General features: G+C 41.9%; 1 protein-coding gene across 3 annotated transcripts; it reads left to right on the plus strand.

Annotated features, from left to right (window-relative positions):
- Positions 1-4,037: 4,037 nt before the first annotated feature.
- BMS1 (BMS1 ribosome biogenesis factor) lies at positions 4,038-43,896 on the plus strand. 3 transcript variants are annotated; one of them, XM_048857494.2, is made up of 23 exons: positions 4,038-4,163; positions 5,869-6,112; positions 6,520-6,710; positions 9,906-9,985; positions 13,151-13,339; positions 14,030-14,172; positions 15,851-15,972; positions 16,654-16,850; positions 17,546-17,685; positions 21,233-22,035; positions 22,712-22,813; positions 24,243-24,397; positions 25,018-25,099; positions 26,825-26,901; positions 30,212-30,394; positions 32,359-32,547; positions 33,507-33,687; positions 34,281-34,339; positions 38,208-38,330; positions 39,454-39,601; positions 41,107-41,282; positions 42,329-42,490; positions 43,353-43,896. In XM_048857494.2, the coding sequence occupies exons 2-23, from the start codon at positions 5,937-5,939 to the stop codon at positions 43,581-43,583; spliced, it is 3,909 nt and encodes a 1,302-aa protein (XP_048713451.2). In that variant the 5' UTR covers positions 4,038-4,163; positions 5,869-5,936; the 3' UTR covers positions 43,584-43,896. The 3 variants fall into 3 exon arrangements, with proteins under 3 accessions (XP_048713451.2, XP_048713452.2, XP_048713453.2); XM_048857495.2 differs by having other exon boundaries at positions 4,038-4,141; XM_048857496.2 differs by lacking the exon at positions 4,038-4,163 and adding an exon at positions 5,074-5,133.
- The last annotated feature ends 28,193 nt before the right edge of the window (positions 43,897-72,089 follow it).

The raw sequence follows: 72,089 nt of genomic DNA on the forward strand, positions 1-72,089 counted from the left end.
TCTTTCCCTCCATGAGTAGTACCAGCATGTCGCTCTGTCACACACTGGCTCTACACTAGTTCCAGAAGTCTTTCCATTGACAGGCTTTTCATCAGCCTTCAAAAACTAATGGCATCTCTACTTCTGAGAGACTTTAGCTGAATGTTACACCACCGAGTGTCAAGAGAATCAATTTCAAGAGACGTTCTTTTGAGAATCTCATCCTAATAATATTTTTTTTTCCCAAGGGGGAGAGGCTGATGAAATCATCCCCTCTCCTTGCATGCACTGAGGGTATGAAAAGCGCAAAAAGTACCAGCTAAAGATGGCCACTGACTGAGTAGGAGGTTGGTGGATAGCCTAAGCAGCATTGTGTACCTCTCAATGTGCACCAGCCCTGCTCTATAAGGAGAAGGTGTAGTTGCGGGGGTGGGGGAAGGGAAGTACTGCATATGGTATTTTCTCCTGTGCTACAAAAGAGCACATAGGCTAACAGTGAGTCTGTGTAACAGTACACAGGGCCCCCTGTCTCCTGTGGGAGCTGGTTATTTACCTTGTGACCTTCCAGCTGCCTCTACCCCTCAGACAGGTGCAGAGCCTGCAGAACTGCTCCACGGGCAATGTGAGGTAGCTACACTAAATTTTTTTTTTCTCTTGGAGGAGCACAGGCTGTTCCCATTTAGTATCCCTTTGTGACTGCTGCAGGGCTTGTGCTCTGTGTATATGAGGAATTGCTTTCTTCTCATTGATCAGTCCTGTAGTTTAAATATGAAAGCAGAGTCTATTATGGTTACTTCTCACAAGCATGCAGTATCTCAAGGCCACATAGAATACATGTTTTTCTACACACAAAGAATTTAGTAGCAAATATCCATGGCACACTGCAGTGCTCTATCCAAATGAGCTGGTAATCAGGTGTGAATTATTTGTCCTCACCCTTTATTGCAAATTGCATTTATCTTAAACTGTCATGTCTAGCATGAATTTCACAGTAAGGAAATCTGCCTGGACTTGTTAAATACAAACACTCTCCTTTATAATGTCACTTTAAAGACTTTCCACAATCTCTTTTTAGAAGACTTTATTGAATTACATTTACTGCTTGCAGAAGTTGCAGAACTCAGAGCTTTGGAGACCAAAGTCTTCTGGTTATTATTCACAGAGCAGGTATAGCATAGGCAATGACATTACAAGCTTCCCCCAGGTTTGTATACCCCAAGTGCCAGAGCTCTGCTCTTCAGGGAGTAGTTCAAGATAAGAATGGATAGATTCTGAGACTGCCAAGAAAGAGGCCAGTTAATGCCATTTGTGGTGGTGGTTTTGGTACAGTGAATGTCTTGTCAGCTGGAAGCTTGATTGAGACTGACTCACTTCACATAGAGAGATGGGTAATATCTTTTATTGGACCAACTTCTATTAATGAGAGAGACAAGCTTTTGAGCCACACAGAGCTCTTCTTCAGTTCACATAGGTCTTTTCACATAGGTCATGGAAAAAGAATTAGATGGTAACAAAAGCTTTATTCACTTACTAACTTGGCATGGATTCAAACTGGTAAATTAAAGGTAAAGATTCTGTAACCCGCTGTCAAGTCTCTGAGCCATTCAGTCCTTCATTTTCTACCTTTAACATACATTCTTATCTTCTCAGAAATGTCACTGAGCACAATGAAACCAACTGGAAGCTTGAGGACCCTTATCCCATGCAATCTCTAACACAAGCCGCCCCGCTAATCTTTGGCAGCAGGACTAGAGAGAGAGGAACACAACCAACCCTTTGCTCACTTCTTCTGTTAGCAGCATCACAGCGAAAAGAAATTAATGGCCTAAACCCCTTTTTAGCAGCTCTGCTTCCTGTATTGTTTGGCATAAGGCTGTTCCTGCATTTTCTTGTTGCAAATTACTTCAAAGAACAGCTGTCTCCATTTAATAAATCAGGGCCCAACCCTGCACCCTTTACTCTTGCAAATTCCTTATTAAAATTTATAGAAAATTTGCCTAAGTATGGAGTGAAGGTTCAGATCTCTGCTAAACAACTATGTCTTACTACTCCGAAGATATTTGAAATCAGATGCCACATCTTGCTATCATGTATTTAAGATATGTTGGATTTTGCCCCTATATGACACATAGTTATTTCAGTGTATGGTTTTAAAAAACTCCTGCTCGTTTTCATTAATAAAAAAGATTTTCTATACTCCTTGGAAATGTAAACAATATATAGTTATGTTCATAGCAAGGATTATTAAAAAAAAAATAGGGGGGAGGGAATCAGGCAGATCTTTTATATTTATTTGCAGAAACACAGACGATTCCTCAGGGGTTGACTCAAGTAAACACAAATGTCTGCACGGTCTAGATATAAATGGGCAGCTTCCAATTATTATTTCATTTATTTGTATTTCACTAGTATCTAGTGGCCCAAACTGAGATCAGGAACCCATTGTGCTGGGTGCTGTATCTGAAGACTTTACAGGCAAGTCCTTGATTCCACAAACAAGCATGTACTTAATTTTATTCCCATTGATTTCAATAGGACTACTCAGAACTGTAAAAATTAAGCATGCATGCAAATGTCTGCCAGAGTGGGGCCTAAATAGACAGGACAAACAAAAGGTGGGAAGGGAAGTACTGGACCTATCAGATAAATAGTATGTAGCTGGAGAGAAATGGGGCTTTACACTTTTCCTATTCTACTATAATAGAAAATGTGGCACTTCACTATGTAATTAAAATGGTGCTATAATCAGACTACAGAGAAACACCACTATCCTATGCCATACTTTTTCTATGAGTTTTCCCTGCTAGTCCTGTAGATTCAATACAGAAGAAAGCTGGGTTCAATGGTGCTTCAAGTATCATTAACAACATTGTCAACTAAACTAATTGCACAACCTTCACACCGACACCAAAATGACAGCTTTATCACCAAATCTGAAGCTGAGTTTGCAGGACTTTTAGCTAGAAAAAAATCTTTTGACTTTTGGCAAGGAACTCTGATACAGATTTACTGAGAGAATAAATATGGAAAATCATACCATTTTTACAGAATCACTTTTCTGCCTGGTGTGTATTATTTTTAAAGGCTACTGTGAAAGTAATAAACATTCCCTCAGGGAATCTTCAGCCCATGTTTAAATGAAAATACATTTTGTTTACAGGTCCCTTAATTTAAGTCTCATTCCTGAAGGCTTAAACACCTGCTTACCCTTCCCTCTCCCCCAGCCCCGTCAATAGCCCTGATTATCTCAGTGGGACCATTCACATTGCATAAAGTTAAGCAGGTGCATAATTATGTGCCTTAACTGTTGAATCTCAGAGCATAACATGAACAAGATGTGCCACGTGCCCTTTTTACGAGTCCACTTACAAGTCACGATTCGTCTGAAAATTTCCAGCGACCGTGTTGTTACAATGTTAGCCCTGTTACAACAGGCAGGGGTGCTAAAAAGGAAAGAAACTAGAAAACCCCACCACCAAGTCCGTATTTCGCCGGTGTGTTAACTTTGGGCGCGCTCAGCTCCCCAGCCGAGGCGGTTTCACCTCTGGTGTGTGGGAGCCTCGCACACAGCGGCGAGGGAGCCGAGGAGGCAGACTGTCGGCAGGACGAGGCAGACCCGCCGTCACTGTCGGGAGGGGGGATCAGGGCCCGCAGCCCAAACGTCCTCGCTGTGGCTGCGGGCGGCGCTGACGGACCCCCCGGCGGGGACGGGCCGGCGGCGGGTCCCGGCGTGACCAGCCGGCGGCCCGGCTGCCGGAGGCGGAGCCAGGGAGCCGATGGGGAAACACCCAGCACCGGGGCGCTGCTGTCCAGGGGCGCTGTCCCGGGGCAAGGGTCCTGGGTCCCAAGCGGGTTTGGGGGGGAGGCTGCTGGGCTCCCGCTCGCCTCCCGGGTAATCCAATAGGTGCTCCCAGCGCAGACAATGGCAACCCCCCCCGCGGCCAGTAAGGAGGGGACCGGCTCAGCTCCTCGCCTAGCTCTGCCAGGGGGCGCCACCCTCCGCGCCCGGCCTGGTGTCCCAGCAATACCCGCCCCCCGCCCGGCCAGCCGCTGTTTCCGGGCGGGAGCAGTTGGGTGGGACGCACTTCCGGCCGCGACGCCCATGCGGCGTTGCTGGAGGCAGCGGAGCGGCGGGATCTGCGCGCGGGGGGAAGGCCGGGCTGTGAGTCTCCCTTCTCCGGCGGGTGGGTCGCTGGGGTGTCCGAGGCCGGATCCTGCTCCCAGGGCAATCAGTGGCTCACCTCTCCCGGCCGGCTGTGGGGGCGGGGAGGCTGAGGACATGGGCCTCCCCGTGGGCGGGGATTTTGGGCTGCCCCCAACCCCACATTCCCCCTCCCCCCGCCCATTTTTTCCTATGCGTGGAGAAGCCTGCCTCAGACTGTGCGGGGGAGCGGCGGAGTGAGCTCTTGGTCGCGTGGCGATACCCCCAGGGCGCTGCGAGCGGGGCCGCTGTCGTGAGCCTCAGGCGCCAGCTCCTCCGCTGTCCGCCCTGGCAGGTCCGACCCCATCCTTCGCCAAGCTCCCCTGCCCGGGGCGGAGCCACTGGGGCTCTCTTACAGCCGCCGCGCCGGTTTCTGCGGGGGTGGTCTGGTCTCCCAGGCAGCCCCGCTCCTGCGGCGAGCTCCGTGAAACTTTGTGCCCACGTGGGGCTCTGTTGGGACTCCCCCCTGGCAGAGAGGCACAGGGCTTGTGTCGGAGGCCACCCCAGTAGACTCGGGCCCCTGCAGATCCCGTTGTGGAATTGGGGCCTAAATGTTAAACATGCGTTTTATCAGTGACTATCACAATACTAAGTGTAAGATTTGCAGCTGTATTTTGCAACATATGGGCAAGTAGAAATAAAGTTAAACATTTGTTAGATATCTGGAATGAGAGAGTGCGACTACTGCTGTTTAATTAACTAGTGTTAATGGAGCCCAGTGGTTGCAAACTTTTTATGTTATCCAGGGAGTTGAAGCTGCTTAAAGAAATCTTAATTCCTGATACACTTCACAGTTCATGCTGATTATAGGGCATTGATGATCTTGTGGTTAAAATACCGGACTAGGAGTCTGGTTATCTAATAAAATCTGTCTGTGGATTTTTTTTTTCCAGCGGCATGTATTTTCATGGTAGTTAAGCACTGGTCTTAATGGACAGTTCTTCTAGCTTTGTGTATGTGTGTGTTTTGATCATTTGCTTTCTGTTCCTCAGTTGTCTTAGGATGCTTTTTCTCAGGGGATGTCTTATTGACAATGTAGGGCTTGCATTTAGACCTGAACACTGTTAGGGTTAGTGTCAGTTTAATGATAAGAGTTCCATAGCTGAAGTCTTCCTGCTGAAAATACTTTGTCCCTTGAACCACGTCTGGAAGATCTGAAACATTTATCCCATGTCACGTAGTCCAAGAACTAAGCCTACTTCCTCGACTAAACTTTGCCTGCCAGTGCCCCATGCCATGAATCTCACCACTTCCTGCCTGGTCTCCCATTTATTGAATTCTGCCCTCAATTAGTGTAGGACCCTACCTCCCCTCCTCCCTCAAACCTACTTAATGAATCTTGAGTCACTTCTAAATAAAACTCTTTCAGTCCATCCAACGATAAATGGATGCTGGGCAACCCCACTGACCCCCAAAGCAATTTATACCATCCTCACCCATAGATCTCAGTGGAGATGATGAGCCTTTCATGAACAAGGCCCTCTTCCACAATCATCAAAGAAATATTCAAGTGGCAACTTCATTTGTCAGAACTCGCTTGAGTTTATTTTCTTTTAGATAGGCATGACCCTCCTAGAGGAAAATTCAGCCTTTTATGTCTTTGGTGAAAAATAGGTATTTAAATAATCCTGCTTCTCTTTTGTGTGTATGTTGCATAATAAGTGTGTGTGTTTTTCCCCATATGCCAGCTATGCTCTGTATCATTGGCAAAAGCAATCCATTTGACACTGGTGACAGGTGATCCCTGAGAAAAGAGATGGAGGAAAAGGACAGGAAGAAGCACCGTAAGAAGCACAGTGGGCCAAAGGCTGACAAAAAAAGGAAACGTCATCTGAATGATCTAGGACTTGGAGATGATGAGGATGCTCGGAAGAGAAACCCAAAGGCCTTTGCGGTCCAGTCTGCTGTGCGGATGGCCAGAACCTTCCACAGGTGTGGAGTCTTTTAGAGCATGATGGGCTTGATTGTTTTGTTTTCCCCAGTAAACTCATTTTTAGGTGCTGAGAGAACTGTGTTTTGTGAATCAGTCTCTGACATGCTTATACAACTAACACGGTTTACTATATCCACACAGCAATATATTTATTCTCTGTTATAAATGGGGCAGTAGTGTGGGCCTAACTGAGTCTATCATGCAGTACTAGTGTGTTTGTCTGCGTTATGGGAAAATCTGGTTAGCTCCTTAGTTGATGGAGTTGTGCATCTCTATGTGAGTAGCTGAGTCCTTAATGATTACACCTAAGTGAATGAGTCTTTGAAACACTTAGCACCTTAAAACAAGTGTTCTTGCTTTTTTGTAACTTCTCATTAAACTTTTTTATGAATTTCTTCATAAATAGGACTCAGGATTTGAAGACGAAAAAACATCACATTCCGGTAGTTGACCGAACTCCCTTAGAGCCTCCTCCTGTGGTGGTGGTTGTCGTTGGCCCTCCAAAAGTTGGGAAGAGCACTTTAATAAAATGTCTAATTAGGAACTTTACGAGGCAAAAATTGATTGAAATACGAGGTCCTGTAACGATCGTATCAGGTGAGAACAAAATATATAAGGAACAAATTGTTGTTTGAAACACAATATGTAGGATATGGATAAATAGTGATAAACAGAAGGGTGACTTGATCTTAGCACATGTGCATGCTTTCTCTCACACAATACATTTTGTTGTGACCTCACATATTTAAAGTATTGCAGGCAGTGTACATTGATACAGTAATCTAAGGAAACTGTCAATTTGAAAATATCTTTTAAAAAAATGAGTTAAAAGTCGTTTAAGGCACTAGTCCTCTTACCCATTTTTGTAGTTTTATAATCACACTTTCCAATTTCTTTTTAAAAATTTGTCTCTCCCTGTTGTTGTTTGGAAAAACACAAGCAAAGGTGAGATTGTCAAACTATTCACAAAGTGATATCAAATGCACCAAGTAAGCAAATATTTTCCTCCAGTTTTTCAATTACAGTAATTTTAAACGTTGTTTGTAACTGTAGTATGTAAATATTTCCGAGCAGATGCGTGGCTTTCTTGTGCCTTAAGAAAATAAGATACTTTCCTTATCATAAATTTTTAACATTTCGTCTATACATTACACATACAAAAACTGTTACAAGAATATTATTAAAGCTGCAAAATCAAGCACCCAAAAGTTAGGAAATGCCATAATTAAAGTTATCCAACCTTTGTGCATATTAATTATGGTACAGTCTTTAATTATATGATCATATACACTGGACCCTCGCTAGAACACGTGTCTATATAGCGTGAATTCACATATAACACGGTCGCGGCCATGAATCCCAAATTTAATTACTTTAATTGGAATTCATTTTAATGCGGTCCATGCTGTAATACGGTGCCACGCATTGATCCCAAATCCCACGTTCTAGCGAGGGTCAGGTGTACTAATTTTTCCACAGGACCCCATTTCATTCAGCACACAGCCTGGATGGTGCTCAATTAATAATTAGCTAATCAGTATTTTGTTTTCTTCTCATTTAATGTGTGGTACCAGGCCTTATTTACTACGTGCTATTCAAACCCTGCTCTGAAGACAGAATCCTTAATTTCTTCATGGATTTTTCTGTGGCATTCATCACTATAGTATCTGAACCGTCACAAATATTAATGTTATTTTCACAACACTGTTGTGAGGTGAGGGGAACCAGGTGGTATTGTCTACGGTGCAGATTAAGGTCAAAAGTGTCTATTGATTTTTGGGTGCCCAGTTTGAAATTTGGGTGATCTAATTTTTTGAAGTACTTTGTGCTTTGAACTTATAAAATCCTAAACCCGTTGTCTTCAGTTGTAGCTGAGTTCTCCGCACTTTTGCAAGTGTGGAACCTTGGTCTCCAGTCAGGCCACCTAAAGCGAGGAACACACAATTAATGACTACTTGTGAATAGTTTGGTTTAAGTGGCTTGATTAGCATTGCATAGGAACTCTGTGGTAGAAGTGGGGATAAAACCCAGTTCTCTGGGGCAGCATTCAACTGCCTTAAACATTATCCTTTCTTTGTAATTCTCCGGAAAAGTCAATACACACCTGCTTTCTGTAAAAATGAAACAGGGATCCTATAGATAAGGCTGTGAGTCTGTCACCGAGGTCACAGATTCCATGACTTTCTGTGACTTTTGCAGTGGCTGGTGCTGGGCCAGCAGCAGCAGTTTGGGTGTGTGGGAGGGGGCTCAGGGCTAGGGGTCGGAGGGTGTGTATGTGTGTGTATGTGGGGGCTCCCACTGGCATGTCCCCCCTGCAGCTCCTAGGTGGGGGCTCCACGCCGCATGCTGCCTGAACCTGCAGGCCCTGCCCCTGCAGCTCCCATTGGCTGCGGTAGCCGGCACTTGTGGTGGAAGTAGCGGAGCTCCTGCCCTGGTCCCTGCATCTGCCACATAGGAGCTGCAGGGATGCGGAGCTGGGTAGGAAGGCCCTGCCCCCCCCCCTCCCCCGCCCAACACCAGTTGGGGTCCCAGGCTATGTCCCGCAGCCCAGCCCCCCTCTCCCCCAGTACCAGCGGGGGTCTCAGGTCACATGCCTCAGCACCTCTGGCATCCCTGGATTGCTCCCTCCCCCAAGCACCCACGGGGCCCCCCCGCCCAAGTTTTAGGCAAGGTGGGTATTTTTAGAAAAAGTCATGGTCAGGTCACAGGCCCATGAATTCTTGTTTATGGCCTGTGACCTGTCCATGACTTTTTTAGTAAAAATACCCGTGACGAAAACATAGTCTTACTATAGGTAACTGTTGTCTCTATTACTCAGTCCTGCTCCATCCCTAGAACAGGGCTAGCCTGTGCTCCAAGTGAGACAGAAGGCCTGTGGCAAAAATAGTATATGCTCATGTAACAGACTGTCGTAACAGAGCTTTGCAACCTGATCTGAAGCTGTCAGAACCAGATTACAAGTGCCTGCCTCTCGCCAGGTCAGATATGACTTTTCTGAACGTTTGAACTTGGGTCTCCTATATTGCAGGACGGTGCCCTGACCACTGGGTTATGGGATATCCTGGGGCAGGTGTCCCTCACCTCTCCTATTTTACTTTTTTATAAATAATTAGTCATTGGAACAGGGGCTAGAACTTGGATCTCCTGCATCCCAGGTGAGTTCCTTAGTCACCAGGCTAGAGAGCCGTTCTCACTCTTTCTCTGGCCCAATGGCTACTGTTTGTCGTCATGATTTACCACTGTAAATGTTGAATAATCATGGAAAATTTCAGCCCAAGTGGTTAAAGTTTGGCAAAGTTACAAGCAACTGAAAAATGGGTCTTATAAAATGGGGAATATCAGCCAACCAGAAGAGCCAGGGGGTGCTCCCAGCCCCCCATCATTAGGTGCGTAAGAAGTTTGAACTGGGAAGAAAATGTTGGCTAATCTAGTCCATCCCTTCTATTATGGGAGAGCAACCTGTAATCCAGGAGAACAGCTGCACAATAAATCAGCACAAAGCCAACAGGAATTTAAAATTCTGCTGTCTCTGTCTGTTTAATCTCCTTCTGTTGGATATTTTTGATAGAGAAATAAATTTATCTATCAAAGGTGCATTACTTGGTATGAATCCTCACAATAAATAAATCTGAGTAGCATTCCAACATGTAAGCATGGCTAATTAGAGAAGTCAACTATATCAACACAGTATTGTAGCAGAATTGATGAAATAGCTGAGACTATTGAGGTTAAGATAAAATATCTTTAGTTGGTTCACTTTTGTTTTTCCTTAAATTTGCATTTTCTTCACAGGTAAAAGGCGTAGGCTGACCATTATTGAATGTGGATGCGACATTAACACAATGATTGATCTGGCTAAAGTTGCAGATTTGGTAAGTCAGCAATTGTGGAAATAATACCTTTGCCTAGATCACATCTACATATTATTGGCTTGATCTTTACTCCCATTGCAGTCACTGGTAAAACTCCCTTTGACTTCAGTAGGAGCAGGAGGGGTCCCTAAAAGGCCTAATTTTCTGGAGCAGTCACTGGGACTTGACCAGAAGTAACAAGGGGGAAACTGCCTTTGAATGTCTACTGACCCTCTGTTGCCCATTCCACTTCTGAACCTTAATGAAAAATCTCTTTAAGAAACCAGAACGGAACAGCAACTTTACGCTAAACAAATTCCAATTCAGCCCTATTGACATTTGAAATGGTTTGTTAAAACATAAGAATATAAGAATGGCTATAGTGGGTCAGACCAATGGTCCATATAGCCCAGTATCCTGTCTTCCGACTGTGGCTAATGCCAGATGCTTTAGAGGGAATGAACAGAACAAGCAATCATCAAGTGATCCATCCCGTCATCCACTCCCAGCTTCTGGTAAACAGAGGCTAGGGACACTCAGAGACTGGTGTTGCATCCCATTGATGGACCTATCTGCAGTGAACTTATCTAGTTCTTTTTTGAACCGTTATAGTTTTGGCCTTCTCAACATCCCCTGGCAAACAGTTACTCAGGTTGACTCTGTTGTGTGAAGTACTTTTTAATCTCTCCTTATATGGAAGTTGTTCCATACCCCAATAATTTTTGTTGCCCATCTCTGTACATTTTAAAATTCCAATATATATATATATATTTTTTTGAGATGGAGCGACCAGATCTGTATGCAGTATTCAAGATATTGGTGTACCATGGATTTATATAGAGGCATTATAATATTTTCTCTTATCTATTTTTTTCCTAATGGTTCCTAACATTCTGTTAGCTTTTTTTGACTGCTGCTGAATATTGAGTGAACTATCCACAATGACTCTGAGATCGCTTTCTTGAGTAGTAACAGCTAATTTAGACTCCATCATTTTGTATATATACTTGAGATTGTTTTTCAATGTCCATTACTTTGCATTTATCTACATTTAATATCATCTGCCTTTTTGTTGCCCAATCACCCAGTTTTGTGAGATCCCTTTGTAACTCTGCGCAGTCTATTTTGGATTTACCTATCTTGAGTAATTGTGTATCGTCACCTCACTGTCAAATTTTGCTACCTCAATGTTTACCCCTTTTTCCAGATCATTTATGAATATGTTGAACAGCACTGGTCCGAGTACAGACTCCTGGGGAAACACCACTATTTACCTCGCTCCCTTCTGAAAACTGATCATTTATTGTAATCCTTGGTTTCCTGTCTTTTAACCAGTCTCTTATCCATGTCTCTTATCCCATGTCTGCTTACTTTGCTTAAGAGCCTTTGGTGAGGGAACTTGTCAAAGCTTTCTGAAAGGCTAAATACACTATATCCACTGGATTATCCTTGTCCGCATGTTTGTAGACCCCCTCAGAGAACTCTAATAGAAGAAAAAATTCTATAATGATCAGATTGTTCACTAAAATGTGGAAAGGGAAACATACTGCTACATCATTTGGGTTCATCTGATGCATCTAGCTGGTGAACCTTGGATTTGAAGGTCTGAGTGCTGCAGTCAGAGTGTTTTCAGATGAGAGCATCAATTCTGTAATTTACCTCCCTCTTTGGTCAAGCATATCTGAGTCTGTTGATCTTCAGGACAGGGTGCAAAGCCAACTTGTCTACTCAGATTTTTTGGCTGAGGTGGTGGATATGGAATATATTTTTGCTGATAGTTGATTGTGAGGTTATTTTTGGCAATTGTTGAATTGACCAGCTAATCTGAGTAGTCTTCTACTGCATACATGTTCTTTGAGACAATGAGATGCATTTAAAACATTAATAATAGATATGATATATGCCTGAGGTTATGAATGTATATGATGCCGAGAAGCACTATATCGGTTTGATTGTCACAAGGTTAGGAGGACTTAGTTACTGACGGAGCCATAAGCCATTAATTCATTTGCATCTTAGGGCTTGTCTACACTTACCGGGCCTGCTAAATCAACTGCCGATTGCTCTCCCCTCAATTCCTGTACTCCCACCTAATTGAGAAGAGTAAGGGGAGTCGACGGGAGAGCGTCTCCCATCGACGTTGCGTAGTGTGGACCCCATAGTAAGTAGATCTAAGGTACGTCGATTTGAGTTACGCTATTCACGTAACGTAAATTGAGTAGCTTAGATCGACTTTTCCCTTTAGTGTAGACAAGGCCTTAGGCTCCTTGTTGCTGAGGACCTAATTAGCTTTGCCTCATGTTCATGTGACTACAGGAGACGATTATCCTATGTCAATGTTCTGCTCCGTTATCATCATCTCTGTGACACATTACAGTAATTGCAACATATGAAGGAAGTTTGTTTACCTCACTTGTACCAAAGACCTGTTTATGATCTTAGATGCTCTAGCCCCTTAAGGCATTACTGCAGTAGTCTCTTGAGGTAACCTAATCTTTGGTTGCATTTGTCAGATACCCAAAACAATCAGGCCTTTATCTTTACTAATTTAATCAGACATTCCTGCAAATATTGATAAAAGCTCAGTCTTGCATGTTTTAAGAGCGGACAAAGTTTGTTAGCTGAGGAGGGCCAGATTCTGATACTCTTACGTCTGTTACGTATTATCTTACTTCTCAAAGAGCCTCATTACTGTTTGAGCAGTAAGAGGCTACTTAACTAAATAAGGATCTGTCCCTCGTTGCTGGGACTAACACTTTTTTTGCAGAGGAGGAAGGTGGTGATTGTCCAGGGGGAGACTTTTGTTCTGACTCTTGTCTGTGGGGGTGTGGTTTTTGTTTGTTTTTTTTTGTCCTCCTGTAATTTTTCTGGAGAGGGGGAAACAAAGTGAAGAAAAATTATAAATATATATAGATTTAGGAGAGGGGATTTGATTTCTTAGCCTTCTCTAAACTAAGAAGGGCTTAAGACACAACTTTTAATTTAAAAGGCCACAATTGGTTCACTAGGTTGTGTGAAAATCCTTGGGAGACTGCCTGACTCCTTGAGATTAAAAATTTATCAAAGCCAGCAACAGACTGAATGAAGAGATGGATCTTGTTTAAAAGCATGACTATTAAATTAGTTGAAGATGCTGATGAGGACATCTCAATAGCACCAGAGTAAATTGTTTTCATTCACTTTCAGGTTCTTATGCTCATTGATGCCAGCTTTGGATTTGAGATGGAAACCTTTGAATTCTTGAACATCTGCCAAGTACATGGGTTTCCCAAAATCATGGGTGTCCTTACTCACCTGGATATCTTCAAGAACAACAAACAGTTAAAGAAGACCAAAAAGAGATTAAAACACAGATTCTGGACAGAAGTATATCAGGTATAATACCAAACAGTTATTTTTCATAAATGTTTGAACTGTGGAAATTGATTTAGGGGTGGGGAAAATATTCAAGTATTTAAATGTACTGCATTTGTTTGTTCACAAATGTTACTGAAAGACAAGACACTGCTCGTGTAGCATTTAGCATTGAGACTCAGATTATACAATCTTTCTCTTTCTTGAAAATTGACTTGTGTAATTGAGCTCTATCACTAAACAATAGAGCTGTTACAGCACTAGAGCCCAGTAGTCATTCACACAAGTAATGATGTGGGTAGGGGGTTGCAGGATCAAATCCTAAATTCATAAAAGCCAGATGGTGTTGCTTTGCAGACTTTAATGCGGTGTCTAACAATGCTAATGTTGTGTAGCTTCTGTATTTGTGCTGCGCCTGCTGCTGAACAAAGACATGATTTCTGTGAAACATACATCTGCCCTTTAACAGATGCAAAAGCAAGTCTTTGCTGCTATTGTGAGCCTTGCACACCTGGTGCCAAATTGTTGGGGATAACTTTTTGCCTTGATGGAGGGGAGATAATTAACAGAAGTTAACTCAAATCTATTGAAGGCAATTGTAACTTGTTGAATGCAGTCTCTTGCTTTAGTTTTAATGAGGTAGGAATTTAATTGGGGTAAGTTTTTTTGTTTGTTTTTTTTTGTTAAACTTTTAATATAAATTTGATTTAGGGTGCCAAGCTGTTTTATCTCTCTGGGATGGTACACGGAGAGTACCAAAAGCAGGAAATTCATAATCTGGGACGCTTTATCTCTGTTATGAAATTCCGTCCACTTACATGGCAGACATCTCATCCATATGTCCTAGCAGACAGGTACGTGGTTTTCTTTTTTCCTCAATTCTCTGTTTGTCCTCTGCACTCCCACCCCCAAGTTCTGTTTTTATAAGAATGTAACAGCCAGTCAGTTGATAATGGCTAAATTAAAGTTTAATCTCTTTTTTCATTACTGACATAAATGAGGGGAAATCAGTGGTGTAAGAGGTGTATTTTCAATTCTGTGCATGTAAGTTTAGCCACGCAGCTCCGCTCATGTCAGTATGAGGGAATGGTGTAATTCTGTTCCTGTACACTTCTGAAAAAATTTATTTTAATAGTACAGTTATGTAACGGTTGGGCATGCAAATGACCAATTTAATGTGTAGCTAGAATTTTATAGAGTTATCCATTACTGTGGCAGCTGGTGCATGGTCTCTATTGCTATAAATGAGTGCAACCCCACTAAATTAAAAAAACAGTTATAATAATTTGCCATCTGATTTCTGTGGAGCTGAGCCCACTTAAGTCAGTGGTAAACTTGGCCTGGTGACTTCAGTGTAAGTTTGATTTGTTCACAGCCTTGTAGGATGAGGCAGTAAATGTGTCTTTAGAATGCTACAGGTTATTTGAACACTGTCCATAAAACATTTAAACAAAACTGCTGCGTGATTATGTTGAACTTCTCTGAAACCACAGCATCCCAATAGTTTAACAGCAGATAGTGAACATATCACTCTGATCTCTAATCACTGGAATGGCTCTCCATTGAATACGGAGTCTACTTCAAGGTCTCTATCCTGAATTTCAAAACTCTCCATGGGATTGGCTCTAGCCACCTGAGAGATTGTGTCTCCTTCTGTGTCCATGATCTCACACAACAGCTAGTTCCACTGGAACAATGCATCTGTCTACAAAAAGGGGGAGGGGAAGTTTGTGGCTTCTGAAGACTGTACTTTCAGAGGAGCTGGACCTAGCTCACTCTTGGAAGAGATTAACAGAAATCAATTAAAAAAACCAAGCCTTGCTTCTTTCAAAGTCCTATTCACTCATAAATGAGGGGAGGGAAATACCTATGAACTGATAAGATTATTTTTCTTGCAATTTGGGAAAGAGTTAAGAAACAGACATTTTGTGTTTTGCTTTTAAATACTGGGGCAGTGCTTAAGTGATGTGGTGGAGAAGTACTTAGAAAGATGATACACAAAGTTCTCTGAAATGCACAGAGCACATTTGGGGAAAAGAAGAAAAAATATTCTCTAAATCTTCCAGTTCCAGTTTTAGGTGTTAGCTTAACCTTATTGTGCATGAGAGCCTAAAAGTGAAATTGGCTAGAAAGTGACTATAAACAAAAATGAAACTGATTCAGTTGTTTTCACTTTCTGCCCCCAGATAAAGGAGAAATGCCCCAAATGAACACACACTTAATCTTTCAGAGATGTAGTATTAGATGAAATGTTATACATTTAAAATAAAATTATCATCTAAAATATTCAACACACAAGAATCTTTAACCAAAAAAAAGACTTGAACATGACAGTGTTCTTTATTGTGTTCCTATTATCAAACAGTGAAAATGTCAAAAAATGAGATTATACGATGTTTGTGATTTTTTTTTTAAAATAAAGCTGCAATGGTAGTTTAATGTAGCAAGTGCAATAATTTGCTTCAGTACTTTCTTTTTGGAAGATGATAGTTGAGAGACTGTATTTCTAATATCTCTTCTGATATTCCCTAGAATGGAAGACTTGACAAACCCAGAAGATGTTCGAGTCAATCCAAAGTGTGACAGAAAGGTGTCACTTTATGGCTACTTAAGAGGAGCATACCTAAAAAACAAAAGCCAAATTCACATGCCAGGTAATGTATCTAATCTCTTAAAATTCTTATTATTTTGATGATTTATAGCTTGTAATGCTATTACTGTTAAAGGGATAGTTTACATCTGTAAAAGACCACCGTACTATAGTTAATATTTTAATATTAATATTTTGTAAAACTTTTAATTGAGAAATCTTCTTGCAGTGCTAAATCTAAACACAATAACAATGTACTAGCATGGAAAACCAGAAAATGAAATTGATCAGTGTAGTTACGCTCTCTAGGATGATTGAAATGCAAAAAAAAGTAGTGTTAATAATGAAAAGTAAGTTAGGCTTATTTAAAATGAAAAGTATTATGTAGCGTAATAAATGAATACTAATTAATGATAACTTAGTGATTTAAGTTATTTTCTTTTTAACAAGGCTGAGATGATGTTAGTAATGAAGATAAGTGTATATTTACAGGAGTAAGTTGCCAGTGATTTATAGTCCACTAGCTGATTAATTTGTAGAATGTTTTCCAGACTTAGTAGTAGGTCTTAAAAGTGTTGCATGTGGTTTATCTATGCAGCGTACTATTGATGTTAAATCACTGCATGCCACAGTAGAGCCCCTTGACCTCTTTATGGTGAACTGTACAGGTGTGTTGTTTTTTGTTTGTTTGTTTTTTAAATCAGAGCTTTGTCAAAATCCTTTTCTTCCTTGTTCACCAACCCAGGTGTAGGGGACTTTGCTGTGAGCGATGTGAGTTTCTTGCCAGACCCCTGTGCACTTCCTGAACAGCAGAAAAAGCGTTCCTTAAATGAGAAGGATAAACTTATTTATGCCCCACTGTCAGGAGTTGGAGGTGTAGTGTATGACAAAGATGCTGTTTATATTGACCTTGGTGGAAGTCATGCTCATCAAGATGAAGAGGTAAGGAGAAAGTCTGTTTCTTTGAGTTCTCTGTTCTCCAGTAGAATATAGCTTCTGCCTAAAGAGGCAAAGCAATGGTGCTTGGAAACCGTTTTTTTTTTTGTTTGTTTTTTGTTTTTTAAACATCAACCCAAATGATATGCAAACATATCCTTATCCTTAAATATCTTATTAACCACCTTTCTTTCTACAATGATTGAGAAACAAAATAGTTTGTGTGTGTTTGTTTTTCCCAATTACCCTCTCTCAGAAGCTGTGGAAAACAGCTAAGGAAGTAATTAATAATAAATTCTTACATAGCTTATTTTTCTTCAGATACTTACCAAGCATTAACTAAGTGTCATGCCATCCCTGAGAGCAGGGCCTATGCGTTTAGTCTCATTTTGCAGGTGGGGAAATTGAGGGAGAGTGGTTGTATCTCATCCAAGAAAGTTGGTCTCCGAGGCAGGGCTTGAACTTTTTCTCTGTCTTGTGCTCAGACCATTTCAAATATTATGGTGCATGAGTTAAAATATTGTTAAATGTACAATATGTTTTTTACACACTGGTAAGGAGCCCATCTCTGTAATTTGCATGGTTTAATATTGAGTCTGTTCCTGTTGCCCAGTTTAGGCAGTTTTAAAAATTTGTTGATAGTTCAATAAACATTTGTATAATTGATCTATTAAACAGAAAAAAATCTTTTGGTTTGTCAGGAGGAAGTGAGACCAAATCATGAACTAGTCCAAAGCCTCATCTCCACACATTCCACCATTGATGTTAAGATGGCTTCAAGCAAAGTGTCTCTTTTCATGGACTCCAAACCATTAGGTTCAGAAGATGTGGAAAACCAAGAGTAAGTTTTGAATTTTACCGAGCAGTGGGAGTCAGAACAACTTGATTAGAAGAGGCATAACACAGGCAACAGCTTTGGCCACTTGTGTAGCTTAGTTAATAGCTGTTTCAGTGGGCTGATATTAAAGGTGTGTGGCTTGCTTGCATGGCACATGCACAGAAAGAGTTTGGGAGAGGTTTATTGTAGAAGAGAAACAAGAGTACGGAGCTCTAAAACTTAAAGCAGACCTGTTTAAACTTCATGACTCTGTTCCCAACCTTCATTAGAACAGAGTAAGATGAGATCATCACACTTATTTTCAGTAGTGATTTTATCAGGGTTTGAACTTGTTTTATGAGTTAAAAAGCGCTGTTTCCTACTCTTCTGTATCAGTCCTCCCCTAAACGTGGAAAGCATAATTCAACCTCAACTAAACAATAGGTGGGCATGGGAGTAAGGATGCTTCAGGATGTGGGCATGGATCTTTATAGGAGAAATAATTGTAGAATGGGTATATTTGCTTTATATCACCTTTAGACATGCATCTAGGTTTTTTTTTTTTTTTGGCCATTTCTGTTTTTGGGCACGGTAAATTATGATTATCCATTAGGTATTAACTTTTCAGAATGGAATAATCAGTACAAGGTTCTTCTTTTGTCAGGTCTTAAGAGGAGAAGAAATCTAAGCTTTATTTGCACTTTCTCTGTTTAGTGTAGTTAGTCCTAAAAGATAAGTAATCATGGTTGTAAATTTCACTGGTCTTTGTTTGAGCAACTCTGGGATTGCAGACTTCAAAGTAATGTTCAGAATAGGAGTATATTTCTAATTATAGAAGAAGTTGGTAATGCCACCCTACAATTAGATTGCTTATCACTTCCCATTATAAGACTGTTTTCTGTTGCTTATAACTCTTTTTAACTGTTCCGGCTGAAATGTTCCATGTTGTCCACCTTCAGCTAATTATTATTTTTTTTAACTTTTGCTTAAACAGCTAAGCTGTTCTTTTAAAAAAAATTCTTATAATTTCATAAAGAGATCCTTTAGTGTACCTCTATGCCTTCTTTTAATGAAGTTTTTCGAGACAAGGTGGGAGAGGTAATATTTGTTGTTTGACCAACTTCTGTTGGTGAGAGAGACAAATTTGCAAGCTTAACAGAGCTCTTTTTCAGGTCTGGGAAACATATTCAGGGCAGGTATACACTTAAAACGCTGCATTGGTGCAGCGGCACTGATGCACCTCCGCCAGTGTAGTGCTTTAATGAAGACACTCTAAGCCGACAAGAGAGAGCTTCTCCTGTTGGCTTAGGGCATGTCTACACGTACAGCGGTGCAGCTGCATTGTGTCTGGTGAAGATGCACTATGAAGATGCACTATGCCGAAGCTCTCCCACTGACATAGCGCTGTCCACACCAGCACTTAAGTCAGTGTAACTACGTCACTCAGGGGTGGAGTGTAGATCCAGGGCTCAGAATGTCACAGCTAAATACAAGGTAGAATAGATTGTTTAGCATAAGTAGTTAACACATTTCAATGGACCATTCAAGAAGAAGTGGCCTATGAACTCCCTTCTGATAGGGAGGAAAGGAAGGTGGGAAAGCAGCAATATAGGGAGTTGCTAGTGGGTTGTGTATCATTGTAAAAAGCCATACATCCAGTATGTCTCTTCAGTCCATGATGTTTAGTGTCCAACAAAGTTATGAATTTAAGCTCCCAGGCTCGCCTTTTGAAAGTGTTGTGCAAGTTTCCTTTAGGCAATAGGTCAGATAAAGAGTGTTCACTTTGAAAAGTGTTCATCCACAGGTGATGAGGTGTTTTTGTCTTGCATCATTTTCCTGTATGAGTTCATTTGAAAGCATAGTAATTGTCTGGTTTCACCCTGGCACAGTTGCTATTGGGGCATTTAATTCACTGGATGGCATGTTGTGATAGGCAAGTGTAGGCACAGAGATTTTGAAAAGTGTGGTGGTGGGGGTGTAGATCATTGTAGTAGTGGAAATATGTTTGCAGGTTTTGCATCTATTGTTCTGGCAGGGTCTGGTGCCGCTTTTCGAGTTGTATCCTGGTCTGTGGGGAGCTTGCTTCTGATGATGAGCTTAGATTTTTAGTGTCTTGCTAGATTCCTACACTCATGGACTGAATAGACACACTGGATTTCAAGGCTTCTTACAACAGTCTATAACCAGCTACCCCATATCTCTTCCCCCCCCCCCCCCCCCCCGGTAGATCCTTCCCCTTTTCTTCCTATAACTGCAGGAGTGTTGATGGGACTCTTCACCTTGAATGGTCCCTTGAAATATGTGTTAACTACTTATGCTAAATAATCTGTTCCATCTTGTCTTTAACTGTGACACTAATAATCCACACCCTTGAGTGACATAATTAGACCAACTCTGTGTAAGGGCAGGTCTACACTACAAACGCTGCATCGGTGCAGCTGCACTAATGTAGCACTTTGATGAAGACACCCTAAGACGACAGCTGAGCGCAATCCTGTTGGTTATTCCACCTCTGTGACAGGTGGTAGTTATGTTGGCGGGAGAAGCTCTCCTGCTGACATATCACTGTTTGCACGGGGCAGGGCGGGCGGCGTAAGGTCGGTATAACTACATTTCTCAGGGGTGTGTATTTTTCACACTCCTGAGTGACGTCATTACACCAAAGTAAGTATTATGCTTGCTGGAATTTTGTGCCACTTCTCAATGCAGAATTTCTGTTTTCCACCTAAATGCTTCCTTTTTCCAGGGCTGAATGCAGGAGCCCCAGCTGCGCAACGTTTCCTGGATCTATTTTGTTGTCTGTATTGTTACAGATATACTTGCTGACAGATATTTTGAAATAAATTGCCAAATAATTGAAACTGGCATGATTGTATTGTAGTGTTTTGACAAATAAAATATGCAGAATTTTAAAATATTGTGCACAGAATTTTTAGATGCAGAATTCCCCTGGGAGTAAAGTGTTTATGGGAAACCTGACCTAAGCTTTAAAGCTTCTCTCTCACCAACAGAAGTTAGACCAATCAAGCTGACCTCATCCACCTTGTCTGTCTAATATCTTGGGATGGACATGGCTACAACAGCACTGCATACAACAATAGGTTTTTTTGTCATTTATTTCTCCATATAAAACAGTACTTTTCTCCAAGTTAGAAAGGTTTGAGACTCCATCAGCACTGAACACAGTGCATTTTTTCTTCAATTTTTTTTTTTAAATAATTCACTGGCATAGCAACAGGTGATACATTTTTAGTTTTGTGAGGGTCCTGGGAGAATGGCAATCATAATCTTCAGTAAAAAACCAACAACTTAGTGCAGGCACTCTGTCTAAACTAGTGGACAACAGTGAAGAATTGCTAATTTAGTTGTGACATTACCACAATGAGGCTTCTTGAACTAAGAGATTTCTTTGTCAGACAGTGTTGCTACTTGCTTTGATGGCACATGTAGCCATACTTCTGCTGTTGGAGTGACACCACCAAAATGTTCTTCCGTATTTGTTTGTGACATCAAATGTTTAATTAAAGCCAACTGAATTTTTTTTTTATCTTGTTCTCCATGGGGAAAGCAGATTTGTGATGCCAAAAGAAGAGAAACAAATTGATTTGAAGACTGGGAGAGTACGTCGGAAGGCAATGTTTGAAGAAGAAAATGATGATGGAGCAAGTGATGAAGAGAAGGGACAAGATGAAGAAATGTCTGAGGATGAGATGGATGGAAGTGAAGGTGGTGATGGTGACGATGTTGAGGGAGAAAGTGACAAAGAGGTACCAGGACAAGAGCTAGGTCTCAGGAGTGCCAAGCGTCTGAAAAGAGAGGAGACTACAGAAGAAACTGCAGTGGAACTGCCAGCATTTGCTGATAGCGATGATGATCTTGAGATGAGTTCAGGGGAAGAAGGGGAAACTGACCTTGATGAAAGCAAGGAAGAGGTAGAAGACCATGGAGATGAAGAAGAAAGTGACGAAAAGGAAAGTTCAGACAGCGCTTCTGAATCTTCAAGCAGACAAATAAGTAAATTCACACCCTGTGAATTAGGCAGGGAAGATAAAGAACGAAGAGAGAATCATAACATAGATCACCGTTTGGGTAAAAAAGTGGTTTCCACTACAGATTCTGGAAACTGCACAGCTGACGAGGCATCTGAAGCTGAGGCTGAAGGATCCTCCCAGGAAGAGGAAGGATCAAATGATGACTCAGAAGTTGAAGAATCCGATAGGAAAGGGATTCAGAGTGCTCCAGAGAAGAATGTAGATGGTGTTGAATGGGCTGAATCAAAGACTGTAGAAGATGAGGATGATGATGATGTTGAAAATCTACTGAAGGAGGAAGAGGAGTATGGAGAAGAAAATGACTTTTCTGCAGACACAGCAGGTAAATTTTAAATTTCTCATTTTCCTTTACTGTGCATTTGGCATAATGTTCATTGCTGCAGGCAGAGTCTCTTTTTCTTCTTGGGAAGCACTGTTGTCCAGTAACTGGAGCAGGAAACTGCATCTCAGACCTTTTGTAAGCCATTGATTCTCTGCTTAAGCCTCAATTTCCCTGACAGTAAAATTGATAATACCTAGCTTTTATAGAGTTCTCTGATCAAAGGCCCGAAAGACCAGCAGAATTGTTATCTTTACTGTGATATGTTTTCAAAAAAGTGAAACTCGTGTATTGCATTTGGAAAAAGTAAACTACCTTTCAGTGATTTTATTAACAGATGTCAGTGGTGAATTTATAATGATGAAAATAGTCTAGTTTAGTCTGCAGGCTCTGGTCTTAATCTTTCTTTTCCCCTTTTTCCTTCAAAAGTTAGAAACTGTCTACACTGCAAAACCAACCAAATCACAGGAGAGTGTTACAATACAGGATGAAAAATTAGAGCCAACCATGTGTATCTGTGTCACGTAACCAGTATAAAGTCTTGATCCTATCTACCAATTTTAAGTGTGTTGTAATTGACTCCCTGTTTAAGTTTTCTCCCTAGTGCAGATGGTCCCTTAGTCTAATGCATTGCCAGTGGAGGAAGGAATTTACAGTGTTCTTCTCCCTCCCCTTTCAGGTGCACTTAAGTGGAAGGAAGACCTTACCCAAAAGGCAGCCGAAGCTTTTCTGAGACAACAGCAGTCTGCTCCCAACCTTCGCAAACTTGTTTATGGAACAGGTAAAAATCCCATGTGTATAAGTGTAAGTTTCTCTCCCAGCCTCATGATGCTATTGTTCTGATCCCTGTATAGCCTTTTAATCATAGGCATATTAGTTAGCCATAGCTTTTGGAGTCTACTCTTCCATGGGTGCATGAGGAAATAATGGAATTAACTCTCCTTATTGGTAACAGGAGTTCACATTTTAGTTTTTCTACAACCCCCCCCGCACCCCCCCCCGAAAGATAATTTTGTCTTCCTAATTAAACATATTTTATGCTAGTTTGACCTAGTATTTATCCAGAGGCTTGCTAAACATATATTTGTTGGGTCCTTCCTTTTTGAGATACAGCAATATTTTCCCAGGTGGATAGAAAGAGTATTGAGTTCCCTTTGGTATATAGTATTTTCCCAAAACATTTAAGCTCATCTTTTTAAAAATAAAAAAAATCTAGTAGTAGATGCTATACACATACCACCTATTTTGGCAACTGGTTATTTATGATCTGTCTGGTCACGTGAGATTTTTTCTCAGTGAATTTTGTCTAAATTTAACCAAGCCTTCTTCGAAAGGTGAGGAAGTGTTCATTCAGACTATGAATGAGATTAATTTTATGATGTCTGTTATAAAATGTATTTTTTAAGATAATGATGGTAATTTGTCAAGAATCAGGCAGTTGGTTTAAAGTGAAGATAAAGCTGTCATTTACATGATGTATGCACCCTGTTTAATTAATAAACTGATACATTTCCAAGCAAGAGACTGTCCTCTCAACATGTACAACTCCTGTTGACGTTACTGGGAGTTCTGTATACTAAGGTTTGCAGGATAATGCCCTAAGAAATTACCAATACATTCACAAACCCAGTGTTAGCAGTTTGCAGATGGGTACAAAACAAATGGGATTTGGTTTTGGAGAAATAGACAGCCTTTTTCTAATAGGCTGGGTTTTGTTTTGTTTTGTTTTATTACTTTTGTGTGAAACAGTTTCTACATGAGGTGTTGAACAAAGACCTCACAGTGGCTTAATCAAAGAACAGATTTTTTCAGATAAATCCAATCATCCATGAGGCACCTGATTTTTCTGTTAAAGTATGTGAAATTTTACATGTGTAATACATTTGTCCCACAGTCCCGTCCTGTCTCATTTGCTCTCCAGCTAAAGACCTGACTTTGGGTTCTGATCTCACTATAGAATAATTCGCTTGCTGCTGCTTGCTCTGTAAGGGAATCAAACAATGTATTCGTTTTGCTGCTTTCTTAATACAAGCTGGAACGCTGGTCTCCTTACTAGTACACTTGTGCATAAACCACTTTTATGATTTAATTCCTCTTTCCTCAAACTACATCAGACATTTAAAGATGTATAGAGCAAGAGAGGTTTTTGATTAATTTAATATATACATATGATTTGCAGATGATGCTTTTAACTATGGCATTTTATTTAGTGGCTGAGGATGCCGATGAAGAGGATGATGCTGATGAAGAGCTTGGAGGGCTGTTCCACGTCAGCCGTCCTGACAAAGAATCCAAACAAAAGGCTAATGCCCTTGACTGCTCCAAATTTCCAGTGGAAACCCCCCAGGATTGGGATTTAGATGAGGTACTGCTTTTGGAGAGACAGCTCTTACACTCTTTACTCTTAGTATGTATCCACTTACACCCGTCTTGAATTTCCCTTATAAAGAATTGCTGATATGTCATGGAGACGTGAAACTAACCCATGTGAATTACAGACAGTTCTGCCTATGTGTCGTCTTCAGAAATTCTCATCTCCTCTTTGTCCTCACCAGAGACATTTACACACAAACAAGATCTTGGTTGTTTTTTTTTTTTTAGCATAGGAAGGGGAAATTAAAGTAAGTAAACTTAATGCTAGTGAAAGATGCTGGATGGATTGCTGTGATGACTGACGTCATCTTATTTATTCACTAAATGGTTACCCCAGACTCACATTAATGTGCTGACTTTAATGAGCTTTTGCCTTTTTCTGGCAGGATGATTTCTGGGGGTAGGAAGAGGTTAATTCATTCCCCCTCCACCTCTCTGTGGAGGTTGCCAGCAAGGAAGACAGTTTTGATAGTTGTGTTGCGATGTGGATAGCAAATGGACTGAGAGCAAGCCGTCTCTCTAAGCCAGAACAAGTATTACAGACAAGGTGTGTCAGCTGTTGAAGTGCTTTGTAGTCATGAAAAGTGTCCAAGTAACACTTTCATTTTACAGGTTATGAACAGTATTCAAGACTGCTTTGTAACAGGAAAGTGGGAAGCAGATAAAGATGCAGCAAAACTGCTGGAGGAAGATGGTACGTCTGATGCTCTTAGAATATGAGTAATGGAGAAAAAACTTCTAATAAATGCTGTGACTTAATATTTAACCCAAAATTCTGTTATGTATTTAAAAATGTTTTACATTAGTAACACCCTTGCCAAGTTCTCTACCTGTTTTACATATTTGAAGCACTATGCAAGCATTAACTGATTTTATTACTGTAGCTGGTATCCATCTGTGCACAAATAGGAGAGAAATAGCAGTTTGAGAGAGGGAACAGTTTACGCTCTTTGAATATAGAATCTGTCTATCATATAGAATAGAAAATAGAATCCCCACTCAAGGCTGGTTGGCTTCCACTCAGGGCATGGCTACACTTGCAGATGTAGAGCGCTTTGAGTTAAACCAGCCTTCGTAGAATGCAGTAGGGAAAGCGCTACAATCTGTCCACACTGACAGCTACAAGTGCATTGGCTGCAACGTGCTTTTCAAACGGGGGGTGGGGGGGAGGTGGAGTGTGACAGGGAGTGTGTTGTGTTTGGGGGGGGGTGGAGAGCATATCAGCATGCTGTCTTGTAAATTCAGACAGCGGCAGATCATCCCCCCCGCCCCCCCCCTCGCTCTCTCAAAAACAGCATTCCACAGGTAATGGTTGCTTTGTCTCGGAGCAGATAAGCAGCTGGTTGTCAGAAACAGAGCTTTCAAAGGGCATATCGCATTCCTGCAGCGATTCCAAAACAATGAGAAGAGTGGCCACTTGATTTAAGGGGATTATGGGATGTTTCCAGAGGCTGATCAGAGCTCAGTAATGCAACACCTTGTTCACAGGGCGCCTGGGCGTTTTAGCCAAGGCACAACAAGTGTTAATCCTCTTACCGAGGTGGAGTTCCAGGAGAGCTCTAACCATGAAGTCAGAGCTCTCTATGTGCCTTGCCAGTGTGGACCGGTAGTGAGCTAGGGCTCTCGGGGCTGCTTTTATGTGCTCTAACTTGCAAGTGTAGCCAAGCCCTCATAGATAATCAGCTTTCAGTTTTGTAGGTGTGCTTAGCTGTTCCTTTTGTACAGATGGGATTGAAATGTACAGAAATCCTATTTGCAGTAAGTAAGTCTTGTCTCTTAGTTTTGCTGAAAAGTTGGGATTTTAGTGTTGGCGAATTTATGGAGATACTGTTTTTAATTTCAAATATGATTATATTATCTCCAAAGCAAACTGTTTGAATATTGATAACTTTTGTAGAGCAAACTTCCATTTATTTTTCAACTTTCTGAAATTACTGGATCCATTTTAGATTTTTGCTCTCCCTGCAGTCTTTGCCTCCACATCTGACGGAAGCTGGAGCCCAGGTTGCTGTGCTGATAAATTAGTGGGCAGTGCTGAGTCAGAGATAATGAGAGGGTGCTGTCAAAATTAAGAATTGTTTCACTCTTTCCACCTGTGTGGCTTTCACTCTGAGAGATGCAGGGAGGCGAGGCATGTGGGCTTTGCTAGAACTTCACTTGAATTTTGAGGTGCTGTAGATGTGTGAAGAAAGTTGCTGATGGTCCATTACTGAAAGGAAAAAGGAAGAGCTACTGAAAAGCTGGGCCGCCACTCGTTTTCTACAGAATGTGGGAAGAAAATGTGATAAATCTGTACAGCAATCAAAATGTGAAGTATTAGTGAGAAATAAATATGCACAAAATACAAGCGCTTAGAAGTGTTACAGAGCAGTGCAAAAATGTTGCTAACTTGTGGATTTCTTGGCTCCTCTATTTACAGAAGAACTGTATGGTGATTTTGAAGACCTAGAAACAGGGGTTGTGCACAAAGGAAAACCACCAGCAGAAGGAGATGAGGTATGATCTCTAGCTTGATTGTTCATCAGCTGCTCTTATTTAGTGTGTTTCTCTCTGTGTGGTGGGTTGTTCTGTTTCGAACATCCTTCAGCTGAGGATCCCAACTGGAAAGTTGCTCATAAATCAGTAGAAACAAGGCTGCTGTAATGAAGAGAACATTTTGGTATCTGAGGGACTGGAATGAAATAGATAAAGTTTCCTTTCTTTTATTTTCATTAGGATCAGATGTGCTTTTAATTTTAGGGGATCTAATAAACTATATTATTCTTTACATGGAGCTCATAATTGTGGGGGAGCAGAAATCAATTTACCATAGTTAACAGTAGAGGGCAGGCTTGATCCACTTGCTGGGTCTGAAAATCAAGTTTGTGATGCATGGTACAAGTTGAACATGATCCTGACTGCTAATAACTTGTATTTTCATGTAATCTTTCCGAAGTACTGTCATAAAATAGAGGAAAACAAATGGAAGATTAGGGTGGATCTCAGACAAAAGATATATACGTGAATTTATGCTGTAGTGTTAAATGCTGCTGTGTAACATGCCCTAGTCTATGGGCTTGTCCACACTTAAAATGCTCCAGAGGCACAGCTGTGCCACTCCAGCGTTTCAGTGTAGACTCTACCTACACCAATGGGGGGGTTCTCCCATCAGTATAGGTAATTCTTTTGTCGATCTAGTGCTATCTGCAGTGCGGGTTAGGTTGGCTTAACTACTCCAGTCAGAAGTGTGGCTTTTTCACACCCCGAATGATGTAGTTGAGCTGACTTAATTTTCTAGGGTAGATCAGGCCTGCATGCTTTCAGTGCAATATATATTTTGGGGGAAAGGGCACAATTGTAAACTTAGTTTCAGTAATAATTATGGGAAAATATTTGTATTATGTTGGTGATATGTTGCTTTTAACTTTGCCCTCAATAGGGCTTTCTCATTTTGCCAGGCATAGTAATGTAGAGTGTACCTGTGTGTTGGTGACATTCACCTTTTTACAGAAAGCCAGCCCTTTTTTGAGGGCTAATGTGGCACCTAATTGGTGATGAGGCCTTGTGCTAGCCCCAGGAGGATGAATTTCACCCAGTGTTTGATCTTTCATGGAATCATAGAAATTGGGAAGAAAAAAAAAAATTTGGCCCACCTAACCCTGACTAGTACAAGATTGTTCCCGACAGTATATTCTCTGGTGACTTCAAACCATGAGCTTCCACCCTTTCTTTGGCGGGACTATTCCACTGTCTCATAGATCTTACTGTTGTATATGTATTTTTCTGATATTCAGCCTAATTTGTTCTTTGCTTAATTTCATCCTATTACTTCTGTTTAAACCTGCCTGAGTTGTTCTTTGTTGAGCAATATAGAGAGAGATACTGGGAAAAGCACCTTGCTATCATAGTGAGGCAGTAGCTCCACAATGGGTAAGGATGAGACTAGCTTATTGTTTAAAATGCGATTTTTCTAAATACTCAGAAATGTACACACTTATTTGCAAATTACTGTGCCTCATGGTGTGTGGTTCTAATTTGAGGTTGTTTGAACAAGGGGTTTCTGAGATACAGCTCCCTTAAAAAATGCATGGCATGAAAATATTACTTACAGTTTTTCCTGTACACACTTGAGCCTCAAACTATGGCTCTGATCCATCCCAAACTGGTATCATCTGCTCAGGATTGATTTCAGATAAAGAGCTGACTGCAGTAATGAAAATTTTCTAAAGCTTACCTGCAAAGCAAAATTGTCTGGGAAACTGGTATTCCACAATAGGAACTGAGATAGACTTTGAGGGAAGGGAGAGGAGAAGGTACTTTAAGATGAATGGGTCAGTCTATGACAAAAGTGCTCAGAGCTATTATATCAGCTTTTGTTCATCTTCATGAGGTGTTCTTATTGATTTGAGAAATCCCACTGAGATGACTGAACCATTTCATACCTCTGCTGCAGAAGGTTGTGCAGAGCGCCTTCCCTCTAAAGGGGAGTCTGGGGCTCCCTCCACTCTGTTTTGCTGCGTCCTGCTGGTAGACGTGCTCTTCATAGCCCATCAGTCACCACCTTCTCTCTTTTTCCCATGGCTTCTCCAGCCCTACTGGAAGGGACAGGAGACAGGCACAGCTGGTAGCTGAGTGGGAGTAAGTTTACAAGGAAGCCTTCTTATGCCCTCCCCGGCCCCACAATCATGGTCCTCTCAGTATCACCACCTGCTAAAAAAAAACAAGGAAAATTCACTGCTCCAAAACTTTGTTAGTGGAGAATTAAGATTCACTGGCAGTGCCTTTTACCCTTCCAGAGCATCAGTGCACCTATCCTTAGACCTTTGAAAACCAGGAAATAAAAAGTTAAGAAGTTTAAGTATAGGCTCATTCAATGTTCTGGATGGGTATGTGAATTCGGTTGACAATGGAATCATGAGCTAATCTGTAGTAATAGGGACCAAATTTATTTAGGGCAAATGTTGAAGACATACAAAATATTGCAAATTTTAGGTTTTTTTTTCTTTTTACACTGTTTTTTTTGTTGTTGTTGCTTATTTGTGAAATTATTGCTAATCATAGCATCTTGAACTAGGCGTTATTCATGTCCAAACTTCCCCCAGTCCATCATCTCTGGCATAGTACCTCACTCCTGATGGGCAATACTTGTGTATTATTCAAGTCCTGGGCCACTCTTATGCAGTCTTCTTTATTAATATGTTTATTTTAACTTAGGCATGGTAAATTATGCCAATTCCAAGCTCTAAGTAACTTGACATACATTAAAAATGCAATCCATAGCAATAAAAATACCATTTATTTTAATATTGGTTTGAAAAGCTTTCTAATGAGGACAAAAGGAATGAGACACCATGGAAACACATTTCCACTTGTTATGGAAGACATTCTTCTCCATATGGTGAATTTATTATTAAACAGTTTATCTTTTTAGGATAAAAAGCTGTGTTTATCACCGTTTGCATTATTAAATAGACACTGGTCTACCCTTGAAATTTAGATTGACCTGCCTGTGGTGCCCAGGTGTGTGTGACCTAGCCACTGTTGTAGATGCAGCTAAGGTCAATGCAAGAACTCTTGTCTCGATTAAGCTACCAGCACTTAGGTGGATTGCCTACGTTGATGGAAAACTGTCTCCTGTCAATGTAGGAAACGTACCCTGTGGTGTGCTACAGCGGTATAGCTGCAGTTGCTGCCCGTAGTATCGAACATACCCTGTGTTGCTCCTTGGTCATGTTCTGTAGGTGTAGTATATAAAATGTTGGCCAGACTAGGAATTTTGTGAACTAACTTTTCAAAAGCTGTTTGATAAACTTGTCTTTTTTTCTAGGCTGGAAGTGAAGGGGAGGAAGAGGATAAAGAAAGAAAAGAACCCAAACCAGGAGAGGAGGAGGAGAAGCAAAAGCGCATGGACAAGAAGCACAAATTGAAGGAGATGTTTGATGCTGAATATGATGAAGGGGATGCCACATACTTTGATGATCTCAAAGGGGAAATGCAGAAACAAGCTCAGGTAGAAGCTGTCAACTTGGCTATTTGTCTGACTATGAAGCTTCTTAAGTACCATACACTCTTTCTCTGGGGGACTCTTAGGGCACATCTTCACAGGCAACGTTAAAGAGCTGCTCCCACTGGTGCACTGTCGACCCTGGCACTTTACAATGCTGAAACTTGCAGCACTCGGGGGTGTTTTTTCACACCCCTGAGCAAGAAATTTGCTGCGCTGTAAAGTGCCAGTGTAGACAAGCCCTTAGATTCAGCAGCCACTGATGGCTCTTCAGCATTTATGTGCAAAACACCATATGTTTAGAGGGAGTTTTTTAATTGGTGAATAGTGTGATTCCATTACCATTTTAAAAAAAAACCAAAATACTAATTCTTTTGAAGCTCTTCTTTTTAATTGACTTATTGAGTCATTATTGCTACTAAAATGTGGCACTCACCTAAAGCTACTGTGTAAATGTTAGCTGTTCAGGGGTTCCCAAGCTGTGATCTGTGGAGCAGAGAGCGAGGTGGTCACATGGCAGGTGTTTTCAATGGAAAGAAATATCAGATGAGAAGGGGAGATGAAATTAAAAGCAAGTGTAGTCTGTGATTTAAAGAGGTCAAAATCTTTATTGCACTGACTACAGGTAAAAATATTTCGCTAATAATTACTTTTTCTTTTAAGCAATTGCTGTGGTTGCCATATGGCTATTAAGGCATCACAAGTGAGTAAGTAAGTGTCCACAAGGCAAAGTGTACATCAGAATGTATTCCACACTTGAAAAGTTTGAAAATCCCTGTTCCAGTTGTGTGGTGAGAATTTTCAAAGACATTTGAGAGACAATTTGAGCTGGTAACTCTGCTGCAATGTTTAGTTGTTAAATGAAACCCTGAATGTAGTTTTTAATATAGCTTTTTGTATTGCACTGACATCTTTCTGAAGAACCTTGCTGATGTATATTATAGTGTAAGGTTATTTAAAAAAAAAAAAAAGAGACCCACAGTGTACACCACCCTCTTATCTTACAAAATCTTGCTCAGATTAGCCATTAACTCAGTTGTACAGGTTTGCATTAACCTCTGACATAAGTACCAAACAACAAGACCTTGTGTTCCCATGTGCTTGCATAAGAACACTTAAAATGTAAACAAGCCTCTTCCAGGAAAAGAATGAGCCAATTTAGAGCTCCTGCACTAAAGGCCTGTTAGGGAAACATGTATTATAGTGATCCTTAAGCAGTGTATTGCCATCACAGTGTATTGCCAGAGAGAGAGAGAGTCCAAGTAAATTGGAGAAATCCAAAGACTTCAGAAATGTACTTGAGCCACAGGATTTATCCTATATGTTAGATTCCAACATCTGCACAAACAGCATCCAGAACAATCGGTAGTGGTATAGCAAAATATAGATGTTCCTAGCAGTACAAAAACAGAGGGAAAGAACCCTCCTGTTAGTTACAAGGATCTTTTTTTAATTACATAGAATCTTAGGTACAAATAGCATCTCACAGATAAAGATAGGGCCCTCCTCTCTGGCACTTAAGGTAAAAATATTTCACAGATGCTTAGATTTAGAAGCTCACATCCCATTTTCAAAACTGATTTTGGTGCCCCGATCATTTAGGCACTTTTTGAAATTTTACCCTAAATTCAGTATTCTAAGGATCTGTCCAAAAAGTCACTTGTTTCTTCTGGGCACTGTACTCAGGGTAGAGCAGTATGCCCAGATGTGTTTTGGACTTTCCTGTGTAAAGCTGGATCTGCTGTTTCCTAAAGGGAACTGCAAAGGAAAGAATTTGTGGTGGCAGACATCTGTTACTCTGAAGTAAGTTACTAGAACTATTCGGGCTATCCAGACAGATACCATGTAAATTAAACATTAATTTGCTTTTCAAGTAAAACTGAAACCTTCTGCACAAGCCTTGTTCATACATGGTTTTTCATGTTCCATTTTCTACCCATTAAAACTTTTCCCCCGTCTTTCTCACGTAGCTTAATCGGGCTGAATTTGAAGACCAGGATGATGAATCCAGAGTTCAGTATGAGGGCTTCCGCCCTGGGATGTATGTTCGAATAGAGATTGAGAATATCCCATGTGAATTTGTGCTTAATTTTGACCCTCACTATCCAATTATCCTGGGTGGTTTAGGCAACAGCGAAGGAAATGTGGGATATGTACAGGTATGGAGCCAAAGCTGTGTGTGCTGTGGATGGTGGTACAGCTGTGTTTCAGTAGGCATGGTATTGCTGTTTGTTTTTATTTCCTATTTGGCAAATGTAACTAATAGCTAAAAAAAATTGAGGGAGATCCTTTGTCTGAAGGTCCTTGTGCTGAAAAAAGAGAGGGCTTTTGGCATGGTTAATTTAAAAGTCCAATGTTTGAGATTGTAACTTGGCTGCTATCCTGTTTTAATATTTTAATGCAGGTTTGATGATCAGAAGGAAAATGTTATCAATATTGTTATTTTGGTATTTATATTACATTCGCACAAAGAGGCCCCTCCTCCCATCATCCTAGTTGCTGAACAAGCTCATGCAAAGACATTTGCGGTTCCCTAGGGTCTATAATCTAAGGCTTTGTCTACGCTACAGACCTTACAGTGGCACAGCTGTAAGGTCTCCTGTGTAGCTGCTGTATACCAGAGGGAGAGAACTCTTCTGCTGGCATAATTAAACCACCCCGACGAGTGGCGGTAGCCATGTAGGTGGGAGAGCATCTCCCACTGACATAGCGCTGTTCACACCAATGCTTTTGTCAGTGAAACTTTTGTCGCTCAGTGGGGTGTTTTTTCACACCCCTGACCAACAAAAGTTCTAGAGTAGACAAAGTCTAAATAAGGCAAATTACAATCAGAGGTTTGGGAAAGGGGATAGATAGATGTGTGTGTATGTATATTGTATACACACAGTTTTTAAAAATTTTAAATAGATGAAATGCCAGCTATTTTAAGTCACCCTGAATATTTGAATATTGAATATGCCAGCTATTTTAAGTCATCATGAATAGACATGTTTTAAAAAAAAATAAAGTTCTTTGGTTGTTAAATAAGCATTTAGGAAGGATGGAGATTGCTTCAGTAATCACTGATATTAGGCCTAATGCTGTGCTTTTAATATTGTCAGTCTTTTCTTTTAACTAGTTACGTCTGAAAAAACATCGTTGGTATAAGAAGATACTTAAAACACGGGACCCTATCATCTTCTCCTTGGGGTGGAGGCGATTTCAGACTATCCCTGTGTACTATATTGAAGATCATAATGGTCGTCATAGGCTTCTTAAGTATTCACCACAACATATGCATTGTGGAGCAACGTTTTGGGGTAAGGATTTTATTTAGATTTACAATCTACAGCCACATGGTGAACTGCAAAACTCCCTAGCCTTAGAGGAGGCATTAGGAATTTCCTATACAAATAACCAGCTGATCACTTTGGGGGAAAGAGAGAATCACTTAAAACAAATGTTTATTCCCCATAGGATATAAAATAATACTAAGAATTAGCAAATGTGCAGTATGGTTAAGAGAGAGAAGGGAGGTCGAGAGGGAACTAACTCCTTCATGCAGGGTTCCAGTCAAATTCTGATCAGCCTGCTGGGATATTGCATCAAGGAGGAACTGGTGACTGTATGTCCAGAAAGAGAGAACATGTTAAGGACCCAGTCCTGCAAACACTTGCTTGTGGGAGTTACTTCACTCACACAAGTAATTCCATTCACTTCAAAGTGGGACTATTTATGTGAGTAATGTGCTGAATGGCTAGTTTAACCGTCTTATTTTTTTTGGTGGGGGATCTAGAATACATAATTCTGAACATACTAATATTATTTCAGCATTCTGAGACCACCTTTAAACAATAGCCAGTTGTTGGTTAGCCAAACACGTCGTCATTTGTTTTTTCAATTTTGCTTTTAGGCCCCATCACTCCCCAAGGGACAGGATTTTTGGCAATTCAGTCAGTCAGTGGCACAACGGTAGGTTTATTATCACAAAATGTTACTTGGCTCTTTCTGTAGATCATTGTATCAAACAGTGAATTTTTTTGAAAGCTTACGTACGTTTAAACAAGGATATGACAGGCTCTTAGAGAATCTTTTAAAATTTGGAAGGCACTCAGATACTGTGATGATGAGCATGGGATGAAGACCTAGAGAAGAAGGTAGATACTTCATTTGATAAAGGTTTGTATGGAGGGATGTATTCCTACTCCTGCTGGGCTGATATCCCAACTGTATAGGATAACCTCATTATAGTGAGACCAGATTAACTGAAAGGCAGTGACATACCTGATGCAAGAGTTTCTTTCCTGCACTGTGATTGATCTGAAATCCTGTTTGCCAAAAATATTACAGGTGTCCCTTCAACATTTTTATCAATGATGGTGGGCATACTATATTAAAGTACGTTTTTTGTTGTGTATACATTTTGTTGTGTATACATATGTGTAACACTTAGAGCACAGGTTCCCAACTGTGGGTTGCACCGTCAGCAGATGGAGTTGCAAGTCCAGGGGATCAGTTTCAGCCTGCAAGACGATGCCATCTGCCCCCAAATGTCTCCAGATCCGCTTCATAGATGCTTCACCAGAAGAATGCCGTTTTGTAGATCAGATGCCTCCTGGTGCGGCATTTGTGGAGCAGGTCCAGACATATTGCCTATGCGGAGGTGGCTCTGCGGATGCCAATTTGGGCATTTGCACCATCCAGCTGTGCAAGCATCCAGCTGAGGGACTTGAATGCAGAAGATCCTTATCTGTGGGCAGCAGCCTCATCAACAGAGCATCCTTTCTTCTCAAGCTGGTAGGAGCCTGCGCTAGCCTTTTCTGAGATGGAAATCGGCAGTGGCTTGTATGGGCCCTACCTTAGGGAGTTTATCTTCTTTTATGCCACTCTGAGCACCCTGTTGGCACTGAAGAATAAAGAATCATTGTAAGTCACTGTCTCTGTGCTGCCCTAGTTTCACCACATGTGGCTTTCCTAAGTCCTGGCCTCATGTGCTTAACAGTGAATTCCTCTTTCTGCTCTGTGGTAAGAAGCACAATGGACTCATTTTTATGCATAGTATCTGCTTCAACCTTCAGTAGTGAGTCTAGTGATGCAGTTATGAACAAAAAACAAAAAACCAAGAAAAGTGCTCACAAATGTGAGGCTTTCTTTAATTATGGCGTCACCAGTGTTTTAGTCAAGAACGAAGAAAGGCCAAAATGCCTGGTGTGTTACACAGTGTTATCTTGTGAAAGCATGAAGCCTAATAAACTTAAACGACACTTGGAAACTCTTCACAAGGACCGCATAGGAAAACCAAGGTCATTTGTCCCGCTCCAGAAAGAACTTTCCCATCAACACGTGCAATTCGAGAAAGCCATGTCCATCTCTGACCAAACTCAAAAGGCATTTGAGGGGAGTTACGACATCACACGGACCAAGAAGCCTCACACAATTGGAGTGACTTTGATTTTGCGAGCTGCAATTGATATAGTGAACATAATGTGCAGAGAAAACAAGGCAAACAATCTGAGCCATACCACTCTCCAATCCTTCACTTCAGCATGCTTTTGAAGTGATAGGAGCAGATCAGGAAAACACATGGCTGGATTATCCAGAAAACACGGATGCTTTTGCTCTTCAAGTTGATGTGAGCACTGAGTGGCATGAGTGCATTTCTCAAAAGCCAAGAAATTGGCATGGGAGGGTGCAGATCTTGAAGACATTCTGTTCTGTCTCCCTCTTCCCGGACATGAGATACAATGTTTGATGTGCTACATGCAAGACAAAAATATACCATGTGATCGCATGGTGGGCTTTTCCACAGATGGAGCTCCAGCTATGGCAGGCCACAAAGCAGGTCTGTGCGCCTCGGTAAAGAAAGTTGCTGTCTGCTGTGTGGATTCATTGCATAATTCACAGAGAACAACTGGCGTCTAAAACTCTTTTGAGTCCAGAGCAAGGTGAAGTTTTGCAGCAGGTCTCATCTATTGTGAACTACATCAAGGCTCGCATCTCTCTGCAAAACTGTATGAAGAAATAGGGTCTGATCATGATGTGCTGTTGTTCCACACTGAAGTTTATGGTTCTCGAGAGGAAAAGTACTGGGATGATTTTTTCAACTGAGAGACGAGCTGCATGCTCATGCAATAGACTGCAAAAAGAGTGAATTATTTGATTTTTTTTTGTGACCAAAGGGAGATGTGCCTTCTTGCCTATGTCACAGACACATTTGGGAAATTGAATTAATTGAAAACATGCCTGCAAGGACACCCACACCCTTCAGCTGAGTATTAGAATCCCAGGATTCACGAAGAAAATTGTTTCCTGGAAGAATAATCTGTTGAAGACAAACTATGAATTCTTCCCACAGCTTTGCAAGTTCCTATCTGACAATGTAATTTTTCTGCCTCCCACACAGGTGATGTCTGAGCATCTCAGCCAGCTGGAGGAACGGTTTTCATCCTTTTTCCACGACTTGGATATGACAAAGTATAATTGCCCTTTCAGTGCAAGCCTGATGCCATGGACTTGCCAGCAGCTGAAATCAAATAGCTCATCGAAATTTCCTGTGATTGATTCTTGTGAGGAACATATGTCCAACTTTCTCTCCTGCAGTTCTTGTTCACTGTCAAGAATGAATATCCTGCACTCTCAAACATACATTGTGAAACTGATGGTGCTATTCACAAGCACATATTTGTGTGAAGCTGGGTTCAGCACACTTGTGTCCATCGGCTGGTATCAATCTACCTTTGACGTCACATTGGAGATTAGAGGTGCAATTTCCACCACGCCACCAAACTTTGAGAAGCTGTGTTTCAACTTGCAAGCCCATGTGTCACATGAGAGAGCATTGAATAAGATGCTTAATGTGTAAATTCCTTGGATGTTTTTGGCTGCTATGTTGCTGCCTGGGGTTATAGGAAAGAGTAAGTTTCAAAATGGGGTCACGCAGGCAAAAGGTTTGGAAACCCCTGACTTAGAACTAGAGTTGTGATTCCCAGCACGCACACACACACACACATACATGTGCTAGCTCTTGCTGACCTAGCATGCTAAAAATGAGTAGTGTAGCCACAGGAACTTAGCAGGGCCAAGTATGTACCCACAGGAATCAGCCGAGTTCGTTCTAGGCACAGCTAGCCTATGTTGCTATTTTTAGCATGCTAGCTCCATGAGAGCTTGTGCAAGTATATCTGTGTGAGGTGGGAATCACAACCCTAGCTCCAAGTGTAGACGTTCCTTAAATGTACGTACACTTGTTTGCACTTACACCACATATTAAGGAATGCCGATCGCTCCCTGGCTAGCCAGGTAGTATCTCTTGAGTGGTTGTTTTGTTAACCCTTAACCCAGCCCTAAGAGAAGTGCATGTGTGTCTTCTTTTATATGGCCTTCCTCTTTGGTTTTTAAATATTTAAAGGATATCTTCATACTGTCTCAACAAGAGAGGTATGATTGCTATTACAATACACACAAAGTCCCTTTGCTCTGAGCCATTCTGCATGTGTGTGCGTGTAAAATTCTTTTTCATGAAGAAACAGTGTGCAGAGTAGAGTAGAAAATGGGGGGGAAAAATCTTAAAGATGACTTTAAAATTAATTTGAATAGCCATTCCAAATAGCTCATTAATGGGTGCTAGGGATATGACATTGGCAGTAACTCAGCCAGTTTTCATGAAGTTGATTTTGGTTTGCCATGCTGCAGCGCTACTGTTAGTTGTAAAGTCTGTGAACTCTGGCTATGGCATGTAATGAAATAGTACCTGTCAAGTGAGTTCTTCAGTCGCTGGCAGTAGGATTGTTGTTATACACATTTAATGATCTATCAATCATCTATATGTTGTATATTTCAGCCTGATTTCCGGATAGCTGCCACAGGAGTCGTGCTTGATTTAGATAAATCCATAACAGTTGTGAAGAAATTAAAGCTGACTGGTTTTCCATTTAAAATTTACAAAAACACATCATTTATTAAGGTATGTGTGTGTACTGTAATCTTGCTAGAATGAAGGTTGGAAAGAAATGCAACTTGGGGCTCAGTTCATCAGTCTCTTTAAGTAATTGAAAGTTTGCTCATTTTTTTTAAGTGTATTCAATAAGTTTTGTAAAAGTATTTTACAGGGAATATAAATTATTATGATCTCCATTAGCCAAACCTCACTCTTCTAAACTCTGTTGTGCCAAATACAGTTCTGTCTTCCAGAGGGTGTCGTAAAAGTGGGGTGTGGATAATCAGTTGGCCAGCTTCCCCAGTGTCTGCCATCTCAGCAGTATGTTAACCCAGTCTTTTCCTTCTCCAGCAGGGTTTAATCCTATTGCATTTACAAACTGCAGGATGGAAACTGAGCTCCTGCAGAAATTAAGACTTCCTGTACAGTTGTGGAGCTAGCTGGGGGAGGAGGTGGTGTAATACTGAGTTTCCAATGAGCCAAACAGCTTTGGTGAAGCCTGCAGGCTACCTTAAACAGAGCTTTAGGTTAGGCGATTTGGGGCTTGAGCCTGCAAGTTGCTGAGCACTCTGCACCCAGTCCAACAAAGCACTCAATCCCTCACTTAACTTTAAGACCATGAGTAATCCCACTGATTTATTGTATTTTATAAATGCAGAAACTCTTGTCCTAGAATGCTGCATTATATTAGATACTCTCCCCCCCACGCCTCCCAGTGATTTAAGCCAGTTACACCTTACAAGATGCCTGCCAAATGTTATGTTATGGAAAACAAATCTTTGAAGGAGAAATGGGCAGATGCTTTCTAACTCGTTCATGGTTGAGATGGATGGGTGCAAAGGTGAAAACCTGAATTTATTGTTAAGAATTTTTACCTCTATTTATATGGTGTAAATTAGATAGTTTTTAGTTAGATGGCTATCTTAGAAGAAAAAAATAATCACTATCGTAGGTACTTAATGTGATCAGTGTCAGTATAAATTTAAGAACAACAATTTATGATCTCAGTTCCCTGTTTATGATAAACCACTTGGGGATGATTGTGTTTTTGTGGCCTACACAGGTCTGTGTAGAGAGTGGTAGGATTGTATTTTATTCATAATAAACATGCCATCTTTAATAAATGATCTATAATCTTTGTGTTTCACAGGGAATGTTCAATTCTCCATTGGAAGTGGCTAAATTTGAAGGGGCGGCCATTCGCACTGTGAGTGGTATTCGAGGACAGATCAAAAAGGCTCTTAGAAAACCCGAAGGGGCATTCAGGGCAACATTTGAAGACAAACTGCTGATGAGTGGTGAGCAGCATTCCCCAAAAAAGAGATTATCATCCCATGCCTTTTCTCCTCCTTCCCCAAGAATGGAAGCACCATTTGTATTCTTGAATCTCTAATAACCTAAATGTGAATTCAGAGAGAACAGAATCTTTTGATTATTTATCACATGTGGTGATGAATGTGTGTGTGATAAAGAGTTTCACTTATGTTGGTTCTTTTCAATTATGCTGTTGTTGAGAATAATAGGAAATACAGATGAAGAACATCTATTAGGTGACCTATTTCTGCCCTCAGTGTTAGTTTATTTTGTAAACTATATTCTGGAGAATTTAGAACTCTGTTTGCCTAGAGAACTCAAGCATATGCTCTATATATATATATATATATAGTGGTGTGAGTGCTAGAAAGGGATTTTTATTATAAATCAGCGGAGAGTTGATAGCCCTTAATCAGAGGGTTTTCTCTCATCTGATGTGTGATGACAAAGCAGATGTTTAATTTTTAGTGATCTGCTGGGGATTCCCTACTGGACTGCAGTCGGATGATATGTGCATCAGGTCACTGTGCCCTATGCTCTTTTCTCATATGATTGTAGTTACACCATATTGAATTTGTGCTCCTGGAAAATAATAGCAGCATATAGTTTGGCTTTGAAAAGCATGTAGAGGGAAGACTAATTATTTGGATATGCTGCTACTAATAGGCACAATCTATACGTGACCTCCTTTGCTATAGATCATTATATGTTTTTTAATCAGGTAGGAATATCTAGTACAGTGATACTGAACTTGGGACTCTTCAGGAATATGCTTCTCTTTGGGAACTTGTATGCAGGTTTTGAGGAGTCCAGAGGTATTAATACATGCATTGCTCTGCCTGATGTTCTAGAGCAGAGATGGGCAAACTATGGCCCGTGGGCCACATCCGGCCCGCGGGACCCTCCTGGCTCGGGAGGGTAGCCCCCTGTCCCTCACCTGCTGTTCCCCCTCCCCCGCAGCCTCAGCTCAGCTTGGATAGAGGGCAGGGGAGTTTGGGGTGGTGGTCAGGGGGCGGGGAACAGGGGGGTTGAATGGGGGTAGGAGTCCGGGGGGGGCAGTCAGGAAGGAGAGGGGGGTTGGATGGAGTGGCGGGGGGGGCAGTCAGGGGAAGGGAGTCCGGGGGTGGTCAGGGAGCAGGGGGTAGTGGATGGGGCAGGAGTCCCAGGGAGGCCATCAGGGGGCGAGAAGCAGGGAGGCGGTCAGATAGGGGGCAGGGGCCAGGCCATGCCTGGCTGTTTGGGGAGGCACAGCCTCCCCTAACCAGCCCTCCATACAATTTTGGAAACCCAATGTGGCCCTCAGGCCAAAAAGTTTGCCCGCCCCTTTTCTAGAGACTGAGGATAAGAAGAGTGCTCCTCTTGTAAAATAGAAGTTAATTTAGTGTGCAGTTTGCAGTTCAGTTGACTTCCTTATTCAAATGTCTATCTGTAGCATGGATACAGTAAACCACATTGTCAAAAGCTAAGTGATCATGTTCTTTCCTTTCAGATATTGTCTTTATGCGGACATGGTATCCTGTTTCCATCCCAGCCTTCTATAACCCAGTAACATCCTTGCTGAAGCCAGCAGGTGAGAAAGATACTTGGACAGGAATGAAGACAACTGGCCAACTGAGGCATGAACGGGGCATCAGACTGAAGCAAAACAAAGATTCCCTCTATAAGGTATCTTCTATATTCTTGCAATCTGCGTGTTAAAATATGTGTGTGTGGCCTCCGCTGCTCCTAAAATCAGTGTAAAATTAAGTGCAATATACGTGTGTGTGTGTATGTATATGTGTGTGTGTGTGTATGTGTACATCTCGTCACTCACAGAAGAGCTGGCATGGCCCTTCTTGGGTGGTATGCAGAAAAGCTGTGGGGGATTGAGGTGATGAGTTGGATGGTGGATCAATGAGAGTTTACAAAGTGACCCATGAAAAATTGGAGAACCAGTGGGACATCCCAGTTAAATGGCATTGGATTAATATAGGTAGACTTCTTAATTACCACAAAGACATTTTTCTTGGATGGCAAAGCTAATATCCAGAATCTCTTAAAAGCACATCATAGGATTTTTTGAAGACCTATAAGTGATAAGGGCTTTGGTTTTACATCTCACCCAAAAGATGTAATGAGACACAGTTAAGGCTATAATTTTGTCACATAGGTCATGAAAGTCACGGAATCCGTGACTTCCAAAGACCTCCATGACTTCAGCCCTGGTGGCTGGGAGCTGCAGGGTCCCACAGCTTCCCGCAGTGGCAGGGAGTTGTGAGGTATCCTTGCCTCCTGAGGCTGTAGGCCACCATGGGCAACGGGGCTACCTTGCAACTTCCCAGCCCCTGCGGCGGGGGCAGAGGTACCCAGTTAGCTCCCCAACCACCTCGGCTGGGGGCTCTGGAACTCTGAGCCCCCACGGGTGGTGGGGGCCCTGGAGCTCCCGGCCACTTTTCAGCTGCCCAGCCCTTTCCCATTTTATCATGGATATTTTTAGTAAAAGTCAGGGACAGGTCATGGGCTTCCATTAATTTTTCTTTATTGTCCATAACTTTTACTAAAAATATCCATGACAAAACCTTAGCCTTAGGTTCACCTGTACCATTCTACTATGTCTGTCATCCCCAGCCAAGGGCAAGAATGACAGAGAACTCATTTTATTTGAAATGTAAATGTGCACAGGAAAAAATAGAAATACGACTCTTACGTGTGTGTGAAATTTGTTTTTTCAGCCAATAGTGAGGGAGAAGAAGCATTTCAATAAGCTCCACATTCCTAAAGCACTCCAGAAGGCACTGCCATTTAAGAACAAGCCTAAGAATCATGAGAAGAAAGCTAAGCCTACAAAGGACCAGTGGAGACCAGCGGTTATCAGGGAGCCTCATGAAAAGAAGGTAAATATGTTTTATTGTGAAATTAACTCTTCCTGTTTAAGATTGTGTTGCTTGGATCATGTATGACTCTTAATTTAGTTTTAGGATCACTGAAATGTGCAGCTATTGCCAAAAATTTGTTCCTGAGATTATATCTTGCCTCCAGCCATCATTCCATCTCTGTATGTGGTACATAGCAGAGCTCTATGCTGAATTGGTCCTGAGCAGACTACAGAGCAGATGGTTGCTAGGAATTGTTGTACTAGATCATGTATGACAAAAGTATGTCTCCCCAATTCTCCTAGTATGTCTTAGTCGTAGTATTCTCAAGATGTTTAGGTCAATGGTGTGCAGTTATGGGAGTTTTAGGTATATAATTGCCTGCTTCTCTTTGCTCTTACCTTTGCCATCTATTAATAGTAAAGAGAGGCTTTGAACACAAATAAAGAAATTGTGATGATGCAGGATTTGGGGAAAGATAGAGGGTTTGTAAGGACGGGAGGATGTAAACCTCAGTTTAGCCTTCCTGTAACATTAAATAATCTTAATAATAACAATAATAATAATAATGATGCACAACACTTTTCAATAATACCTTCAATGCAAGGATCTCAAAATAGCTTCATAAATAATAAGTAAGCCTCTTAATGTTCCTAGGATTAGGCATGGTAATTATCCCCATTTTACAAAGGTGTGAAACAGAGTCACAGTGAGAGTAAGTGATTTGCCCAGTGTCTCGGATCCTGACACTGTTCATTAAATAATATCTTTAACTCATGGTTCCCCAGGGGTTAAATTTGTTCTTTCTTTTGGGAACTGTTCTGTGGCTCACCTCAAATGTAACTATTTGTATATTTAACTGTTTGTTTTCTCTTTCAACCAGATATCAGCCCTACTTACTGCTTTGGGTACTGTGCATAGCTACAAAATAAAGAAGGCCAAATTAAACCATCATCAGCACCGTAAAGATTACCTCAAAAGGAAGCACAAGGAGGAGGAAGAGAAATTTAAGAGGCAAAAGGAAGCCAAGAAAAAACTCTTTCGAATTATGGGACAGAAGGAGAAAAAAAGGCAGAAATCAAGTTTGAAGGGATCTGGTGAGAGAGAGAAGTGAGTTTCTGGAGGTCTCATCAGATCTAAAATGGAACTGGAGGATAGTTATCTATGCAGTACCTACAAACATCTAGTCAAAAGACAATATCTGAAACATGCCTTGGAATAAACTGAACTTGCTATTGAGAAGACAAGGGGAAAAAATATTAATATGACCTCTTATCATTTGGAAATGCATATAAATAGAAGTTATAAATTATTATTTGGGGGGGGGGGAGCGTAAATCTATTGGAGAACTGTCCCCTTAGTATTTCCATGCAGTTACATCCATACAGCATGCTCTGCAAGCAACCATTAAACTATTTTAATGTTAATTATTGAATGTCATTCATTTATGAATGGACCACCTTGATTTCAATGGACTGCTCGTGGAGTAAGGTGCTACTTAATGTAAATAAGGGCATCAGAATCTGTCTCTGGGTTGGTAATGCTCAGGCCTGGTCTACACTAGAAAAGTCAGCATAACTACATGGCACAGGGGTGTGAAAAATCCACACCCTTGAGAGGCATTGTTAAGACAGTACAAGTCCCTGTGTAGACAGCACTAGGTCGACTTCTGTTGACCGAGCTACCGCCTTTCAGGGAGGTGGACAGGAGAGGTCTGCCCATTGGCATAAGTACCGTCTACTTTGAAGCGCTGCAGCCTCTGTGGTGTTCTGAGTGTAGACAGGCCTTCAGTCTTTTCCTAATTCTGCCCTGCAGCAGAGCTACTGTGAAAAGGCAGGACGCTCACTAATCCACAACAGCCACATCCTGGAGAGAGCAGGGTGCGTTATTTGGCTTTGGTGTTACAGTAAATGCCATGGAAGTAGTCACTTCCATGTATCTGGGTCTTGCATTCCTGAACTCGAGCACCACAGAAGTACTTCCCATATGCCTTCCGCTATAGTTCAAAGCCAAGTGTTCAAAAGAAAAAATGATTCACCAGCATCCTGCCCCTGGACGGTGGCTAGAACCATGAATGCATACTCCACAACTTGTGCAAGTACTTTGGGACCTGTCTGTCTGGGAGCAAAAGGTGTGATTTTTTTTCCCCCCTCACCAATCAAGTTAGCTTAGTTGAGTTAGGATAACTCTATTGAAAACACCCTTAATGCTCGTGTCTAACCAGCTCAATTGATCGTAATGATACTAAACTGCCTACATGGTGGTGGTGGGGGGGAAGGTCGAAGGGGGTTTTCAGTCATGTTAAAATAACTCAGTTGGAAAAAACCCAACACCTTTTGGGCTATGTGGACAAAGCATTAAATTGTAAGCTCTTAGTAAGATAGAGGGGACTATTTTCATTTTGTCATGTATAGCACCAAACATTGCTGGCACAAAGCTAATGATAATGCTTCCTCTCCCAGCTGGCAGTGGTCAGATAAAATTTTGGGATTATAATCTTTTGGGGTCTCATTCAGAGATGAGATCTTGTTTCCTCAAACTGAATTTCCTCATTATTTTTATTTTATTACTGCAGAGATCCCAATCAGGATCAGGGCTCCCTCGTGCTCACATTGTCCATAAAGGCATTATATTGAATGGGGTGGTTGTGGATTTTCATGTGAGCATTTAACATTCTAGGATTCTCTTAGTTAATCTCACCATGTTGGGGAAAACTTTTAGTATTGCAGTTCTAATGCATCTATTGTTCACGAGAGGTGGAAACCAGGCCTCTGTGAAAATATAACTATTTTCTTCACATGAAATGAAAAGTGCCTGGGTATGAGAAGAGGGGGCACTTCAAAATAAAAGCAGACCCTCTCTGCTGAGTAGTTGAGTGGCCACCCTTAGATTTTTACCATGCAGCTCATGACAGTTCATCTGAAGCATGGAGGAGTGACCCACTGTTATTTTATTAGTGTCCACTAGTGGTTCCAGCCTCATTGTTCTAGGCACTGTACAAACATATAACAGTCCCCACTGAGACTTCAGGTTTGATGGTACATGCATCCTGATCTGAAGTTTGCATGCTGCCATCTGTAGCTTCCACAAGCCACTCCTCTGCATTCTTCTCTAATTTATGCCAATTAGATGTAGCCCTTGGGTCCTATCAGGTTACCAGTGCAGCCCCTGCCTGCACGTTTTTCTTTATTAAAGGTAAACATGGGAACCTAAAGTTGTGAACTGTTTCTGAACTCTGATCACGACACACTGAAGTGTGTAAAGCTTTGCTAATAGTACCTTTGCTGAAGAAGAAGAAAAAGGAGAAGAGAAGGACTGCAGTTGTGTTTTTCCTTGTGGTCAGATCCACTCAGAGCACTGGTCCAGGTAAGAAAATGTGTTCTGTGGCAGGCCAATTCCAAATGTGTGTTCTGATTAGGCTTATACTATTTTTTTTCCTATGCAGCCTCGATAAATATTGTCGAATTCAAAAGATGAGCAAATCCATTAATTTAAACAGATGCTTCCATATGAACAAACCAAATACACCTCAGTTATATATAAGGTGGGACACAGCACGCTAAATTTTTGAAAGGACCCATTTTTTAATTCTTAAATTACTCATAAATTCTCAAATTCATTTAAAGTAAGAGCTCTTCTTTTCCGAGAGTTGCAGTGTTTTAACTAAAGGTATGATTTATCTGAACTGGGACATAGGAAACTTGGGCTTTATTCCTGGCTCTGCCACTGGCCTGCTGGGTGACCTGGAGCAAGTCTCTTCTCTGTGCCTCAGTTTTCCCATCTGTAAAATGGGCATAATGATACTGGCCGACCCGCCATTCCACCTTTTATTAAGCACACTGAGATCTATGGATGAAAAGCAGTATATAAAAAATAGGTTTCATTTTTTTATTGAACTGGTGCAAAAGGCTGAATAGTCTCTTTACATCAATACAAACCCCTGGTTTATATCAATTTAGCTTAAATTAGTTTAAACTACCCTGCAATAAATCATTCTTAAACTGACCTATGTTTAAAAATAGCTTTAAGTAAAACTGATGTAACGTGTGTGTTTGGGGAGGGTAAATTGTATCCATGTGAAACCAAAAGGTAGAACTGCTTTAAGTGGAAAACTCAACTCCACCTTAACTATGAAAGTGTAACTACCTCCATAATAGAGAAAAAACTATTTTAAAATCACCAGTAGAGCCTTTTTATTTTGGAAATTTATGAGGGGGAACATATTAAGTAACCATCAAGGCAGATTTGTTTTTCATTGTTTTGGACTTCAGGGGGCCCCCACTTTTATGATGATAGAGAATCTGGCCAAGTTCCAATACATTTGCTAATTGTTCCTGTGCTTTGATTTAGTATGCTCTAAGGTAGGTCCCTATAAATCCCTGCCTATAACATGAGGGAAGTGTGACACATAACATACAGATTAAAATGACCATGGAAAATAATGGCTATAGTACAGCCTTTGCACAGCAGGGAGAGCACATTAATACTTTATGTACCAAAAGTGAACAGAGTCTTGGTCGCATGCAACTACATGGTTTTCATTCTAAAGGACTGGAAGATATTTCTTTTTAATAACAATGGCCTCTAATATACTACTTTGGCCTGTTTTTCACATTCAAATGTTTTAGTTTTCTCTCCATGGAATAGGAGAGGGAAGTGGCTTGTTCTCAAATGTTCTGTAATGCTAGAGGGGGGCTAAATTCTAAATGGGTCCCTGGTGCGACACCATTGATGCTGGTGGACTTGCAGCTGAGAGTGATTTGGCCCAGTTCTGTGAGAACACCTGGGAAGCTTTCTGAAAGGAGTAAAACTGCTGGTCATTCTCTGGGCCTGGAGAAATGAAGGGCTTCATGCTACACTGGAGAAACCACCAAAGTGGAAGGGGAATGCCCAAAGTTTGTACTTGGGGAGTTTATTCCAGAATCTCGGGGGGGCAGAGGGGAGGGTTGGTTTTGCTCCCATTCAGAATGGGCACAGAGTTTGACATTTGAACACAGGTGATTCTTGTGGAGACCTTGTGCCTCTGCACTGGCCCTTACCTACTGTGCTTTCCGCTAGCATACTGCCCTCGCTCCCCTGACCTCTGCTGTGCTGTCATAGCCTGGCAGGAGGTGCACAGATGGGTTACTCCTGACTCAGCATTCACTCTTCTTGGTTTGGCATTGGGCTTGAGAGGGAAGAGGGTGGCAAAGCCCAGCCAGCCCCCTGCTCTAGACTAGCCTTTCCCACATACAGACCCTGAACGCTGTGATACACCTGCCATGTGTGCGGGTGGGGCATATCATGGAACAGTTGCTCCCCAACCCGTTCTGTGCCCTATGGGCCAGAATCCACAGGTCTAGGCTTCTCTTGGCTCCCTTCAGTAGAGATGGGAACACTTAGCCCTAAATTAGACAGCAAAAATGGCCTTTTTATGGGGCCGTTTCACAAATTGACTACCTTTTATCTAGCATGTTATCAAATATGGACTATACTTGATAGGGCAGGATATTTGCAGATGTTTCCAGAAGACATGTGGTAGGATCAGTCTTGATGAACATCCTCTCTGTACTGTACTAGGTAACGAACAGAAGCTTGACCAGGCTCTGATCACATTTCACACTCACCTACCTGAAACAATCAGCCTCCTCTGTGTGTCTGAAGATTGTTACAAGGTAAGAACTATCTCTGTCACAAGAATAATGTCTCAGTAATATATGGTGGGGAGAATGTTACAACAAAGCCTGAGTTATCTGAGAGACTCATTGGCTATGTTCCTACCCGTGATAGAACAAGGGTCCACAGCTGTTCTTATCTTGAGTAAACATGGTGAATGTCACAGGAGGTACAAATAACAAGCAATTTTGCTCATGCCTAATCCCCAGGCAAATGTAACAACAACCACCCTTTTACACGTTTTCCACATGCAAATCTTCCAAGTCAATACACCATCCAGCTCTCTGGGAGATGGAATAAAATATGTGCTGTGCAATCCATTTGTATGGATGCATCCAGCTATATAAGTTTGGAGCCAAGGGGAGTTATTCCCGCCCCAACCAGCATTTGGGAGATTTTTATTTTAAACCCATTATGTTTTTAAAATTGGAGAGCTACTCTGTAATGACAAGAAATTATGAAATAAAAGACCCACCCACATGGCAGAGCAAACCTAGTTAATGGATGCAGTATTTAAGCACATTTCAAGGGTTTCCCCTGCAGTGGAGAAACTACCTTGTTAGAAGACTGTTAAAACACAGTATCCTACTGATGTAATTAAAGCATAGGTTGACCTTGTTCGTGTAGAAGTGTGAAAGAAACCCCTCCCTCCCTGAAGCAGGGGCGGCCCTAGACTAGCTGCCAGCAACTGGCGCCCTAGGTGAACCATGCAATCGGCACCCTCAACCCCAAACCTCAAGGGCAGATCTAGGCTGAGGTTTTTGGTAAACTGGGAAACATTTTGCCCCTTTTTTCCTTTTAATGTTTTTTATGCTTTTTTTTTTTTTTTAAAACGGAGGCTTAATTATTAGGTTTGTCCGTCCGTCTGTCCAACCAATGTTTCTGAGATCAGATAAAATAGACACACGAACTTTTCATAACAGATTTGTACACGACCTAGATGATGATTCAGTCCGATTTCAAATATTAAATTAAAAATGTTAATTATAATTATTATTATTACAAATCCAAAATCCTCCATTAGGCTACCCTGCTTTAACTGCCATTACCACCACATCCAATATAGAAAGAAATAAGAAAATTCTTCAATGAACTTTAATCTGTATATACAAAACACTCCGGATAAAAAAAACACTGCTCTTAAAACATGACTTTTCTTGCTTTAAGTTTTGAAAATTCAGTCACAAGTTCTTTTAGATCCAGTTTTCCAGCTATTTCATGCTCTATTGACATTGTGGCAAGTCCAACAAGTCTCCCTTGCTCCATTGTTGAACACAGATATGTTTTTATCAATTTTAACTTTGAGAAGCTATGTTCCCCACTAGCTACAGAAACTGGCAAAGTTAAAAGAATGCGTAGAGCTATAAAAATGTTTGGAAAACTGTCTGAGAGTTTATTTTCATAAACAAACTTCAGTACTTCTTCAGGAGTGGAATGTTTCTTAAGTCCTCTTGAAAAAGCCTGATGCTCACTACACAAATCTGTAGCATCAATGTCTTTTGAATTTTCATAAGTCAATGCCAACTCCAGTTTTATACAAAATTATTTTATCTGTTTTGCTGTTTTCTTTTACAAGCTGTGGATATCCTATAGAAAGCCAAATACTGACTCTAGCTTCTGCATCTGTTGAAATCTTTCGTCAACCCAGTGAATAACAGTATCAAGGACTGCAAAGTAGAAATTCACTTTGAACCTTTGTTTTGGGTTCTGGGTGTGTGTCGGCCTTCATACAAAAACTGTGGTTTCTTTTGCCGAATGCGAACTGGCTCTGGTTCAAATACTGTCAGAAAGTCTATTTCTTCAGCAAGCTCGAGAGAATCTACTGGTATTCTTTCGAACCCTTCATCACTTCTGAATTCCTCCAGAATATTTTTAGTTTGCTGCAGTTTTTGAATAGCAGAATGTATGTTCAAGTTCTTTTCCTGAAGCTGCTTACTAGTGAGGCTAATCTCAAAAAGGATATTATACCACAAAATGAGTCAAGTCACAAATTTGAACTTGAAAGGCCATTTGCAAGAGCTTCTGCATCTGAACGTGCCATATTGCCAGATGATCCAGTAAAGGTAGTATCATCAGAAATTTCAATTAGGGCATCATAAATGTTTCCAAGTTCATAGCGAAGAGATTTCAAAGCATCAGTGCGACTCTCCCATCTTGTCTGACTAAGTGGTTTCACAGTTAGAGAATTCACATGGCGAGTCAGAATCTCCCTACTGCGTGCTGAGCCTGAGAAAAACACATAAACACGTTACACCAGGCCAAAGAAACTGCTTGCCTCCAAACAGCATCTCGCAGCATCATTGACAACCAAATTCAGAGAATGTGCTCTGTAAGGAACGAAAAAGGCCCTAGGATTGATTTCCATCATTCTCCTTTGCACACCATTGTCTTTACCCTTCATATTACTCCCATTATCATAGCCTTGGCCATGTAAGTTTTCAGCAGATAATGACATTGTTTCAGGCTCTTGTAGAATAGTTTCAGTCATAAATGCTCCAGTCATCTCCTTCAGTGGTACGAAACCCAAAAAATGTTCCTTTATGAGTACTTCAACGTTATCTTCATCTGCAGACTTTTCCCTATCCACAAAACGAATGACCATCGTCATTTGTTCAACATGACTCACATCTGGTGTACAGTCCAGTATTATTGAAAAGTATTTTGCAGAATGGGCAATTTTCTTTTTAATGGCATTTGCTATTATCAGTTCATTCTGCATATTTTTTTCTAAGTAATGAACCTGTGTTTCATGATCAGTTATTTTACGTAGATGCTCCTTCATGACTGGATCAAACAAAGTTGGTATTCAAAAATTTTTAAAAAGTTTCCATTACCTGGAGTGTATAAATTTTCATTTCTACCATGGCTGTGGAATGCTAAATTTTGCCCACCAAGAACTCTCACTAAAGTAATCAGATGCTCTAATATTTGTTGCCAATATTCTTCTTTTTCCTTGATCACACGTAAATTTTCTTCATTGATAGATTTTCCTTTTTTCAATCGTAATTCAAGGTCTTTCCAATTTTGAAAATATTCCAAATGTTCTGTACTTCTTCATGTGAAGAGAGAATTGAAGATATGTTTTTCCAGTCCTTCAAACCATTTTCAGTAAGTGATGTACTAATTGCTTGATTTCTAAATAACTTGCAACAAAAGCAAAACACAGAGTCCTTCTACACTGAATATTGTAACCAGTTTCTATTAATTTCTTCCCCATTACTGAGTTTCCTCTTGTAATGCTGAGCAGATAATTTTCTTTTATTTTCATCCTTAGGGAAGGGGAATTCATGAACTTGTTCGGGTCCATGTTCCATGAGAATTTGCCGCACACTCTCATCACATCTGAGCCATGAAGCTGGGTCCCCGTACTGTAACTTGTTTGTAACTTCCTCATCCTTTCTTCCTTCTACTTCATTTACTTCAATTTCTGCATGTGTCTCTGAAGGTGAATACATTTTCTCCACTTCCATATCAGTCTGATGCTGTGAGCTGCCGTCATCTTGAGTTTCCAAACTGCTTTTCTGTGGATGTGCGCTACTTTAATCTCGAAGTAGTATATCTTCATCTTGATGTTCCAGACTGCTTCCATGTAAATGCGAGCTAACCTCCTCTCCAAGTAAAATTCCTTCATCTGGATGCTGTGAACTGCTTCCATCTTTATTTGGATTAAAGAGAAGATATTTCAGGAAAGATCCCTGCTATTTTGCTTGGTCCTTTTCCTTCTCAGCCTTTCATTTGTGGTACTCAACTCCTGAGGGTTTTCTTTTTCCTCTTTCTGCCATGGGGTATTTGAATATTGTTATGTACTGTGCTCCTGACTGCAAGCATTATCGCGTTAAGGATGGCTGACACACCCACCACATAGCTGACGATTTAAACCACATTGCAGCCATCCCAACACATCGTTTCACTGCTAAAAGGTTCAGTGATTAGTAACATACACTCACTTACCTATTAAAACAGTTAGTTACAGCATTTACATGGAAACAAAATGACCTTTTTCGACATGATAACCTGACACCGATTGTTAGGAAAGTAATCCCCTTCCTCGCGGTTACCCGCTTGGAGTGTGACATCATCACTTTTGTAGTCTATTAAGCGTTAATGCTGTTACTTTTCTTTTATGGATCTTATTTATTACATGTGAACCAGTTATAACAAAGAAAAGTTCATAATTATACAGCCCAAAAATAACACTAAGGTTTAATAACACTTAAAGATACCCACATTTTGGATTTATAATGCTGAAAGTCGTTATTTTCCACAGCATTCGCTCAATTCTTAACCATCTACCTGCAACGTGTGTTAAAATGACCATTTGACGTGTATCAACTCGTGATATCTCTGCTCTACATGAATTTCTGGCTATGCGACCTTGATGTATATTCAAGTTAGGTGTCACTAGCATTGCAGCTTCTGCTGCTGGTGGATGTGTTTCATTGTGGCTGAGTTTTTGCTTATCAAAATTGCGGAGTGGGTCATCTTGACCCTACATCGCAAATCGAAAAAAATTTCGCTAAAATATTATTTATTTTTTGCAGTAAATAAAAGATTTGACATACTAATAAATTCTCAGAAATGTAGAGAAATGAATTATAATTCATATTCCCTCCGTACGCACACGGGAATTGAAACAATGACAGCTTCGTTATTTTATTTTTTCATCTTTTTCATGTTTTTTCATTTGATTTTTTTTCCCTCGAATTTGGCGTGCCATTTAATTTGGCACCCAAGGTGAACGCCTAGTTCGCCTATATGCATGGGCCGCCCCTGCACTGAATGACATATAAGCTTCGCCGGCATAAGTGGTAGTGTGCACAGCACTATGTCAGTGGGAAAACTTCTCTCACCAACACAGCTCCCACTGCTCGTGGAGGTGGTTTTATTATGTTGATGGCAGAGCTCTCTCCTGTCAGCACAGAGCGGCTACATGAGCGCTCTTACAGCAGATCAGCTGCACCGGTGCAGCTGTGCTGCTGTAAGCTCACGAGTGTAGACCTGGCCTTAAACATGTCTTAGCTGGGTCTCCAAACTAAGACAAGGTTCTGGTATAATTTAGGGATACAGTTAAAAACACGGGCCTGGTTTTCATAAAGGCTGAGCACCCACAACTCCAAATGAAGTCTGTGGGAGCTGCAGGTATTCTACATTTCTAAAGATCAGGCCTATGGTTTGTTCCTATCTACACTGTACTGTGTGTTTTAAGATTCTTTGAAGGAGATAGTGTTGACAGCACCTATTGCAATTAGGCATATTAGATATTGCTTTCTCTGGAACCAAGCTTAAACACCACCCTTGCTCTAGTTTTAAGGTCACTGTTGATGAAGCCTTATATTCACAAACACCAGTCTTAATATGTTGTCTGTTTTAATGTATTGTGCCCTAAATTATTGGGTTTTGAGAACAGAATCTATTAGGAAGCTTAATGGAGCACCTCATTCCAATTATAAGAGATGCATTGGTGGGAGAAATTGAAATGCATAGAAGATGAATGTGTTAAATAGTTGCCGAAAATGAGGCAATAGCTTTAAATTAACCCTGTACACAGGAGTACCTTGCTACAGGATGGTGCAAAAATGTGGTGTCAAATTACAGAACAGAAGAAACAGTGGTTCAGTATGTAAATGACTAGAAAAGGCAGATAACAAAAATATACCCACAACTTTTGCACAAGCCAAAATCCTTCTCCAAGATAGTGTTCACAGTGCTTTGGCCTTGGCTTTGCCTTGACTCTTACCACATTGGGCTACACCCTCTTATTTTGGCTTTTCCCTATCTCCTGACTGGAAGACTTTTGTATAGTAAATTGATATGGCAACATATTCATATATCAATGACCCTAGTTCAGTGTATCCAGGACTGCTGGATTTAAAAGCAGGGGTTTCTACTGCTAAACAAGCAGGTCCATTAGTTCCCATGGCAGTAGTGGATTCACAAACCTCTGTGCATGGTCTAACCACCGCTGGGAAACAGAGCCATGCTCTGTTGACAGAGATTGCTCTAAATTCCTTGCACATTCAGTATGGAGGAAGGTTGTGCAAGAAGTTGCTAAGCTTTTTGGCAGGCATGTGCCTAGTAGATATTAGAGATGGAAAAGACAAGAGCTGGTGGATTAATCTGCATTATATAATTTACTTGATAAATCTCCCTCTTTGTTGTTGTTGTGCACCAATTGTCCACAAACAACTGACATTTAATCATAATTTTCCATTTCATCATAATTTAATTAAAACTATTCATGGATATGTTCTGTGAATTATTCCTGTTCTGTAGGTCATTCACAAGCAAGAAGGCTGGTTGTAGTCTGCCCATGAATTAGCAGGTGGAGTTAAAGACTTTTTAAAGTTGGCAATTCAGAACTTCCTTGTTTTTGTGAGGATTTTACTTCAAGTTAGTGGGCATTAAGAATGCATGGTCCTGCACTGCCCTTGAGGGCTTCAGGTGTAATGGAGCTGAACTGGCATAACAAGGTCCATGTTATGGATCTGAAAACTGTCAGGTCATTCCCTGCCAATGAACGACGTGGGGGTGAAAAAAATGCATCTATGTAAATATATTAGTGCAAGGACCCCAGAACATCTTTAGAAGTGAATTTGGATATTGTACTAAAATGAGCTTCCTGTTGCATTTTTATTATTTGTATTTGGTTAATGGCAGCTGTCACTTGAAGAATAGGTTTCAGAGTAGCAGCCGTGCTAGTCTGTATTCGCAAAAATAAAAGGAGTACTTGTGGCACCTTAGAGACTAACAAATTTATTTGAGCATAAGCTTTCGTGAGCTACAGCTCACTTCATCGGATGCATCCAATGAAGTGAGCTGTAGCTCACAAAAGCTTATGCTCAAATAAATTTGTTAGTCTCTAAGGTGCCACAGGTCCTCCTTTTCTTTTTGAAGAATAGGGTATGCCATAGACTGAGAGCAATATGTGGCTGACTTTACCTGTGTAAGCTCCAGAAAGTGAGAATTGGATGTTATGAAGATTCCAGAAAGCAAGTCTCACTCTGGAAGGGGCATCATTAGCACTTATGGGGTACTGGGTGGTTCAGGGTATTACTAATAGATAGGTCACTGGTTAGAATCCCATGCAGCTAAACAGAGATTAAAAATAGTCCCAATTTAATGGATATTTGATAGTCCCTGGTATAAGATGACTGTGTTTTGCTCTAGACCAGGGGGTGGGCAAATTATGGTCTGGGGACCATATCAGGCCCTTCAGAGGTTTTAATCCGGCCCTCAAGCTCCTGCCAGGGAGTGGGGTCGGGGGCTTGGCCTGCTCTGGTGCTCCATCTGGGGAGCGGGGTTGGGGGTTTGCCCTGCTCCACACATACCGTGGCTCCATGCGGCTCCCAGAAGTAGTGGCATGTTCCTCCTCTGGCTCCTATGCATAGGGGGAGCCAGGGGGCTCCGCATGCTGCCCCTGCCCCAAGTGCCACCCCCGCTGCTCCCATTGGCCGGGAACCATGGCCAATGGGAGCTGCAGGGGTGGCGCCTGCGGCTGGGACAGCACACAGAACTGCCTGGCCACCCCTCCACGTAGGAGACAGGGGGGACATGCCGCTGCTTCTGGGAGCTGCCTGAAGTAAGGGCCGCCCGTAGACTGCATCCCTGACCCCTTCCCATGCCCCTCACCCTCTGCCCCAGGTCTGGTCCCCCTCCTCCCCTCCAAACCCTTCAGTCCCAGCCCAGAGCACCCTCCTGCACTCCCAACCCCTCATCCCCACTCCAGAGCCCGCACCTCTAGCCAGAGCCCACACGCATACCCCAACTCCATGTCCCAGCCCCGAGCCCCTTCCTGCACCCTGAACTTCTCATTTATGGCCCCACCCCAGAGCCTGCACCCCCAGCTGGCACCCTCACCCCTTCCCACACCCCAAACCCCAGTTTCATGCACATTCATGGCCCCCCATACAATTTCCATACCTAGATGTGGCCCTTGGGCCAAAAAGTTTGTGCACCCCTGCTCTAGACTGTAAACTTTCTGGTCCAGGGATTCTCTTATTTCTTCATTCTCTATAAATGTGTGAGCATTGGCAACACCGACATGCCTTGGGGGGTGGTGAGGAGCATGTTCAGCAAGGGAACATGAATCTTAAGGGGTCTAGAATCTTATGTCCCGCGTATGTATGTTTGGCTCATGATGTTGGCCAAGATGCTCTGCAGGTGCTCAGGACCAGGAGTTACCTGAAGAAATGGCTGTGGAGTCCATAAAGTGCTGGGTTGTGTTCTGTTTGTTAGAAATCCCCAGTCTTCCCTTGTCCCCTTCCCTACCACCCCAAAATGAAACAGAAAACAGTGCCCCTACCGGAGATGACAGGAGCCTGGAGAGCACCTTTGAGTGTTTGATTCACAAATAATCCAAATAGGTTTAACCAGCTTTAATTTGGGCTTTGATCATATCTCCCCATTAAAGTAAATGGAAGGGATATTCATGGCTTTGCTACTGTGGCTAATGTTAACCTGGAGACACTTTACCGCTCTACCCCACCAAGAACAGACCTCTCTTCTTTCAGCAAAGAAGGGGAGATAGAATTTGCCACAGGATGCCCCCTTTGCTGCTGAAGTATGCTCCAGGAGCTAAGCTTTTCATTAAAAATGAATCCAGTGTAACTAATGCAACCTTATCTGCCTGACTCAGCAGACTCAGGGCAGGAAACAATAGCTCTGAAAGGTGTGAAATGCCCCATTCATCTCAACAAGGCATCAATTTTTGGAATGGAATAATGCCAATTTAAATGTCAATGTCATTAAGGCATACACAACAAGGTCAACAATGCAAGCTTAGCAGATAAAGCTTACACTTACCATAGGCATGGAATGGATAGGTCACGCTTTTCTTATGAGAGAAAGTTTCATGTTGATTGGCTTCTGACTCAGCCAATCACTGCATGGGGCCACTTTCAGACGGGGTCCCTCCCCCCAACCAGAGACCTCCTCAAAATTTGGTTCTGTATTTGCTGTCAGATGCAGACAGAGCCCTGGTGTTTTTATCACTGTGCCACAGAATTTCAGAGCAGGTTTCAGTGGCTGCAGTCTCTGCTAGTCACTTGGTACCGTTGCACCTGGTCTGGGGCCAGGAGTTCCTGAAATACAGGTACTAATTTTGCCAGTGCATATGCAGCTAGGCTTTTAACAAAAGCCTCAATTCCTCAGAAACTGATGGGGCTGTAATGAAGTTCATTGTAACTTGGAGTCAATTCCAGCTGATTTTGAGCCCTATGGAAAACATGTTGGAATGAAGTGCTTAGAAGGCTGGGATTTTTCACTGAGCTGTTCTACCCCCATACTATTTGTGAATGTACTCCACAAAATCAAAGAAAGGGTGCAGAGTACTCTCATCAGGTGAGATGAGCAGTGGAGGATGGTGTATTAAACCAGCAGACCAAGCACAGCTGTGTTTCAACAGCCAGTTATTGTGGGGGGTTTATTACATAAAGTTGGGACTGAGCAGCAGTGAGACCAACTGGAGGGAGGGAGAGAGGGGGAAGAAAGCTTGTGTGTGTTGATCATAAACAGCTGCTGCCTCTTCAAAAATTACTCAGCACTGTGTGCTGTTATGCCATAGTTCAGCTCTGTGGTCTAATGGCAATTAGCCTACCTCCTTCCTGTGGGCGGGGCTTATTCTATAAAGGGGCTGCCCAACTGAGGTTTGCTTTTGACTACTATTCTTCGATCAAATGGTGTTCCTGGTGTAGAGAAGAAGGTAGAGTTGAAAGAGAAAGGGGCAGGTGAAGAAAGAAAAGGCAGAAGGAGGAATGATCCAAGTTTTGACAGAGTGTAGTTGTCACTACAAGCTACTCTCATTCTCTTTCTCAAGCAAGAAAAGAAAGTAAGGGAAGGAAATAAATGAAATTACAGGAAAATCTTCTGTTTGAGCTACCTCTGTGGGATATGAGAATATTAGGCATCTCCTTGTTCGGAATAGAAACCACTATAAGGCATGTTAATGCTACAAAAATAGAAGAAATGTTTTAAAAATTAAATATTTAGTACAAGAAGATAGGTAGGAGCAACAGGGATACATTTAATAATCAAATATGACGTTACAAAAATAAGAACTGATTAGAGATGACCCGATGTTCTGTTTTTCCCTCTAAGCATCTCTGATTTTCAGTTTGTAGGTGAGATATCTAATATCCAAAAATTCCAATCTATTTACCATTATAAACAACAAAGAAAAATTGACTGTGGTGACCTATAACAAAGTAATGCCCAATCCTACAAAGATGCAGGCATATGTTTAACTCTGAGTGTATGCAATCCCATTGTCTTCAGTGGGACTATTGCACATGTACAAATGTTTGCAAGGTGGGGTCGAAATACACAGGGATTATTTTACTCATCAAGGACATGCAACCATCCTATTAGTGTGCTGCCAGCTGGCCTGAGCAGACATCTGAGTATATGTGACTATATGGGGCAATGAGGCAATTTGGTTGCTGCCGAATTCTAATTCACTCACAGTCTGTCTGAAAGCGTTGCCAGACAAGGAGTAGCCTTTGTTCAATAAGCAGTGCTAGGTGAAAATAAAAGGGCCAAAAGTTCAGACCTAGGAGAACAATCACCATTTTAGGGAAGGAACTTTTTGAGGAACTGTGTTCTTGTACTTGCCCATCTCTTGGTGCCCCCCTTTACTTGTTGGTTTAGGATCCTAGCTGCACAGTTTAATCTGTTGTTTGTGTGGGGTGGGGACTGTATTATAACAGGTTGGCCTTGTTTGAACATTGTTTATGGGCAAGCTTAAGCCCACAGGTAAAATACAGTTTGGTTCTATCTACGCAGGCAAGAGACAACTGGTTAAAATTAAGGTCCCAGGGACAGTTACGATCCCTAATACTTGCCTGTTGTATGTGGTTTGTGAGGTTTCATTAACATTTTTAAAGTGCTTTGAGATTCTTAGATGAAAGGCAGGTATCATTGTAGGTATGGCTTGAATTAGTGCTGTCTGCTTGTCCATGTATAGCCAAGGTTCATAAAAGGAGATTTAGAAAGCATAAATCCTCAAGTAGTTAAAGCAACCCCATTAATCTGAGGCAACTCCAGAGTTAGAGTTTTTTGAAAGCTTCACAGTGCTTTATAAACCATATCTGATACTCTCTGAAAGCTGAAAACTCACTCTCTCCCCTAGCAAGCCAGCTTTGATGCCAAGAACACTTAGAGCTAATTTTCTCTTCTTTGCCCTTGCCGTTGACCTCATTTACAGAGATGAAAGGAGAGAAAACAATTAGTTCACTGAGAAATTCTATTATGTGCAAGGGATGTGGACATTTGATCAATACTCTAGGGTTATGGTCTCAGCTAGAAGGGGATATTTGTCTCCGGATTGACTGATGCCCATTAGTCCCAGAAGTCTTTGCGAAGGAGTAAGATAGTGATCCAACCTTTTACTGCTGAAAATCTAAAATATACCATTTAATCTTCTCAAGTGGTGGGCTAGGATGGATTTTAAACCTAATTCATCATGCTGAGGAAGCATAAGGGCTAATTAGGGAAATGTGCCTGCAGTTTAACTAATTTTGTAAAAAGATAACCGATTATTTCTTTGTATGTTTGTGTCTATATTCTCTACCTCCCGCCATCCCCTTAAGATGCTAGTGAAAGTCCTAGTCCAATAAGATGGTCAGTGCAGGCTGGATCCTTCCACCTACCTGGAACAACATGGGCTTCAAGTTTGGAGCTGGTCGTGTTCTAGGAACCTACACGCTGCTGCCGTTTTGAAGATGTTCTGTCTGCTGCCCACCACAGCTCTCATTTTAGCCTTGTCAGTTAGCTCGCTTGTACCAATTCCAGACTGTCAAATATTTTGAATAAGCGATTCTTAAAATATTAAATATCGTATTCAGAACCATAAACTGTAGCGGTCACACATGTACTCTTCTTTCAGCTACTTTCAAGTTACAGTAATTTACTGTCTTTTTAAGATGGGACAGAAATCAGCGGCACACAAGATAACAAAGAGGTTATTTCGCTGCATTATCTTACCTCCCTCCATCTCCTTAATATGCTGCCGTAAACTTAATCTGATGAGCTGATCTGTGCAGGCTGGATAGTTCCATCCACATGGAAAAACATGGCCTTCAGCACATCTGTTAACAGGCAGTAAAGGTTGAATGAATCAGCGTTCCATTTTCCAACTCTTAAGCAGAGACATAGCTGGCCCACAATTGTATAGCTTGTCATGTTGTTAAAATCTCATTGAATTGAGCATCAAGGTCAAGACTGTGTGACTCTGCAGACTCCCTATTCAAGTCAGTTGGGTGGGTGAAATGGCCCTGGCTCCTTTTTAAATTGACACTTCATTGAGGCACTGTATGTGTGTATTGGGGTTTCAGGGTGCAATAGAGTTATCGTCTTTGAGGCTACTGTTGTCTGTATGGGAGACGGTTTTCTGCAGGGCTAGACGCAAGGGTAGCTGTGAGTCAGCTGCATTGTGGAAGGCTCTTTGAAACACAGAAGTGTTAAATACTGTGCAAAGCAGCAAAGGTAGGGCAAAGACACCAAAATTGTGGGTCTGATTTTTTTTTTAACAGGATCTATGCAAATAATTTCCAGTGAATGAAGCGCTGATGCTGTTATAAGAAAAGGGTTAAATAAACATAACACCCCTATGAAATGTACATAAGGATGGCTGGTGATATTAATCATAATCAGCACTTCCTATACTAATGCACTTTAAGCACATTTATTAATTTCATGCCACTAGCAGCCTCCAGGAACAGATGATTTACCAGATTGAGTAAGACAGTTGGTCCTTAGAGTCAGTCATCCTGCCTCCAGAAGTGGCCTATGTCTGATGTGACAGAGAACAGATATTTTGCATTTGAATAGCACCTTCCATCCATAATGTATACCTCACAGCAACCCTAATAGGTGGTAATGAGCCGTGTTTACAGAAGGGGAAATAAGCATGGAAAAGTTAAATGACCTGCATAAGGTAACCCAAGCTAGTCAGTGGCAGAGCTGGCAAAAGTGCTGAAAACCCCTGGTTAACCTTATCTTTGCATGTATGCCTACACTTGCTATCAAGCACCAGAGCTGCTGCTGTGGGGCTGTGCAGAGGGATGGCCAAGAAACAACGCAGCTTCTGGATATAACCATTTTGTTGGGGCTGGGGGCTTCTTTCAAAGAGCCGTTTTGCAATGCTGCTCCCCTTTCTGGTCATTCAGTGTGTTCTCCTGAGCATTATCATCACCACACATGTATATGGAGTGTACGAGGAGCCACCCACACTGCCACTCTGGGATTTGTAGCACGCTAGCTCGATCAAAGCTAGCACATGTCTGAGCTGGAAATTACATACCCTAAGTATCTGTGCAATGCTCAGCTCAAAGGGGGTCTTGATCTCAGATTGGAGGGGTCTCAGCACTGCTGTAATATAAAAAATTAAAAGCTTCAAAGTTACTGGCCAGCTCTTTTAACTTTGATTTTTTTCCCTTTCCGTCCCCCACACCTCAAAGATTAGACTGGCTAAATGGGGAATAAAGATTGGTTTATTATTGTTTCTTTTTATAAGAGCTGCCATACTGGGTCAGACCATGGTCCATCTTGCCCTGTATCCTGTCTCTGATAGAGCCCATACTGGAACTTCAGGGGGGTATACTGAACAGGGAAATTATGGAGTGATCCACCCAGTCTTCTACCCCAGCTTCTGGTAGTTATAGGTTTAGAGTTGCCCTGAGCGTGAGTTTGTGTCCCTGTCCATCGTGGCTAATAGCCAGTGATGGACCTATCTTCCATGAACTTATGCAGGTTTTTTTTGTAACCCATTTGTACTTCTGGGCATCACAACATCCCATGGCAATGAGTTCCACAGGTTAGTTGTGCATTGTGTGGAAAAGTATTTCCTTTTGTTTGCGTATTACTTTCATTGGGTGACCCCCAGTTTTTGTATTGTTTAAAAGGGTAAATAGCACATCTCTATTCACTTCTCCCACGCCAGTCATGATTTTACAGTCCTCTATCATATCACCCCCTTTGTCATCTCTTTTCTTAGTGGAACAGCTCAGTCTCTCCTCCTGTGGAAGCCGTTCTGTATCCTTGATCACCTTTATTGCCCTTCTCCGAACCTTTTCCAGTTCCACTACATCCTTTTTGAGATGGGGTGACCAGGAATGGACACTGTTCCATTTGCATTGTGGGGGCGAGGGCCTCTCAGAGCTACGTTGTACTCGGTGCACTAGAGGATGGCCCTTGTCCCAAAGAGTTTACAGTCTCAGTTTGTAGATACTCGCTGAATTAAAAATCAACTCTGCAGGAAAAACAAAGCTGGTGAGACTGGACACGCCGGTCTTTTCTCAAAATGGGACAAACTCCCAGTGCAGGCAAGGAACATAGGATTTCATGCAGAGGCAGTGGGCTCAGAAGTGCCAGTTGTAATTAAGAGTTTAAGACAGAGGGTTGGGGGGAAGACCACCACAATGGATTAATAGTACGAGGTCATCTAATCTCATGCACTGTTAGGCCATTATTTCTTTGCTCAGGAAATCATGTTTTTAAAATATGTTGGAAAATGGTTCAAATGCTGTTGCGGCCTGTGTTAATCCCAGGAGCCAATTTGTAATGCCCTTGGTTAGAAACTGTGCTTGAAACTACAACAGACCTAGGGCTTGTCACACTTGTGATTTTGAACCAATTTTTGCATGGATTTGCAAATAACTGTTCACATTTTTGCACTGCATCTACACTGCAATTGAAGGTGTGCTTGCAACTCAGGTAGGCATACCCATGTTAGTCTAGCTAGCACGTGTACAAATAGTAGTGAAGACACAGCATGCGGGCTTCAGTGTGAGACATCAGTGCGAGTGCATACTCTGGTTCTCTGAGAGGCCCATATTGTCTTTCCTGTTGCTTTAATTTACCTAGCATGGATAAAAGTTAGTGCAGGTATGTATGTCTGTACCTTCACTTGCAGCATAGACACATCCTAGAGTTCCATGGTCAGACTCTAGAGAGAGGCTAGGGCCCTTTGAAACAGATTGCTACTTAAAACATGGACTAAGACCTTGTCTACACACACAAGTTGTATAGCTTTAACTATACTGGTGTAGTTAAAATGGTATAGTCCCTCCCACTGTGGAGGCTTATTCTCGTAGTGGGAGGGGAATAAGTTATACTGGTATAAGGCAATATTACAAGGGGGAAAGGCAAAAGAAAATGCCTGATTGCTTTCTTTTGGGTACATGATGTCAGTCGCCTCTCCCTCCGTGAAAGCAACGGCAGACAATTGTTTTGCGCCCTTTTTCCATGCGGGCGCCATACTGCTTTCAGCAGATGGTGCAGTAGGACTGCTAACCTTCGTCATCGAACAACTGCTTCCACTGCCACACTGCTCTCCTGCTCTGGCAACAGACGGTGCAGTAGGTTGGAAAAACCCATCTTCCTACCACCGCTTCCGCTGCCACTCTACTCTCCTGGTGGTCTTGCAGGTCCTTGATATCACCATGGTCATCCGCCGCAACTTTGCTCTCCTGCTCTTGTCTCGCTATACCATGGCAAGCATGCAGCCTGCTCAGCTCTTGTGTCCTGGCAGCAGATGGTGCAGTAGGTCTGCAAAACTGGTTGTCCAACCACCGCTTCCCCTACAGCTCTGCTCTCCTGCAGACCACGGCTTACCACTGCAAGCATGGAGCCCGCTCAGATCACCACAGCAGTTATGAGCATTGTAAACACCTCACACATTATCATGCAGTATGTGCAGAACCAGAACCTGCAAAAGCAGGCGAGGAGGTGAAGGCAGTGCGGTGACGAGAGTGATGAGGACATGGACACGGACTTCTCTCAAAGCACGGGCCCTGGCAATTTGGACATCATGATGTATAGTTTTAACTATACTGGTGTAGTTGGACATCATGGGGCAGATTCATGCCGTGGAACACCAATTCTGGGCCCGGGAAACAAGCACAGACTGGTGGGACCACATGTTGTTGCAGGTCTGGGATGATTCCCAGTGGTTGCGAAACTTTTGCATGCATTTCGTGGAACTTTGTGACTTGCTTTTCCCTGCCCTGAAGTACAAGAATACCAAGATGAGAGCAGCCCTCACAGTTCACAAGCGAGTGGCGATAGCCCTCTGGAAGTTTGCAACTCCAGACAGCTACCGGTCAGTTGGGAATCAATTTGGAGTGGGCAAATCTACTGTGGGGGCTGCTGTGATCCAAGTAGCCAACGCAATCACTGAGCTCCTGCTATCAAGGGTAGTGATTCTGGGAAATGTGCAGGTCATAGTGGATGGCTTTGCTGCAATGGGATTCCCTAAATGTGGTGGGGTGATAGACGGAATGCATATCCCTATCTTGGGACTGGAGCACCAAGGCAGCCAGTACATAAACCACAAGGGGTAGTTTTCAATGGTGCTTCAAGCACTAGTGGATCACAAGGGACGTTTCACCAACATCAACGTGGGATGGCTGGGAAAGGTACATGGCGCTCGCATCTTCAGGAACTCTGGGCTGTCTGAAGAGCTGCAGCAAGGGACTTACTTTCCAGACCAGAAAATAACCGTTGGGGTTGCTGAAATGCCTATAGTTATCTTTGGGGACCCAGCCTACCCCTTAATGCCCTGGCTCATGAAGTCAAACACAGGCACCCTGGACAGTAGTCAGGAGCTGTTCAACTATAGGCTGAACAAGCGCAGAATGGTAGTAGAATGTGCATTTGGACGTTTAAAAGCACGCTTGCGCAGTTTACTGACTTGGTCAGACCTCAGCGAAACCAATATTCCCATTGTTATTGCTGCTTGCTGTGTGCTCCACAATATTTGTGAGAGTAGGGGGGAGATGTTTATGGCAGGGTGGGAGGTTGAGGCAAATTGCCTGGCCACTGATTACGTGCAGCCAGACACCAGGGCGGTTAGAAGAGCACAGCAGGGTGCGCTGAGAATCAGAGAAGCTTTTGAAAACCAGTTTCATGGCTGGCCAGGCTATGGTGTGACAGTTCTGTTTGTTTCTCCTTGCCCTTGGTTCACTCTACTTCCCTCTAAACCAACCACCCTGCCCTCCCCTCCCACCTTCGATCACCGCTTGCAGAGGCAATAAAGTCATTGTTTCAAATTCATGCATTCTTTATTAATTTGTCACACAAATAGGGGGATAACTGCCAAGGTAGCCTGGGAGGGGTGGGGGAGGAGGGAAGGACAAGGCCACACTGCACTTCAAAACGTCTTGAATGCCAGCCGTCTGTTGCTTGGGCAGTCCTCTGGGGTGGAGTGGCTGGGTGCCCGGAGCGCCCCTCCCCCCTGCGTTCTTGGGCGTCTGGATGAGGAGGCTATGGAACTTGGGGAGGAGGGCGGTTGATTACACAGGGTCTGCAGTGGCGGTCTGTGCCTTTTCTGCACCTCAACCATACTCCGGAGCATATCCGTTTGATCCTCCAGTAGCTTCAGCATTGCATCCTGCCTCCTCTCATGCTGCTGCCACCTCTCCTGTTGCTCCAGCCATCTATTCTCCCATGCATCCCTCCTGTATTTAAAAAGACATATTGGCCATTTAAAAGGAGGGGCTGATGTTTTTGGGTTAACGGGCAGCACAAACCCAACGAACCCGCCCCCCCCGTCCCCAATTCTCTGGGATGAGCACTTCACCCCTCCCCCTAACGCGTGGCTAACAGTGGGGATGATTTCTTTTCAGCCACAGGCAAACAGCCCAGCAGGAACGGCCACCTCTGAATGTCCCCTTAATAAAATTCCCCTATTTCAACCAGGTGACTATGAATGATATCACTCTCCTGAGGATAACACAGAGAGATAAAGAACTGATGTTGCTTGAATGCCAGCAAATGCTGCCATGCTTTCTTATGCAATGATTCCAGACTATGTGCTACTGGCCTGGCATGGTAAAGTGTCCTACCATGGAGGACACAATAAGGCTGCCCACCCGAGAAACCTTTTGAAAAGGCTTTGGGAGTACCTCCAGGAGAGCTGCATGGAGATGTCCCTGGAGGATTTCTGCTCCGTCCCCAGACACATTAACAGACTTTTCCAGTAGCTGTACTGGCCGCGGATGCATCCCAAGTCTTCAGGACAAATTAACCATTAAACACCCTTGGTTTTAAACCGTGTATTATATTTACAAAGGTACCCCCCCCAGAGGTGCCTTCTCTGCCTTCAAGGTCTGGGAGCCTGGGTTGGGAGGGTACTGTCTCCAGGGTGATCAACAGTTTCTGGCTGTCAGTGAGAACGGGTTCTCCGCTTGCTGGTGTGCACTATCTTCAACCACCTCCTTCTCCTCGTCTTTCTCTTCCCCAAAATCCTCATCCCTGTTGCTTGAGATTCCCTTGCAGGAGTCCACGAACAGGGGTGGGGTAGTTATAGGGGCACCCCCTAGAATTGCATGCAGCTCATCATAAAAGTGGCATGTCTGGGGGTCTGCCCTGAGTGGGTGTTTACCTCTTTGGTTTTTTGGTAGGCTTGCCTGAGCTCCTTAAGTTTCATGCAGCATTGCTGTGGGTCCCTGTTATAGCCTCTGTCCTTCGTGCCCTTGGAGATTTTTTCAAATATTTTGGCATTTCGTCTTTTGGAACAGAGTTCTGATAGCACGGATTCTTCTCCCCATACAGCGATCAGATCCAGTACCTCCTGTTCGGTCCATGCTGGAGCTCTTTCGCGACTCTGGGACTCCATCATGGTCACCTCTGCTGATGAGATCTGCACAGTCACCTGTGCTGATCAGCTTCCCACGCTGGCCAAACAGGAAATTAAATTCAAAAGTTTGCAGGGCTTTTCCTGTCTACCTGGCCAGTGCATCCGAGTTGAGAGTGCTGTCCAAAGCAGTCACAATGGAGTACTCTGGGATAGCTCCCTGAGGTCAATACCATCGAATTGCATCCACACTACCCCAAATTCGACCCTGTGATGTCGATTTAAGCACTAATCGCCTTGTCGGTGAGGAGTACAGAAATTGATTTTAAGAGCCCATTAAGTCGACAAAAATGGCTTCATTGTGTGGATGGGTGCAAGGTTAAATCGATCGAACACTGCTAAATTCGATCTAAACTCGTAGTGTAGACCAGGGCTTAGGCTTAGCTGACCTAGATGTGTCAGGGGTGTGAAAAAAACATACCCCTGACTGACATAGCAATGCTGAGTCCTAACCTCCAATGTAGACGCAACTATGTGGACAGAAGAATGCTTCTGTTGGTGTAGCTACTATCGCTCAGGGAGGTGATTTTCCTACTTGGACGGAAAAACCCCTTTGGGTAGTGGCATAATTTTCATAGTGTAGACACAGCCTTCATGCTTAAATGGCCCTAATTAAGGGCTGGGCTACACTGAAAAGTTACATTGTAAAAAATCCACACTCCTGAGACATTTAGTTAAACTGACCTAACCCCAGTGTAGACAGCCCTTAAGCCTGAAGAATTCCTCTATCGACCTAGCTACTGTCTCTCGGGAAGGTGGATTACCTATGACGATGGGAAAAACTCTTCTGTTGTAATAAGTGCTGCTGTAGCATTTAAAGTATAGATATAGCCTAAATTGTGAAATCACCTCAGGGAGGTGAACTGGGCATCTTTGCTGCTGCTCTTGTTTGCCTAGATCCTGTTTTTTCCATAGTGGGTCAACTAGGCAGCAGCACATGCGGTACTGTTGTGAAAGCTGCTTGCAGTGGAAAAAGCTGGGAGCGGTTTTTGTAACGAAATCTCAGGCCTGGTCTATGCACTGTTTTTGTACCACTATAACTGTTTAGGTTAGGGGTGTGATGCTTTTACTAAATTTCGAATGCTGTGAATGTAGAAGCAAGAGGGCTGTTGGAAGTTGCAGAATCATCCAAATTCTTGTTCTTTTCTGAGTTTGAGAGTGAGAGTTTTTGCTCCTGTGAACAGTTACCTTCAAAAGGAATTAATGCACCTTGCTAAAGGAGTTGAATTGATTACTGTTGCCTGTGAAAAACTGCAACAAAAGAGACTCTGAAGATATTTTCTCAGAGATTTCATCCAAGCATCCTGTTTTGCAAGATGCATGTGATGAAGCCTAACATTAACATGTGCCACCAAAAGAACCAAGATATTCCCCCAGAATTTCAAGATACCATAGTCACTGAGGATTTAGCAGGATTCCAAAATGTAAATGAACATCAGTGGTGAACAGACTTGTCAGGAATTGATTGATGAAACCAGTGGTGAATTGCAAAGGCGATTTTCTGAGAAGAACTCCAAGTTATACAAATACTTGTCAATAATCTATTCCACTGCTTCTCCAGACTTCATGAAATTGGAATCACTGTGTGCTTTGATTGAATTGCTTGGATTAGATATTGAGAAAGTGAAAGCTGAAAGGGCTGTATTTAAACTGAGAGATGAGAGAAATTGCAAAGAATTTAAAGAAGTTCTAGGTCCTGCCAATGAATTAAAGGAGGCTTTCTTACGTATTTTTGATATGTCTATAGTGGTCTTGTTGTTTGGAGCATCAACTGCAGCTTGTGAACATTCCTTTTCTTGTTTGAAAAGAATTTTATCACACCATGGGATGAGAATGATCCAGGAAAGGAAGAGAAACCTAATTCTCATGTCATATGAAAGTGACTTGACTTCAGAACTGAACCTGGATGTCTTTGTGGAGGAATTCAGATACCGTTATTAAGAAGACTACAACTTTGGTTTCATGACTGTCTTTGTTACATAGCACTTTTGTGTTAAGATCCATACTTTTTCTGTTTTTGAATCTTTGAATTTTTGGAATGCTTGAATATTTTCAATGTTATATTGAACAATCACATAAATATCATTTTTTCTTCTTGCATAAAAATAAAGTTTAAAAAAAAAGCTGCTGACTGAGATGGCATTTTTCATGATGTATGTGAATTTCTGAAGGCTAGGACAACTGCCCCTCTTGTCATGAATTTGACACGCCTCCCCCTCATGTTGATGTCCTTGCTACATGGCTGTTTTAATACCAAGTCCGCACAGCCCAACCCAGCTCCAACATGGGTTTTCAGATGGGCTCTGATTATTTTAACAAATAAATTGCTCATCCTGGAAAATATTTTGATTTTAGCCAGTCAGCAGGAGAAGGCTTTCATCCAGCCATTCTGCCCTTAGGCATAGCATAGGCTAAATAGTTTGCTGCTCAGGCCTTTACATATCAGGTGGCATCTCAGTTAGCACTTGATCCATTGTGATCTGTCATCAATAAACCAGTCCTGAACGGCTGTTCTCCACTGTGGAGCTCCTGCACACAACTGAGCAGAAACTGAGGCATCCTTTAGAAGGAGGACAGGATACTGAGTGGGCTGCAGAGCAAAATGGGAAGAAGGATGAAGGATGCATCACTTTCTGTTTTCGCTTTGAGCATCTATATACTTATGGCCAGTCCTTCACTGTGGGCAATTACTCTTCCCCTATCCCTTGTCTTTCACCGGTGTGCTTCTCCCACATTATGGGCAGAAGGAATAGAACCTAGTTTTAGAAAGCTGCAGCTCAGTGCTTATGAACTGTGAATTCACATATAGCATTATCTAACCCACACACAGTGTTTGCCCTTTGTTCAGTGCACCTTGGAAACACAGCGCTATGTCTTAGACGTCTAATCTAAAGGCGGGAGTTTGTGCTCTTGAACTTGCAACACTATTTCACATCTGCATTGGGTGAAGGTCAAAAGTTGTTTAAAAAAAGGGATCAGGAATTATACTGGAAATATTGGGGTGTTGGGGCGAAAATCTCAGTGGATTAGACAGTGTCAAGGAAAGAAAAGCATTTGTGAGTTGCCAAGGAATCTTTCATCATTTATTGATTCTCTCTGAGTTAATAGAAAATGACAATCTAAGGTGTGTGTTTTTTTTTTATAAAAAAATGGTGAACAAGCATGGAGAGAAATACAAGGCTTGATTTAAAAAGTTATGAAGCTGATCTCCAAAACTTCAGAAGGATTTTTGTGTCGAGGTTCTTTCCCTAGCAGTATTTATAAATAATCTGGAGTGGATTAGATCTTCATGATTGAAAATTTCATTCGGGGTCATCTTTAAATGAACTCTAAAAGCATTAGATTTCACTTGGCTGGGCTCTTTGCTTTGGGCGTAGGCCCAACGTATCTTCAAATCAATTCCAAGGTCCCTTTATAGCCCAAGCTGCTATTGATTTTTTTTTTCTTTTTACAAAAACTCGTCTCTAAACTGATCGTGTTATATATCTTGCCTAGTAAATCAATAGGGCTGAATTCAGATCAGGAGAAACTGCTGTACCAGGAAGTATGTGCACCCTGGCTTTTCTGTGACTGGGGAGGACACCTGGCAGTTCCAAAAAGGATCAGCAGGTGGCATTTCAGGGCTAAGACTCAGTCAGCTAACGCGGTTTCTGTTCTTACAAAGCTTTTTGTATTCCTTGTAAAGAGTGTACAACCCGAATGCATAGTCATAGTCTAATCTTCTAGTATTCCTTTCTGTCAGAAGGCCTGGTCGATACCATACACCTCATCAGTGAAACATTTTGAGGAGTTACAGAGAAAATGTGCTATGAATTAAATTCTTGTGACCAGCTCGACATACTTGAAGGGTACGCAGTGGCATATGTTTTTAACAGAGAACATGCACAACATGCAATATCAGCCTGGGTATGTGAAGCCCTTTGTAGGGCCTTACTTACAGCACACAAGCAGGAATTGAGTGCATTTCCTGAGAACCCATTCACTGGGAAAGCTGACCGCATACTTGGTTGGACTGACATGACAATCCTGCACAGTGACAAGGATAGGAAATCAGTGCATCAGCAGTTCTCTTTCTTGTCCTATCAGTGACAGGTCATTCAGATTCATGTATTTATTCATTTGTATGTGCATTGATGTCAGGAGCAAATGTGGCATGACACAGTGTATTCTGGTGTCTTACTGAAGGATAGAATACATTCTGAGCACTCTTTTGCTGGGAAGGCAATTAACAGTCAATAGGACCATATAATCCAGAGTACAGTAATAGTGAATTGACTGGGGTGTGTGTGCGGGGAATATGATCCAGGTCTATAAAATCATGAATGGTGTGGAGAAAGTGAATAAAGAAGTATTATTTACCCCTTCACATAATACAAGAACCAGAACAAGAATATGAAATTAATAGTTTAAAACAAACATAAGGAAGTGCTTTTTCACGGAGTGCATAGTCAACCTGTGGAACTTGTTGCTAGGTGATATAGCAATGGCTAAAAGTGTAACCGGGTTCAAAAAAGAATTAGATACATTCATGGATGATAGGTCCATCGATGGCTAATAGCCAAGATGGTCAGGGACACAACCCCGTGCTCTGGGTGTCCCCAAACCTCTGACTACCAGAAGCTGGGACTGGACAACAGAAGACGGCTCACTTGATAAATTGCCCTGTTCTGTTCATTCCCTTGGAAGCATCTGGCACTGGCCACTGTTGGAAGGCAGAATACTGGGCTAGATGGACCATTGTTCTGACCCAGTATGGCCATTCTTGCATTATTCTGAATTGTTTTTCCATTTCACTAGCTTGGTTGCTTTTTTGACCAGAGAAGAATGTGCTTTGCTATAAGGTCCATTGGTTTTAACCTGAGTCAGGTTTACCTGCTACAGAAAGTGTCGGGAAACTGATTGTTTCTAGGAGAATCTTGAAAAACACAACGTCTTGCTGGTATTGTGTTTGTGTTTTCACATTTTGGACTGTTATTTTTAAGGTGTGTGTGTGTGGGTGGAGGTGTGGTGGTAAGGAGCCGCTTGTAAAGAACTACCAGAGGATGGGACATCCTTTTTCTTTCTGCTCACTTCACTGTCTTTTGTTTTAGGCTATGGCTACACTACGAGGCTTTTAGCAACACAGCTGTGCCGCTAAAAGGCATGCAGTGTAGCTGCTGTTGGTTGGCAGGAGAGACATCTCCTGCCAACAAAAAACTTCCATCCCCCATGAGCGGAAGTGGCTTTGTCGGCAGGAGAGTGCTTCTGCCGACAAAGCGCTGTTCTCACCGGTGCTTTTCATTGGTAAAACTTTTGTGGTTCGGGGTGTGTGTCGTTTTTTTGTTTTTGTTTGTT

Source organism: Caretta caretta, chromosome 7, assembly GCF_965140235.1.
Source record: "Caretta caretta isolate rCarCar2 chromosome 7, rCarCar1.hap1, whole genome shotgun sequence".
Taxonomy (NCBI): domain Eukaryota; kingdom Metazoa; phylum Chordata; order Testudines; family Cheloniidae; genus Caretta; species Caretta caretta.

Bases quoted from the DNA above. Each gene is read 5' to 3' on its own strand.
- BMS1 (XM_048857494.2), top strand. From the start codon at position 5,937: ATGGAGGAAAAGGACAGGAAGAAGCACCGTAAGAAGCACAGTGGGCCA. The intron at 13,340-14,029 runs GTATAATACCAA...AATTTGATTTAG, and splicing joins TCTGGACAGAAGTATATCAG to GGTGCCAAGCTGTTTTATCT. The intron at 41,283-42,328 runs GTATCTTCTATA...TTGTTTTTTCAG, and splicing joins ACAAAGATTCCCTCTATAAG to CCAATAGTGAGGGAGAAGAA.